Source organism: Camellia sinensis, chromosome 1, assembly GCF_055761805.1.
Source record: "Camellia sinensis isolate YWXY chromosome 1, ASM5576180v1, whole genome shotgun sequence".
NCBI classification, from domain to species: Eukaryota; Viridiplantae; Streptophyta; class Magnoliopsida; order Ericales; family Theaceae; genus Camellia; species Camellia sinensis.
The window spans coordinates 140,924,833-140,996,921 of record NC_138961.1 but is presented as its reverse complement, the minus strand read 5'-3'; the positions used below and the strand labels follow the sequence as shown (position 1 = coordinate 140,996,921).

Below are 72,089 nucleotides of genomic sequence, written 5' to 3'. Positions count from 1 at the left end.
GCTCAGCAGATTGACCCCTAGTGTGAGCGTGTTAAATGAGAGATGACAAAGGGTAAGCATTTAGACTTTGTGGTTAGTGATAATGGGTTGCTTAGATTCTGTAGCCAAGTTTGTGTTCCTGCTGGTGGTGATTTGAAGAAGGAGATTATAATGGAGGCACGTAGTGTCACGACCCAAACCCGCCCCTAAGGGTTTATAGCATCGTAACCGGCCAGTAATCCGCGATTACCGAAGGCCTGATTAACAGTAATACAATATAAAGGGGCTGGTGGAAGCCAATCAGTAATAGAAAGGTGTCCAATGAGCTGTGAAAACCTGATTGAGAAAAACTTTTATGAACATAACCACACTCATAGCCATACGCATATATATACATATCAAAACACTTATATTCAGTAACATACAGGTTAGGGACCTAATCCCCTCACTATAACTGTACAGTCCAACATCTTAAACATTCATTACATTGGCAGGGACAAAAGGGTGAATCCGAAACACCCCAAAAACAGCCTTGGCTCGAGCAGACTCAGAACCTCGAAGTGAGGCACAATGGTTGGCTTGACAAAACATGAGCTTAACTCGATGCTTTTAGCTTGGGTCCGGTGGCTGGCCACCTACATACATATATAAACTATGAGCTAAAGCCCAGTGAATAACAAATGTGTAAAGGGGTTAAGAATGAATATCCTTTCAGTAATTAAAACAGTCATTTGCATTAGTAAATCAGTTATTCAATTAGTGACTCATATTGCAAGTCATATCAGTCATTTAGGAATCACAGCAGTCATACGTGGTACATCCAATAGCAGAACAGTACAGTAGGTCTTAATAGACTAAGCAGTTAGTTGATGGCCATCTATACAGTAACAGTAGTTCCAATGATAGGAACTGACAGAGATCTCTGTAACAGTAGCAGTAACAGTAGCAGTAGCAGTAGCAATAACAGTAACAGTAACAGTAACAGTAGCAGTAGCAGTAGCAGTAACAGTAACAGTCAGTTGCTATGGATGCCACGAGTACAGTTCATAAAATAAGACAAATATTCATTCAGTAAACAGTGTCATTTCAGAAAATAGTACAGTTAATCATTCAGAAGGTAATTATAATTGAACATAACTTTACAACATCGTTACTCACAGATTACTGTGCTACAGGCAGGCTAATCATCATCCTTGGGTGCCAAACCTACACAGTTGCAGAACGAACACACACTAAATTACACACTCGGGATTAATAACTTAGCCCCTATCTTGCTTGGTGTGGTTCTATATCATTATCCTCATTATGAAGCCTTAAACATGGCCTAGGAATGCCTAGGGTGGGATGAGGATGCAAAAATGTACATATAAATATTTTTCAAAACTTGCTGAAAATAGGGGTCTCGCTCGAGCATAGACTCCTTCGCTCGAGCGAGCTTACCGAATGAGAGAGGTCGCTCGAGCATAGACTCCCTCGCTCGAGTGATCTGCAATAATGTGAAAAGTACTAGTCGCTGAAATTCTCCGCCCAATCCTCGCTCGAGCGTGAGACACAGTTCTTTGCTCGAGCGTAGGTCTCATCGCTCGAGTGTGTGTCTGCACACGCAAAAACTTGAGAGCTTGCAATTTACGCTCGATCTAGCATTCCGTCGCTCGAGCGGAAGTCTGAAAACAAAGGTGGTCGCTCGAGCGTGGAATCCTTCGCTCGAGCGAGGAAGTCAAATTCTGAGTTTTCCAGATTTGCTTCCAAGCCTCAAACCAAGAATCAAACATGCCAAAACTCATCCTTTTGGGCCAAATTTTTGGAAAACACTTAGAAACTCATAACACAACATGTTTTGAAGATCATTTTATAAAATCAAAGACCAAAAGTATGCCAATTGAACACAATTTCAATGTAACTTTTATGAACAATGCAAGAACATAACATGCATGAAGTTTCTTGATCTCAAGCTTCTCAAACCATGATCATATGCAACATTCAACTCAAAACATGGTGAATTCTTAGATTTTAACTATGATAAGAACATGCATGTGAGAATTTCATAAAAATAAACTTTAAACTCCATGGTATGGACATGCATGTATGAGTTAACTTATCTTCCTTAAATTCTAGCTCAATTCTCCCATTAATTCACCTATTTAATTCATATACAAGTCCTAGATGGCTCAATAACAAGATTAAAAGGTTGAGATCTTACCTAGTCTTCTCAATCAAACTTCACCTAAGCCAAATCCTTGAGCAATGTAGACAAGTCTTCAAAATTTTCTTCAATTCTTTTACATTTCAAGCAAAAACTCTTGTTGAATTCAATTTCCCTCAAGTCTCTCCCTCTCTTACGTGTGTGTACAAGGAGGAGGCCAAAGATGATGTGTCAAACATAAATGAAGTGTAATAAGAGTTGATCTTGTACTAATCCACTCAATGGCAAAAATGTAGATAACCTATATTCAATTAATTTAGCATTATTTATTCTAATTTAATCATTCCAAATTGAATTTTAATTAAACCTATCATAAAATTCTATAATTCCTAATTAGCATATAAATCAAGTCAATTTTCGAATCGGTAGCCGATAAGGCTTTCAATTTGCAATTTTAAGTCAAAACATGAACAGATCGTTCTACAACAAACAGATAGAAATGCAATTCAGACAACGCACTCACATAATCAATTTAGGATTTCATCTTAATCAATTACTTATCATGCTTAATCAAGAGTTAACGCTAATCAGAGGTGAGGCTTGTCACACGTAGTTCTAGTTACAACATTTGTCCTGGAAGCATTAAGATGTATCGGGATCTTCATGAACATTTTTTGATGGAATGGTATGAAGAGAGATATTACAAAATTTGTGGCTTAGTGTTTGGTGTGTCAACAGGTTAAAGTAGAACATCAGAAACCAGCGAGGAAACTACAACCCTTACCTATACCAGAGCGGAAATAGGATCATATTACCATGGACTTCGTGTGTGAATTACCTTGTACAAGTAGTAATCAAGTTGCAATTTGGGTAATTGTTAATAGATTAACCAAGTCAGCACATTTTATTGTAGTACGGGTGAACTATTCTCTAGCTCGATTTGCATAACTATATATGAAGGAGATTATTAGATTGCATGGTGCACCTGTGTCAATAGTGTCAGATCAGGACCCTTGTTTTGTGTCTAAATTTTGGGGTGCGTTACAATCAGCTATAAGTACTCATTTAAATTTAGTTTAGCTTATCACCCTCAGACAGATGGGAAATTGGAGAGGACTATTCAGACCCTTGAGGTTATGTTGATGGCTTGTGCTTTGGAGTGGAAGGGTAATTGGGATGATTATTTGCTGCTCATAGAGTTTGTGTATAATAATAGTTATCATTCTAGTTTGGGAGTAGCTCTTTATGAGGCTTTGTATGGGAGGAAGTGTAGATCTCCTTTGTGTTGGTATGAGGTTGGTGAAAGGCAACGGTTGGGACTTAACTTGGTGGAGGATGCCACATAGAAAATTGTCACCATCAGAGAGAGGTTATTGACTGCGTAGAGTAGACAAAAAAGTTATGTTGATCATCGCATGAGAGATTTAGAGTTTCATGTAGAGGATATGGTATTCTTGAAAGTATCACCGTGAAAAGAAGTCATCAGGTTTGGAAAGAAAAGAAAGTTAAGTCCTAGATACATTGGACCATTTGAGGTGTTAGAGAAGGTTGGTGAGGTTGCGTACCGTGTTGCTTTACCCCTTAGGTTGGCAGGAGTGCATAATGTGTTTCACGTGTCTATGCTGAGGAAATATGTGCACAGTCCATCGTATGAGATAGATTATCAGCCGCTTCAGATTAGAGAAGATTTTTCGTATAAGGAGATGCATGTTCAGATCTTAGATTCGAAAGAGAAAACGTTATGTACAAAGGCCATTAAATTGGTTAAGAAACTGTGGCGTAATCATCTAGTTGAAGAGACGACTTGGGAACTCGAGGACGAAATGCGCAAGAAGTACTCATATTTATTCTCATGATTTACTCAGGTTAGTTTTGAGGACAAAACTTTTCTTTTAGGAGGAGAGAATGTGAGAACCCGAATATAAAAATAAAGTAAATAATTAAATAATAATAACTTTACAATCTCAAATATTTTGATGGTAAATTCTTAAGTACAAATTAAATATTGTTAGAGGGTATTTTAATTAATTTTAAACACATAATATTAAAGGTTAATAATAATAATAATAATAATTAAGTTAGACTACTGGTTATATATATTAGGGAAGGTAAACCCTGGAGATTTTGTGTTTATAATTTTAATCAACCCTAGCTCTCCTAACAACAACAGCCGTGAGAGTGAGATAGTAAGAGAGAAGCAGAGAAAGGGAAGAGGAGAATCACTGGTGAAAAATTGTTGGAGGGGAAGGAACTCTCATAAATAGGAAAATATTTTATGTATTACTTTATGTGTGTTGGCATGTTTCAGTTGTAGGTTGACTTTGGGAGTTGTAGATGGTGCCAAAGATAGGAGCATATTCATATTTTATTTAATATATTTGTTGTAGTTGTTGTTTGTTACAGGCTACAACCATGAATAGAGGTGTAGGAAATATATCAACCGACTAAATTTTAAGCTAAAATTTTTGCAATAACTTTATTAAATATTGAACCCCATATCAGAAGTTTCTCATAATTTTTGGGAGTCAAAATCTATATAAACTGGTGCGTTCAAATCTATCCAGAAAACTATTGTAAAACCGTAACTTCAGAAGTGTCGTTCTTTTTGGGTATAAATATGATAATTATCAAATCAGCGCCATTAAAACCAGTTATGAGTTTAGTTTCTTACATTTTTGGCCTTGCATTGATTGCTCATGTATATTAATTTCTTTGAAGTGTTGCAGAAAGCGACCCGTTTGGATATAATTAATTGTAAATAATTATTTTGATAAGCAAATCAAGTAAAAACCAATTGGATTTGAAATTTAGGATATATTAGTTGATATCTAGAGGGTTTTGGAATTTTTCTAACAACGTGGAGTAAGTTTTTAGTTTTCAAAGTTAGAGAATGAATTGGAAAAACTTGTTTAAAATTCTGTTTTATCTTAAAGTTACTTTTAATTAAATTTCAATCTGAACCCATGTCATGGGTAATTTTAGACCTTAAAGAACATGAACTTAGGTATTATTTAATAGTAACGGTGAGTTGGGTTGAGCCGTGATAGTGTGATTTAGCTTAGAGTTACTTAGTTTCTTATTCTTTTTAGTTACTAGTGACAAGTAGTTTTCGTACTTGGTTAAGGACACTAGTTGGACTTTCCTATTTGATTTGAGGATTATATTATACCGTGTTCAAGTGAGTAGTTGCATGCAACATATTTTTATAAATGTTCCCCTACCTTGAACTATTGAAAAATTAAATTGTTGTTTCAGGACTAAACTGTTTTGATAAATTATTATAGTATCAATGGAATTAAATTATTTCTGAAGTATGTGTAAACTTGGCATACTATAAACTATTTGTTCTGGTCTCATGTTTATAATGGTGAATTACCATGTTTTGTGAAACTAAATTGTGTTGATTATTGGGACCATCTGTATATAAAAGTCCAAGAAAATTATTCCACTGTGTGTGGTGACTCTGGCCACTAGGGAATGGTTCCGGGTTGGGCTGTGATGACTCTAGTGCTCAACGATTGTAAGGAAAAGACCTGGGCTAGGCTAGGTGACCTTCAATCAGATCGTTTTAGAGAAAAGGCCCGGGTTGCCACCCCGAGGATGACTCTTGGTTCGATATTGGATCCAACAGGCTTATTGCCTTGAGAACTTTGTGGCGTGTTACTTGTTATTCTTGGTACCCAAATTATTGATGATCATGTTGTAATTTTTTTTAAATGGAGTATGCCATTTGTTATGTTCTTGAGAGACATGAGTATTTTTAACTGTTGAACTGTGAAACATTCTTTTTGAAACAGATTATCTTTATCAAAATTATATGTCAATCTAGTTTTTGTGATATATATCTTATTTTGGAATTAACTCTGTTTTCAAAATTGTATTTACTATCCATGCTTCTACTCATTAAGCTATTAGCTGACTTAGTTGTTTATCATTTCTAGGTGATAGAAGGACTTAGAGTGGACTCAGGGCATAGCGGGGACTCAATTACATGAACCTCTAGGACATTATTATTATTATTATTATTATTATTATTATTATTATTATTATTATTATTATTATTACTATTATTATTATTATTATTATTATTTTATTGAGGTTCATTTATCATTATTCTGTTATGCAAGCTGTTTATATCCCATTGGTTTGGATAGTATTGATTAAGGTTGGTTTTTCTATTTATACTTGTGCCTTGTAACTGGATTGAGTTTTGATTTATTTATTTCTAGACTATCGTTACATTTATTCTTTGTGATATTAGGTTCTTGTTTAGGCTTACATGTCCCTTGGACTTAGTCTCTGTGGGTCACGGCTGGTCATGCCTATATTTAGGGTGTGACAATGGGCAAATGGATGCAAGTCTAGCAATTTTTTAAAAAATGAGTTTTGGTTGGGTAGAGTATATAAGATTTGCGAAACTTGACCCAACGACATGAAATTAGTAATTCTTCTTAAATATTAATATCTATAAATTTATTTAGGGTGATTGACTAATAAATCTCGTATTTTGAACTTGTAATCCATATAGTCCCATATTTTTTCTTGTGATCCATTTAGTCATTTTGGATGTGTAATGACTCATTTGCCCGCCATATTGTAGTGTTACATTTGGGAAGTTACATTAGAGTGTTAAGTTTGAAAAAAAATATACTAAGGAATTTTTTAGTGTGTTACGTTAGAATGTTACGTTTGCAAAAAGCACAGCAAAGAGTTTTTTGGTTACGTTGGAGTATTACTTTTGGAAAAAGTACAGTAAAGAATTTTTATTAGTGCTGAAGTTTTATGTTTGGGAAAGGACACTAAGGAATATTTTAGTGTTGGAGTGTTACCTTGGAGTGTTAAGTTCGGTAAAAGTACAGTAAGGAATTTTTTAGTGTTAGAGTTGTGGGGGCCGAATATTATTAGACGTAGAGAGGCCGAATAATTGGACCTGGAGAGTCGAAATATATACATCGCATTCGGCTCCGTCTTACACATTTAAATCCTACCCTATTCGGCCAAATAGCCGGTTCAGTAAGGGGCCTAGTGGAGAGCGGTTTGCAACAAAAAGAGTCAAGTAAATAGTTATACGGTGAATTGAAAGTGGGCCCAGCCCCGAGGCCCAAGAAAGAAAAGATATAAATAGAAGAACATCGGCCAGAAAGAGGTATGTGAGAATCATTGTACTTAACTTAAAATACAAGTAACTAAGAGAGTATACACTAAATTGACCGTCGGAGTGCTAATTCCGGCACCCCCGACCAGAGTGTTTGTTTCTTTTAAGGTCGTCCAGGTCATCAGCTGAGGATCTCGAGCATCCCAGTGGATCAAAAGAGTATTTCCAAAACCACCTCCCCACGTGAGTGTTAGAATTTTTTTAGAGTGTTACGTTAGAGTGTTGGAGTGTTACGTTTGCGAAAAGTACCTTAAGGAGTTTTTAGTATTGGAATATTACATTTGAAAAAGGTATACAAAAGAGTTTTTTTAGTATGCTACGTCGGAGTGTTACATTTGGAAAAAGTACAGTAATGAGTTCTTTTGTGTGTTACGTCGGAGTGTTACATTTGGAAAAAATACACTAAGAATTTTTTTTTTTTTAATGTTACTGTAGACACCCCATTTTTTACCGCCCTTAAGACTTGGGCACTACTGATGGTTTGCTCGGTGTTGAGAGATTTGCAGGGCAAAGAATCAGTTTCTTCGGCTAGAAGAGAGGCAAATCTTTCAAAACACTTTGTTTAGGGGTTTGGAGTTGAAGAAGAGAGGAAAGGAGAGGAGAAAACTAATTTGGGAGAAGTTCGGCATGAATCCGGGTAGAAGCGAGTCGAGCAGCCCTTGCTGAATCGGGCTTATCTGTCTGTACGCTTGGATTTTAACTATGGGGCCACCACCGTCGGAAAGCTTACTTCTGGGGCTTCATTTTGCACTCAAGAACCTCCTAGAGCCAAGTCCGGGTGGGGGAGATATGGTCAGTTGAAGTCGGGTATCATCCCGGTTGGATCGAATCTGCGCGGCTTCACGGAAAAGGGCATAACGTTTTGCACAGGAGGAATTTTGATGCAAGGTTTGCTCCATTGGAAAGCTAACTTCCGGGGCTTCAATTTGGACACCAATCGGCAGTTTTTTGACCTTACCGGCCATCCACCGGCACTATATTTATCCGGCCGGAAATTTATTGTGCCGACCGGCACTTTATTTTGCTGACCGGCAATTTTTGCTAGCTGACGACCTTCCGGAGCATTCTGCAGATTGAGTGGATTCCAGCTGTGCCAGCTGGAATGCACAGAATCGATCCCCCACGTGCATGTGTGTTTGTTTTGCACCTTGTGAGCCTTTGAACCCCTTAACCTTCTAGAAGCTTGAACCTTTTGGCCAAGGCTTGGCCAGCTGTTTTAGCTTCCTCTAGAAGCCTTGCACCCCCCTTAAACCCCTTGGCCCCTTTGAAGCTTGTCTTAGAAGCTTAGCATTGCTTATATAAGCACCTCTCCTCCTCCTTTGTTTAGGTTAGAGACTTGAGGACAAAAAACCAGAGATATATAGATATATCTGATATACATACATACAAACCTCCATCTCTCTCCATATCTCTCTCATTCAACCATCAAACACCTTTGTTCTTGGGCCATTTCTTCATCAACTCATAGCACAAGGCATCCAACGCCCATTCCAGTAGCTTGAGGCTGTCCTCCAGAGGTTAAAAGCTCCCAAACTCAGTCCAAAGGTTGCTAAAGATTGGTTCTACAAGGGTGAGTCCCACTTTCCCTCTTTTGCGCATTTTCTTGGCCTATATCTTAACCCCTTGTGGTTACATCTTTGGGCTCCGACCCAAACTTCAAATCATCATATTTTGAGGTCCTCTTCATGTTTGATTGAGGACCTCTTGCTGTTTGAGGATAGTAGCTAGCACTTCCTTCTTTATCTCTCCTTTAGGCCCTAATCTTGCATGTTATTTTTGGCCTATGTGTAATCTGTTTTTGGGCATGTAGTAAACTGTATATAGGCTTATTTTGATCCCTTCTTCAACATCGAAGAAGGGCTCAACACTGTTTCGGACCTCCATGTTATACTTGCCTTTATATTCTCTTTTTGGTCCCATTTTTGCATGCCTTGGCAGCCCCTGATTTTGCTGTTTTTGGACCTTGGTCCGAACTAAAAGTGGATTTATTTTGACCTCCTGAACATGTTTTATTAAGGGTATTTTCTTGTTTGGTGAATGTTGTGTATACCTCATGTTATAGCCACTTTTGAGCCTCGTTTTGCATTGTATTTCTAGCATGTTTGTATACTGATTTCGGGGCTGCCATGAACTTTAAATGTGCATATTTTGGGCCCCTCTTCAATGTTGTTGAAGGGCTCTAACATGTTTGGGGACAGCAGCTGTGAGTTGCTTCATAATCTCATGTTTAGGGCCGTTTTTGTATGCCATTGTTGCCCTATCTTTGTTTGCTTTTTGGCCATGAGTTGTACTAGTAAAATGCTAATTTTGGGGCTGCCTTGCTACTGTCTATTCATTGCATATCCATGTTGTGCATGTTTGATATAGCTATAGGCCATTTCGGGTGCCAAAGTCCATGTTTCGGGACTATTCCATGCATCGGGTGTGTTTTTGCCTCATTCCGGGGCTGTTTTCCCCCATATTTCAGTGCTGAAATCCCATTAGCATATTTGCATATCATTTTCCATGCCATTGCATTGCATATGCCATTGCCTCGGTTTGCGTGCCCGTGTGCACGCATTTCGAGGCACTTCATTTTCATCCATCAGCCTCTCATGTGAGTGTGACTGAGGCTCTCTCATGTTAGTATAAGTCCATGTTGCATTCTATATGCCATTTTAGCCATTGCATTGTATATGCCATTGTCTCGGTTTGCGTGCCCGCGTGCACGCATTTCGAGGCACTTCATTTTCATCTTATGGCCTCCTATGTGAGTGTGGCTGAGGTCCACTTGTATTGGTGTAAGCCCATCTTGCATTGTGTATGCCATGTTTCAATACATTGTGCATGTTATGTTGTTAGCATTGTGTGTGCCATGTAGTTATATTGCATGTTTGTATGTTTGCTTGCATGCTTAGGTCGCATGTGCATTGTTGTGCATTGCCTCGCCTCTTGACCAACCATGATTGAGGTTGGGTCCCTTGTATGTGTTTGTGTGCATTGCATTTGACATTGAAATGCATACTTGACTCTTTGGCCATCATGCATCGAAATGCGTGATTGGTGGCCCGAGGGTCGAGGGCCATGTTCCCTTGAGTCCATTACATGATAGGGAGTGTGTCCATGCATACATGTGCCTGAAATCCTATGCCATATGCTGTCTATTCTCTGTTACTGTCAAAACTGTCTTTTGTAGGAAGTTTCTGCCGACCGGCAGAATTTAGTGCCGGCCGGCAATATTTTAATGGCCGATAAACCCAAACAATGCCGATGGAAATTCTGGACTGCCGGTGGGAATTCTGTCCAGCCGGTGGTGCTCTGCAGCATGCAAGGAACCTGTTCTGGAGTTTTGGCAATTTTCAGAAAGACAGGGCAGTGTAAACAGAGGTGGCAGTGTTATGGTACGGGCTTTTCGGGCGAGATGGGTCAAGCATGCATCATTCACGCATTCCAAGGCGGGCTGTGGCCACTTTCTATTTACATTTAATTTATTGGTTAAATAGGAATTCTGTAATAATTAATTAAGTAGTTAGTTATTTATTCGGACTGTAATATTTATTCGGTCCCTCCGAGTGAGGGCGTATTTGTAATAAGTGTGTGTGGGTGGTGTGTATGTCTTCCAACCCCACTTCTTTCTTCCCTTTTATTTACCTTCTTATGATGGTAGATTAGGGCACATTTATTTTAGCATACCTTATGCTATGCATGCGTGCATTCATGCATTTGTTGACATGCATTAGGCTCGGCACATCACGCTAACTGCATTTGTACTTCAATTCAAAAAAATTGAATATGTGATAGTTGATCGCATTTCATATGCCATGCTTAGATTAGTCGAGCCTGTTTAGATTGCATCTTTGCATGTGTTGCATTAGCCATTTCTAACATGAACTAGGATCATGCATATGATCACTGACTAGCTTCTGTTTTGGCTCGGAGTACTAGGTAAGCTTTTATGCTTTAGCATATCCATGCGTGTGAGTGTTGCCATGACAGTATGATTACCATGAGGCTAGCTGCTTATGTGATATAACTACTTGAATGCCTGTGGATGGAGGTCGAATTGCTTAAATTGGGATAACACATTAAAACTGTGAATTTTAAAGCCCACTAGATAGTGGCAAAACCATCTTTTCTAAAAGCCCACTTGAGGGTGGCAAAACCTGCATTTTAGCCTACTTGCGAGTAGCAAACCATTTTCAAAACAAACATGAAATGTTTTGTTCCAATTTAGGCGATTTGGTCTATACTTGTTTGCTGTGCGCATAACATAGTAATTCTAGGCTAATAACTGGAATAAGAACACATAAAGTTTTCAAAATCAGATATCATGGTTAGTAGAGGCCGGTCTTCGGACCGGGCGAGAGGGGGTGCTCATAGTTGACCTTCCCCGATCGTACCCAAGCTCCCGAGCCGAGACAACTCCGGTGATGACGGACATGTGGCCTTCGGCACCGAGTCAGGGTTTCCTAAATTCTCCCATTTTAAAATATTTAGGTGGCGACTCTGTATCTGGCAAAGCAGTCCATGTTTGGCACTACTTTTTCAAAAATCTGTTTCTCAAAACGATTTGCCAGATTTGGACTATTTGGTTCAGATTAAGAACCGTGACAAAAATCGCGAGTCCGAACTGTAGCACGAGGCCCACGCGGGCGCCTCTACAGTTACATTTTAGTGTTATGTTGAAGTGATATAAAACGTGATCCAAAAATTGGATCTAACTTCCCTAGGATGGTGTTGCTCAGTGAGGAAGGGTACAAACGTCTATCAAATCATATCAAAATTTAAAATAGGATCTAACAGTAATGTTGTCAAAACAAACAAGACCTATTAGTGTGTTGCAAAATTCATGGGATTGATTGGAGTAACTGATTCCAATATGAGACTTTTTGATAATTTTCCCTTAGGCTATATATTTTTTTGAAAACAAACATGATAAAATAAAAATACTACAATTATCAAATCGTACTATTTTTTCATAGATGATATATATAATGGGTCTTACAAAATTAACGATTTAAATTGTTGAAAAGGAACCTATGATGAGTTTCGTGTGTCCGTCAAGTTTAGATTTAAATTAAGAGAAATCCAACCCATAAAGAAAATATATAAAATTTGTGTTTATGAATGATATGACTGCATTTGAACTCATTGTTTTAAATGTGAGTATTTACTAAAATGACATTAATTACATAAATGTCACCAACATCATTTTAATACTAAGATAAATTACACTTTGTACTCCCGAACTTTGTACTAAATCTTACTTTGGTCTCTACATATGAAATTGTGACAATCAGCCCCATGCGCTTCTCATTAGTGTCAATGTCTCCTTTTTGTTTCTTCGCCATATAATTGTTTAACAAAAGTCAATAATGTGACAACATATGACTATAAATGAGGTCAAATGATGAAAATCACTCCCATTTCCCACCTATACATATTTCACCCCAAAATTTACCTCAAATTATAACTATATTCAGTTAAAACAAAAAGTAGATTGTGAAAGATTAACGAGGTGAATTAGGATTTTGCAAAAATTGGAATCGCGGATTTCTATTTTGTGTAGTATAGTCTTTCGTTTATTCCTCTTCCTTTTTCAACACTTTCTGTACTACTTGTTTTTATTATTTTATTTTAAAAGTTTTGTTTTCTTACCTCTTCGTTCATATTTGCAACATATAAACATATATATATATATATATATTGTATTATATAACTCTCACATGTGTATTACATGGGATAAAGTTTGTATTCATGAAAAAATGGGATGATTTTCCTCTTTTGCCCTCATTTCATAGTCACATGCTTGTCACATGATTGGATTCTATTAAAGACTTAAACAATAGAGTAACAGAAGAGGAACATTGGCACTTGACTAGAAGTACAAGAGATTGATTGCCACAATTTCATGTATGGGAAACAATATGAAATTTAGTGCAAAGTGTAAGAGTGCAAAGTATAATTTACCCTAAATTCTATACACGATGTGCTTGTAACCATAGTCAATATTTTGCTAACCAACTTCGTTTTGCTAATTCAACTATTTATCGTACTAGGGAAAGTCTACTAAATCAAATTTACTCAAAAAATTTTGGATGGGTAGTTGTGTGGTGGAGATTAATTTATATAGTGTGGGGTCTGTGTGAGGTGTGGTGGAGATTAATTTTTGGAATAATTTCTGAGTTGATAAGGGTGAGTTCGTATATTACTCTAACAATTAATAGGACTAGTTGGATTGGTCAAAACTCTTGCACCTCATTAGGAGATCAATGGTTCATATCGTCTTATCTACGTGTCGGTTTTATTTTGGAGTTTTCTCTCCCACTCTAAGAATTTCTTTGTATTGATTATATGTTGTTGTGTGTACCGAATCCCGTACTAGATGAAAGTGGATCAGAGTTCCACAGCTGAATAGACTATCCAAGAACTGAGGACCTATAACACAGAACATCGTCAGAGCTACTCGGCTGAGGTTGGCTAGAAAACACCTCCGGCATGGGAATTAGTGGTCGGAGATGAAGGGCTCTCTTTAGGTGTAGAGAGAGAAAAAGAAATAATGTATTCAGTTACATTTAAGTGAGTTAAGTTATCATGAGATACCTTCAATGTGAAGAGACTGAGGCTTATATAAAAGACTTTGCTCGTTGCCCAAGATGGTTTCATGGAGGTTTGGTGCTTCATGGCTTCTCTTAACATTGCTCATGGTAGGGGACCTCAAGGTAATTGACAATGGATACTTGTGCTCATTGTAACCATGCATATAATAGATCACATTCCCTTTGCTAACCATTTCTATGATTCTAGGGGGAGGGGACCAGCTGAGGTGGCAACCTGCACATGCATGCGTTCATAACTTCTATATTTCTCTAAGAGGTTCTCTCAGCTTGGTACCATTGTGCCTCGACTCAGCCTTTTGTAAGATTGCTTGTAGAGATAGGTTAGCCCATTTGGATATCTTTGTGTGGGCTCAGCCCACTTTGGTTTTGAAGATGGGTTTGGCCCATCAATTCAGTCTATGGATTAAGTCTAGCAGCTCGGCCCAGTCTAACATTACGATTGTTTTGGCCTTTCCACTGCGAGTTGGGCCCAAGTGCTTGAGGACTTGGGAAGACCGTTCTTCATGGAGATGGGCTTAATTAGCTTGGCGACACAATTATCTGACCCACTTTGGTTTGGGTTTAGTGGATTGGACTGGCCAAGGCTTAGATCCGACCCGTTTTATATTCTACTTCTTCATTTTCCTCTAGCTCATGCCAAGGTTCCCCTTGGAGGGAGCTACGGTTTAACATCCCAACCGTTGTGTCGTTTCAGTTCTGCTTCAACTCGGCCTTGATGGTGGTTCGATCCTAACACATGCGCTCCGCATACATTCTTTCATAATGACACGTGACAGCGTGGTATTGGTGTGCAAAGATAATGCACCAACTTTGTACAGAGGGACGTCATTCGTACCATCACGCTGGTCAAGGGTCATAAATACCCTAGGGCTGTCTCTTCACCCTCTTTGCCTGCTCCAAAGTTTTGAAATCCTCAAAACCCTTTCATTCTCTTCTCTTGGTTCTGAAGGTGCCCCATTCCGACGCTCTTCACTGTTACCATTGGTTCCAGACGCTACTATCCTCTTTCAATTCGAGTCTCCAGTACCTTCGTTCTTCGTCATTCTTTCGTCTAATCGCTGTAAGTCCTTCTGAATCCCTTTTTTTCTCTTTATTTTCTATCTCTGTGGCCATTGTTGGCCCTTGTACCACTATTTCTGGCGACTAGTGTTACTTGCATGTCTTTCTCTTTAGTTCGGTTCTATCTTTGCCCTTCTAGGTCTAGATTATGGGCAAGTTTCGTGCATTGGTTAATAGCCCTAAAGCGATGGCCATGTTCTGTAGAGACTACAGCATTCCAGATGACATTACCCTAAGGTTGATGCCAAGGGCATAGGTATAAGAAATACTGTTGTGTTCCCTATTTCTGCCATTGTTAAAAGGGGGCTCGGTTTCCTTTGGACCCACTGGTCCGTCGTTTTTTGCACCAAGTTCAGCTTATCCCAATACAAGTTTTTATGAATCTGTTTCGTGTTGTTTGTGGCATTTCTGCTCTAAATAAGCAATTAGGCCTAAACTCGGATGTCTGGGATATCCTAGATTGTTATACCCTTTCTCATAACAAAGACCATAATGCCTATTACCTTCGTGTTCGTTCTGTTGACTCTCACATTTTCACTGGTTTACCCAATTCTGATAAGCATAATGACAGTGGGAACTAGGAGTTCCTTGCCGGGATAGAGATCCAGTCCGAAAAGATGCCCCAAAAAGATAGCTATCCAGGTTTGAATCCTCTGTCTTTGTATTTTTTTACTTTTTCTTTTGATTTATGTTCTATTTGAATATCGTGCTAATTTTGTTCTCTGTTTCTGCAGAATCTTTCCATTATCAGACGAGGTCGACTCACGAAAATATTGAAGCAATCAAGGTCATACTGAGGTACAAAAAGAGATCTGCCCCTGAGCTGTTAGACTACCAAGCTACCTACCGAACCACCATTCCCAAGAAAGCGAGACTTACTGCATCTTTAAGTGATTCTAATATTGAAATAGACACACCCCCTGCCTTTTTGATTACCAACCGTTGTCGCAGCCATAGTTTATCTGTTGAAAGGACCCCTTCTCCTGTCCCTAGTTTCACAAGAGGTGGATCAATGTCGAAGACAAGGGTACTTGTATATTTGGAGGTTGAGGCCTTTGGCTCCTCTTCGGTTCTAAAAACTCCCATAATAAAATCCGAACCAAAGAGTCTGATGGATGTGAAATTGAAAATGAGAGCTGTCAGATCTTCTGTTGCTATTTCTGAACCTAACACCCTAACTGCTGAAAGGGCAAAGAAGAGAATGAGAGAGACTAGTAAGGGTAAGGTTGGTGAGGCTTTTGAGGAGCCCATTGTATATGAATCCTGTGAACGTTGGGAACCGCCCATGCTACATCAGGGCAAGCCTATTTCTATTTCTAATTCTATTGTTGCATCCGGAGAACTTGCTTTTGACTTAACCAAGACTCTGCTATTGCCAGTGGACATGGTAGGCCATAATGGACCTCATGATATTTCTATTTTGAAAGGAACTCTACAAATGATGCCTGCTGTAAGTACCTCTTTATTTCCTTTTCTGTTCTTTCTTGTATGTACCATTTCTTTTTTTTAATACCTTTTATTGCTGCAGTGCATTCAGAGGATGCACCGATCAATTACCCATATTGAGTCATTGGAGAAGGCCATGTTGGAGTCTGCGTTGAGCTCTAAAAGGATGACTGTAAGTTTTGAGGCTGAGAAAGAGGGCCGCAGGGTTGCGTAGAGAGAGGTCTTTCGTTTGAACAAGGTTTTTGCCTCTGCTAAAAAATCCAAAGAGGTCGTTGTTGATTCCCAGGCCAAGCTTGAGGGAAATGTTGTCGAATTTGAGGTAGTTCACGCTATAATGGCTGTCGAGCGCTCAACTTTGGAGGCCAAGTACTGGCAACAAGGCTAGGACGAGACTGGAGCTGCTTACACGGAAGAGGTGTTGGTCCTGCACGACAAGCTTTTTCTTAAAGACTGGACAAGTGCCCTAACTACTGCCCAAGTTCTTGAGAGGTCTCCTCTATTCCAGGACATCCATGTTCCTTCCAAATCCTTGAGCATGAAAACTGCTACCACATCTGCTATTCCTCCATCAAAGATCTCTCCAGGTATTGGTTTTGCGAACAAGACTCCAAAGAGTAATGTTGCAAATAGGATAGTGCATGTTGAAGAAGGTGGGAACCCAAAGATTGAAGTTGCAGAGGAGGTGGTCAAGGAGGTTCATGTTTCCCAAGATGTTGGAGCTGCCTCTGCCTTTCCTCCCAAAAATGATTTGGACAAGACTATGAACCCTACTTCTGAGATTCCCCCTTATGATGAAAGTTAAAGTGATCTTTGAAACAATTTGAAGTTTTTTTATTTTTTTGTTTTTTCTTCTTTTTGCTTTCTGTTGTACTGGAGCTCGATCTTCTTGACGAGTTGCCCCCTTATGATTGTCAAGAAAATTTTTTCTTTTTTGTTACTATTTGTGAGGCCAGCTGTGCCTTTGTTGGATGACAATATTTTTCCTTTGATTTTGTAATCCGATGCTTTTTGCTTCTATGTTTGAGTGTTATCTGTACCACTTGCCCTCAATCGAGCACTGTTAGGACCTCTAGGTTGAATAGTTGCTCGGTCTGGTTATTCAATATGTTGCATGGCTGTTCTTGTATTGTAATCAAAGAAGAATATCTTACTTAGGTCTAGGTTGGTTCCAAAAAACAATTGTTTGCCCCTACCTGGAGCTAAGTAAGATTGGTACTAAAGATCCTGCTTTCTGGTAAAACTGCTTAAATCTATTCAAACTTTGATAGCATAAGTGTATTTGAATGGGACAAAAGTATAAAGAAGTGTCTTACTCAAGTCTGGGTTTTGAAAAAGCAATTGTTCCCACCTAGAGCTAAGTAAGACTAGTGCTGGAAGTTTGCTCCTGAAAGAATTTAGCCCAGTCTGTTCTAACTCTGTTAGTATGTAGTAGTGCTGAAGTGTTGATGTACTTATACTTAAGAAAGAGTCATTTGTGACTTTGAAAATTCTGTGATTTCAAGAAAAGAAATGATCATTTGAAAAATTCATTAATGTGGTTTGCACCAAGCAATTTCACTTGGCTAAGTTTCATTTTGGTTGCCAAACATAATTCCACCAAGCAATTCCACTTAACATGCTTGAGTGCAAACCAAACCCAAATTCCATTTAGTCGTTCCAAAGCTAATTTTGTTTGGTAAAAACCGAAGTTAGTTCCGTTCGGTCGTTCTGAAGCTAGTTTTGTTTAGTTGAAACAAAAGCTAAGTCCGAAAATCACACCCTGACTTTGCTAAAATCCGTTCATTCCCAATGAAGCTTTTTCCGAGAGTTTATTGCTAACTCTGCCCTAGTCCAAACCATCTTTAATTTGAACTATGCCCCCAGAACTACGATCTTAAGGGCTATGTTAATTATTAATATGTTCTGGCCTTAAGGCTGTACAGATGTTGGAAACAAAAGTTCAAAAAAGTGGGGAAACTTTTTCCATTAATCAAAAAATAAATGTCATTACACTTGATAGATATTTTAGGGGGATAGTCTACGGATAGTACTTTTTGAGGTTTGCTACATTCCAGGACTGAGATATGGCTTTGCCCTTGAGATCCTCCAAGTAGTATGTTCTATTTCCAACAACTACTGTAACCTTGTAAGGCTCCTCCCAGTTAGGACCTAACTTTCCTTCACCAGGTGCCCTTTTGTGATCTATAACTTTCCTCAAAACCAATTCACCAGGTGTTAATTGTCTTAGGAAAACCTTCTTGTTGAAACTTTTGATAAGCTGCTGCTGATAGGCTGCAAGTCTAATTATTGTTGCTTCTCTTCGGCCTTCTGCTATGTCCAATGCTTAAGCAATGGCTTCTTCGTTACTTACATCTTTGAACAGTTTTGACTGAAGGGTTGGGAGACCGACTTCCAACGGAATAACAGCCTCCATTCCATAGGTCAAGGAATAGGGAGTTTTCCCAGTTGAGCACCGCACCGTTGTTTGGTTAGCCCATAACACGTGGAGTAATTCTTCAACCCATTTCCCTTTTACACTTTCAAGCAGCTTCTTTATGCCATTAATGATGGGTTTTTTTTTTTGACGATTCTGCTTCCCCATTGCTCTATGGGTAGCCCAAAGAGGAGTTCCGATATTCAATCCTGAGATCAGCACAAAATTTCTTGAAAATTTTCTCATCAAACTGCATTCCATTGTTTGCAATTAATACCCTTGGGATGCCAAAATGGACCACAACATTTCACATGACGAACCGCTTCGTGTCTGTTTCCTTGATGCTTGCTAGTGCTTCTACTTTCACCCATTTGGTGAAATAGTCGGTTACAGCGACGGAGAATCTTCTGTTTCCAGTCCCCCATGCCAGAGGTCTGACGATGTCTAAGCCCCATTGAGCAAAGGGCCATACACTAATGAGCGGAGTGAGAGTTTTGGCTAGCTGATGAATTAGAGGAGCAAACCTCTAGCATTTATCACACTTTTAAACATATTATTGAGTGTCTCTTTACATTTATGGCCACTAATACCCATGAATTAGAGCACGGTGCGCCAATGACCTTCTACCAACATGGCTTCCACAAATCCCATTGTAAATTTCGTAAAGAACATTCTCGACTAGATTTGGATGCACACATAGTAGATAGGGGCCAAGGTAGCAACGTCGATATAGTTTCCCAGATAGTGAGATCCAAAATCAAGTAGATTGATCCCAAACTTTGTTTGCCTCTTTCTTGTCTTCGGGGAGAGTGCAAGATCTCAGAAAAACAAGTAGTGGGTCCATCCAGCTCGGTCCTAAGTTCGTACAGAGGACCGAATCTGGGGATGCAATACTTGGTTCCAGCACAAACTCAACTCAAATCTTTTTAGCATCTTTGGTATCCACTGATAAGCCAAGGCAAACTAGAGCATCAGCATGGCTGTTTCTGTCTCGATTGATCTGTTCCACTTGTATGGATTAAAATTTCTTGATTAGATCTTTGGCCTTGTCTGCATACATGGCCATTCTTTCATCTCTCACTTCATAGATCCCAGTGAGTTGGTTGACAACTAACTGAGAATCCCTGAAAACCAGGAGTTTGTCTGCGCTGAAGTGCTCGACACAGTGCAAGCCAGCCAGTAGTGCTTCATATTCTGTCTCGTTGTTACAGGCTATCCATCCAAGCTTCAGGGCTTGTTCCCAAATGAATCCTTCTGGAGATATAAGTACTATCCCTGCCTCCGAGCCTCAGTTATTGGATGATCCATCAATGTAGAGTTGCTGGATATCTTCAATGAAGAGTTTTCATGCTTCTGAAGCATATTATTTTCCTAATTCGATGGTGCATGGCACCAGTATTGAGCTGGTGTTTAGGGGTTTAATGCTCAAGACGGGAGCGAATTCGGCGACAAAATTTGCCAAGACTTGGGCCTTGATTGCTATTCTGGGTTGATACAGAATGTTAAACTCACCAAGCTCGATTGTCCATTTTGTCGTTCGGCTAGAGAAATCGGCTCGGCCGAAGACAGATCTGAAGGAGAACTCAATGAGAACATTGATGGTGTGACCCTGGAAGTAGTGTTACAGCTTTTTCAAGGCAATGGGTAGGGCGTAAGCTAGTTTTTTCAATGGTAGATACCGTGTCTCAACATCCAGGAGAGTCTTGTTGACGTAGTACACTAGCCTCTATTCCTTTTCCACTTCACGAATCAGTACCGCACTTATTGCATGGTCTAAAATTGCCAAATATAGATATAGTTCTTTCCCTGGTTCTAGAGTGGAAAGGAAAGTTGGTGTACTAAGATACTTCTTGAGGTCCTGCAGTGCCTCAGTGCACTCGGGTCCTCATTCGAACGTAACCTTTTTCCTCAGAAGTTGGAAGAAAGGTTTTATTCGGTCTGAGGACCTACTAATGAACCAGTTTAGTGTTGTCGCCATTCCAGCCAATTTTTGAAGTTCCTTGGCCTTCTTTGGTATCTAATCCAGGTTTGCTTCAATTCCTTTGTGAGTGACGATGTAACTCAAGAACTTCTTTGTTCCTACCTCGAAAACGCATTTTGAGGTGGTTTTGTTGCAAGCCTGCTTTTGACCACCATGTCATCTATATATGTTTCCATTGTTCGTCTGAGCCGATCTCTGAATATCCGAGTCACTATCCGTTGGTAACTCGCTCCAGCGTTTTTAAGGTCGAATGACATTACCTTATAACAGTAGGTGCCTTTAGGAGTAATAAATGTTGTTTTCTTTTGGTCTGGACCGAACAAAGGTGTTTGATGATAGTCGCTGTAGGGATCCAAGAAACCCATCCGTTCCTGCGTGGCCGTTGAATCGACGAGTTGATCTATGCATGGTAAGGGAAAGCTATCTTTCGGACAAGCTTTGTTCATGTAAGTGAAATCGACACAAACTCTCCATTTGTCATTCTTTTCTTCACTACGACTGTATTAAACAACCACTGCGGCTACTGGATCTCCCAAATTGTCCTCGCTGCTAGGAGCTTATCCACTTCTGTAATCATTGCTTCAGTATGCTCAACTGAGGATCTTCCGCTCTTCTGTACAACGGGCCAAGCTGAAGAATTGACATTGAGTTTATGGTAGGCAAACTCAGGATCTAGGCCAAGAGTGTCGTAGGCCGACCATACGAATACTCTTGTATTTTTCCTCAGCAGATCCAACAACTAAAGTTTCTCATTAGCACTAAGTGAGGTATTGATAAGGAAGTATTTCTCAGGGTCACCTTCTTCCACAAAAACTTTCTCCAAATCCTCCACTATATTTTTGGATGGGATTCCTCAAATATCGTCTAAGACAGGTTGATCTGTTACCTCAACCGTCTGAACCCAATTACAGATCTGTTTGGTCTTCATGGCAGCCATGAAGTAATGCTTTACTGCAACTTGGTCCCCCAAGATTTGCTTTACTCCGTGCTCTGTCGAGAAATGGATGAGCTGATGATAGGTTGAGGGGATTGCTTTCATCTGGTGAATCCATGGTCGGCCAAGGATGGCATTATAAGGGAATTGAGTGTTTACAACCAAAAATTCTATCTGAAAAGTCCTTGTCCCAATTACTACAGGTAATACTATCCTACAAAGCAGCCATTCGGGTTGGGAATTGAAGCCGACCAGTGGTGCCATTGCTGGGGTGAGATTCTGCTCAATAAGACCGAGCTTCTAGAACAAATCATAATACAGGATATCTGCAGCACTACCCTGATCCACTAGGACTCGTTTCACATCAAATCATTTTCCAATCCCAACAGTAATAATTAATGCATCAATATGTGGATATTGGATTCCTTTTAAGTCTTTCTTAGTGAATGAAACAGTACATGAGGGAATTTCAGGTACCATTCTAACCTTTTTTGGTGTGGGACCGACTGACATTACTCGCTGAAACTGTGCAGTTTTTGCAATTTCTTCTCAAAGTACTTCCTCCTGCTCAAGACTAGTTATGTCGTGAATCACGTTGATGACCAGTGGAGTGGGGTGCTCGGCATCCCATTGTGGTGTTGGGTTCTCTTATTCAATCACGATCTTGTTTGGATCAACGTATTCTTGGATGTGCCCAACAGCTACCAAATCCTCCAAATACTCTTTCAATACTCTACAGTTCTGAGTCATACGCCCTCTATCCTGGTGATAGGTACACCTTAGCTTTTGGTTGCGCCGAACTGGGTCTCCTAACATCTTCGGTGGCCAAACAAAGTATGGTTCTCTCTTGATTTTGTCCATGATACGATAAATGGGTTCTTTGAACACTGTGATAATTGCTTCGTGAGACGTAGATATGTTTATCTCATTTACTGTAACTTATCGGGGTTCTCTTCGATCTACTCCATGTCGGTCTCCCCAATTCGGCTATTCGGCTGATGCCACTTCGATGGGAATCTGATCATCTTCAAGATGAGCGTACTGCTCAATTCTAGCCCATAAATCCTTCAGGATAGTGGTTGGCCACTTAGTAAGCGGTTGTCTCAACTTGCTTTCTGGATGCAAACCATGCTTGAAAGATATTACTACCATCTGTTCACTACAGACATTCTCCTCCAATTCGTTGTATTCTTCCCAATACCTTATTGCGTACTTACGCAGTGTTTCTTTCTTTTCCTTCTAGAGGCTGAACAAGGTGTCTGGTTCTTTTGGGATTTTGGTGTTGGAAACAAATCTGGCCAAGAATTCTTCAGAGAGCTATTTCCAGTCATAGATTGATCTAGAAAGGAGTCAATCGAACCATCAGAGTCCAGACTCTCCTAAGCTGGATGGAAAGACCCTGCACATCAGTGCCTTATTTCACTTTCATAGAGACATCATCTGCAAGTTGTGGCTGATGTGTGTAAATGGATCTGACTTCCCATCATATGGTGTGAACCTCGGTGGGGTGAACTTCTTGGGGGGTTTTCATAGCTTCATTGTCTAGAGAGAAAGGAGAGGAGACGAGCCGATCCAGTGCTCGGTGCTCCCTCTAATGAATAGTGAGATCAAGATGCCGAGCTTCTCATTCCTGTCGTTGCTCATTTCCTCTATTCCCGATCAACCAACGAAGAGGATATTCTATCCGCTAGCTGATCATTTTTTGCCTTTTAGCCCTCTCCCAGCGTGAACCACGGGTATGGCTGCTTATTGCTTCACTTTACACCAAAATTGGCTGACTTTGCTTCCTAAAACCATCTCTAGGAACTCTTTTCGTTGGTGGTTCCAGAGATGGACTTCTCCAGCGTAGGCAAGAAGATTTTGCATCGGTCCTCTTCTCCATCGAGTCGTTCATCATCTTCTTAAGCTGTGTTTTCGATTCTTGAATCTTTATCCCCATGGAATTGATGATACAATCTCTATAATCATTCTCCAACAAGAAAATGTGAGAAGAGCCACCAGCAAAGGGCTGGTGGTGCTCAATAGAGTCTGAAGTCGGGTTATTGTTTCCGATTTGCTCCACTAGAATCGTTGGCAGTGCCAGACCCTTATCCTTCGTCTTCTTCGTCAGTGAAATTGATGTAGATGGTGGAATATCCTCAATTCCCTTTGTCAGAATCAGATGTAGAACTCAGAGATGAAGAATCCATGTTCACCGCACCAATTGTGAGTACCGAATCCTGCACTAGATAAAAGTGGATTGGAGCTCCGCAGCTGAATAGACTATCAGGAACTGAGGACCTGTAACACAGAACACCGTTAGAGCTGCCTGGCCGGGATTGGCCGAAAAACCCCTCTGGTGTGGGAATGAGTGGTCGGAGATGAGGGGTTCTCTCTAGGTGTAGAGAATGAAAAAGAAAGAATGTATTCAGTTACGTTTAAGTGACTTGAGTTGTCATGAGATACCTTCAATGTGAAGAGAGTAGGGCTTATATAGAAGACTTTGCTTGTTGTCCAAGATGGTTTCATGGAGCTTTGGTGCTTCATACATTCCCTTAATATTGCTCACGGTAGGGGACCTCAAGGTAGTTGACAATGGATGCTTGTGCTCATTGTAACTATGTGTATAACAGATCATATTCTCTTTGCTAATCATTTCCATGATTCTAGGGGGAGGGAACCAGTTGAGGTGGCAATCTGCACACATTCATAACTTCCATATTTCTTTGAGAGATTCCCTTAGCTTAATATCATTGTGCCTCGACTCAGCCTTTTGTAAGGCTGCTTGTAGAGATGGGCTGGCCCATTTGGATATCTTTGTGTGGGCTTGGCCGACTTTGGTTTTGGAGATGGGTTCGGCCCATCAGTTCAGTCTATGGATTAAGTCCAGCAGCTCGGCCCAGCCTAGCATTGCGGTTGGGCTGGCCTTTTCACTGCAAGTTGGGCCCAAGTGGTTGAGGACTTATGAAGACCATTCTTCATGGAGATAAGCTTGATTAGCTTGTCTACACAATTATCTGACCCACTTTGGTTTGGGTTTAGTGAATTGGACCTGCTCAAGGCTTGGAACTGAACCGTTTCATATTCTGCTCCTTTAGTTGTAAATTTCATTTTCATCGTTATCATATAATAGGTTGGATTTTTATAAAATCAAAAACTAACTCAGGTGAACAAGTCATGGGGTGAGCATGGCTATTTTGATTTTGCTCATAGCTCAAGTCTGTGTTAACCAAACAAAGTTTGCAAGCTATGTCATATCAATGGGTTATTTGCTAACATTTTTATTGTGTTTTTATTACAATTTAAGTTTTTTATAAATATTATTTATGAAAAAACAGTGTTTTCAAAGAAAAATTATTATTTGCAAAAACAAGTGTGTGAATGTACTTGCATGTACCTCATCGACCAGGTAGAATATGCCCTAATGGAACATACTTGCAAATGAAGGCATCTTAGGACTGCACAGTTTTTATTTGCGAGGGTACATGCCTCATTTACATTTCATTAATTTGTAACTATTTTTTTATATATATATTGTAATAACCTCGACCTCCGATTAATGCTAAACCATGATTAATTATGCCTAACAGTAATTTAGAAGGAATCCAGAATTAAATTGCATATGTATTGCGTTATCTTAGTGTTTTTATCTGTTTGCCATAAAATGATTTGTACCTGTTTTATATTTTAAACTGCAAATTGAAGGCCTTATCAGCGGCTGAATCCGAAACTGATTAGTGTTTTGTGTTAATTAGAATTAATGTGATTTTATGGTAAATTTAGTTGAAATTTGATTTGGTATGATTAAATTGGATTAAATAAGCTAAATTACATTAGTTGGACTTATCTACCATTATGCCACTTAGTGGCTTGATTTGAGACCAACCTTATTACACTTAGAAACATATCTCGTCAGCCATTTTCTTAGCTAGAGCCGACTAGAGAGAGAGGGAGAGGGAGAGGTAGGAGACTGATTTCATTTAGAGTTTTTGCTTGGAATTGGAAGAATTGAAGAGTAGTTGCATATTTGAGCTTCTAGGCTTGGAATTCAAGACTTAAGGTAGGAGTTTTCCCTTTCAATTGTGAATTTAAGATTCATTCTTGCATGGTTCATGGAAGATTAGAGTTTAAAGTCTAGAATTGGTTTAAAGAGTTGGATTTGAGAGTGAATTCATGCATGCATGCACATATTCTTGGATTTTGGAGTTGTTCTTCATGAATTTCCACATGCATGTCCACATTTTTGTTATAGTCCACGAATTCACCCTATTCTTGAGCTTAATCTTGTTTTGGATCATGTTTTGGAGCATTAGAAGTCATGAGGATTCATGCATGTTACATTTAAGTTATGTTCTTGAAGTTTTATTTGAAATTGTGTCTAATTGACTCACCTTTGGGCTTTGATTTTGCAAATTGATCTTTGAAACGTCTTATACTATGAGTTTACAAGTGTTTTCCAGAAAATGGGCCCAAGAGGTCGAGTTTGGAGGTGTTAAATGCTTGGTTTGAGCTTGGGAGACAAATCTGGAAATTCCAGAATTTGGCTTCCTCACTCGAGCGAAAGATTCCACGCTCGAGCGACCATCGTTTATTTAGAGCTCCGCTTGAGTGAAGGAATTGTGGCTCGAGCGTAAATTGCAAGCTCTCAGGTTTTTGGTACACGCAGACGCACGCTCAAGCGACGAGACCTACGTTCGAGCGAAGGGCTGTGTCTCACGTTCGAGCGAGCATTAAGCGGGTATCGAGCGTAAAATTTCAACAACTAGTACTTTTGCATTTTTACAGACCGCTTGAGCGAAGGAGTCTACGCTCGAGCAACCCCTCTGTTTTGACAAGTTCGCTCGAGCGAAGGAAGCTACACTCGAGTGAGACTCCTGTTTTCAGCAAGTTTTGAAAAATGTTTTCCAAGGCATCTTTGCATCCTCATTCCGTCCTAGGCATTCCTAGGCTATGTTTAAGACTCTATAGTGAGGATTTAAGGTTAGAAACACACTAAGAACCAACGACATAAGTTTTGTGCAATTAAAATGTATGTTTCAAGTGTGTGTCCGTTATGTGTTATGTAGGTCACGTGCCGCGTGTTGTGTGATCAATCTGCTCCGTCTGTCTGTTTCAAGGCCAACTGTGAGTAATAATTTAGTAAAGTTATGTTCAAACTGTACCTATTTTCTGTGTGATAAAACAAGATCTGTTTTCCAAAATGATATGTTCCGTACAATGAATGATTGTTCAATTTCTAATATGTATTCGTGACATCCTTAGCATCATGTGATATGTATTAGCTGTTACCCGATATCGGAGCTTCCTTTACGGAACTTATTTCTGTCTGCACTCTGTTACCCGTACCGGAGGCCCTGTCACGGGGGCTCAACTTCTGTTCTGTTCTGTTACCCGGATCCGGAGGTTCCTTTATGGAACTAGTTATTCGTAACCTCACGTGTATACGTTCTGTTCTGTTATGTTCTGTTTATGCTAATGGATGTATCACGTAAACTTAATCATGACTTATGATTTCTGTCTGTGTATGATCTGGACAAACTATGATTTTGATATGAACTAAATTATGATTTCTGAATCTGTACGAACTCATTCATTGAAACCCTTTTACTCTATTATTATTCACTGGGCTTTCGCTCACAGTTTATATTATGTATGTAGGTGAGCCGGCATGTGACCAGGGCCAGAGTTGACGGCCTTCTGTTTCATTTTTGTCAGCCAACCGTTGTGCCTCCCGAGGAGGTTCCGATTGAGTCCAATGCTATGGCTGTTTCTGTGATCATGCTAGTCTCTGTATGTGTTTTGTAAAGACAGGTCTTGGGATGTAATACTTTGTAAATATTGGTGTCCTCTGACTGGCATGCTTATGTTTATATATGAGTTTTGAAATGGTATGTCCCATGTACGTTATCATAGCTCATTGGGCCTTGTCTATTTGGTATTATTGCTTCCGCAGCCCCTTATTGTTTGCTAATCTGTTCAGAGGCCTTTGGTAATCCACGGATTGCTGGCCGGTTACGGTGCTAAACCCATAGGGACGGGTTTGGGTCGTGACATATATATTTCTCATTTATCTGATATTCTCTCATAAAGCGATTACTGCAAAATAAATTTTAGGCATATTGTTATGAGCAGTGATATATAAATAAAAACATGTACAAAATTTGTATATATGCATGATATTAGAACTTATCATTTTAAATGAGAGTATCCATTAAAATGACACTAATTACATAATTATCACCACTACATCATTTTTATAATAAATTCTATATAATATGTGCTTATAACTTCCCTTAACACTACTCTTCATTTTTCACTAGTTAAATTATAATTTAAAAAAAATGTTATTTTACTTAATCACTTTTTCAAAAATTGTTTAAAAAGTCTCCTGAGACTCTAACTTCTATTTATTTTATTTTATTTTATTTTATTTTATTTTATTCTGGTTAAAATAGTTGTTGTAATAGCTAATCCATTGAAAACAATAAAATAGGATAAGACTTACAATAACCAACTAGACTTTTTTTAAAAGTCCTGGAGATACTCTAAAATACCAGGGTTAATAATTTGCAATTTCAACTTTGTATCATAATAACTAATGGAGTTAATTTAATTGATCAGTACTCTTACACTTAGGCCCGATCCTGAGATTTCTGAAACCCAAAGCCGATAATCAACTAATAAATTTCTAGGGCCCTTCACATTTTTTTTTCATTGAATGAAATAAATCAATCATACTTGCATAATCTAGTTTTTTTGCAAAATCATTTTCAATGGATAACAATACTAATCCATTCAATCTTTCTTGTGACATGGTTGATCAAAGGTAATTTTTGATCATTTTCAACTTTGAAAAGCTTCTTTCCCTTGATGCAACTGTAACCGGAACAGTCAAAAGTATCTTATAAGCAACCCATGAATTTGGAAAACAATTTGCCATCAACTGCAGATGATTGAACACTTCAATTAGCTTATTGACTTCTTTTGGCAATCTCTCTTTCAAGACTTTTAGCTCCATCAATATCGGAAATCTCACCATGTTTTAAAAATTCTTCAAAGTTCACACACCCCGCTTTCAACGATTCATCGCTGTAATTTTTTAAGTCAAACAAAAAGCCAAAGTTTGTCTCATATACTTTGAATTGTTTGAACCTATTTTTGAGTGAACAAAGGGCTTGATCAACAAAATACAAGAAGTAACCAACTCTAAATGATTCTTTAGCCGACTGGGTCACCTCTTCGCTAACATTCTCATCAAATTGTTTCTTTCTAAAAATGATGCGTTTTTCAACAAATGTAGGTAATTCACTTGCCATTTCTTTAGCTTCAACCACAGCCTCCATGAAATCAACTTCTCTATATATTGTAACATACTTAACAAGCCCATGTAGCTGCTTTACAGCAAATGCTATAACCATATCTTTACTTTGAAGAAACTTGCTAACAGAGTTCACATAAAACAACAAATTGTACCAAATTACAATACTAAATAAGAACTCAAAAGTCTCAAGTTCATGAGTTACCAGGGATTTAGCTTCACTTTTTGCAGTCGAATTTGTGGTAGAATTGTTATACAACTCAACTAAAGCATCTCTTAATTTTGAAGCATGGTATCTTAGTGGTTTAACACTTTCAATGCAACTTTCCCAACGCGTTTGCGACAACAACTTAACCATGAGGCCTTCTTTTAGATTATCTTTTAAAACTGCCCAACGTTGAACGGAAGATGAAAATAATACATATATGCGTTGTACTACACCAAAAAAAGTTTTTTCTTTAGAGCAAGAGTTGGCCATATCACAAAGCACAAGGTCAAGACTATGACAACCACACGACGTATAGAATGCTCTAGGATTTACTTGAAGTACTCTTGTTTGACCACCTTTGTTTTTGCCTTTCATGTTAGAGCCATTATCATATCCTTGCCCTCTTAAGTCACCAATATCAAGTTGAAGATTAACTAATACTTCTTGAAGTTTGTCAAAAAGTCCCATCCCTGATGTATCATCCACATTCAAGAATTCCAAAAAAAAAAAAAAAAAACTCTTTCACCTTAATTGGACTTGTTGAAACATCCACGCATCATACAACAAGAGACATTTGTTCTTGATGGCTTATATCCGAAGTACAATCAAGTATGACCCAAAAATATTTTGCTATTTTGATTATCAACAAAATTGCACTTTTGACTTCTCCAGCCAACATTTGTATCACCTTGTTTTGAATTTTGTGACTCAAATAATGGTAATGAATCTCACCCTTTTCTATCCGATGCAAGTGATGTTCCATCGTTGGATCAAACTCGCCAATCATTTCAATTATGCTTAAAAAAAGTCCATTGCTCTCTTCATAAATCTTCTCATGGCTTCCACAAAAAGGCAAATTATTCTTGGCAAGTGTTTTCACAACTGCAATTATCATCAATAAAACATGCCTCAAGTGCTCTCTTTCTTTGTTAACTTGTTCTTGTATACTTTTATCTATAGTTTGATGCTTTTCCAATCTTTCCTCCTACTCAATCCATTTGCTCATGCAAGTAATGTGCTCGTTACCACTTTCATGGCCTTTAAGTCTCTCACCAATATTTCTTCAGTCTTTAAATCCTTCGGTAGCCAATTGAGTCTTATTTCCCTCTTGCTTAAACAACTTACAACAAAGCAAAATACTCTATCCAAAAGTTCCAAGTATATCAGCCATGTCCGATCAAATTTTTCTCCATTTGGGAAATAATGAACAGGTGAGAAATGCCTATGCCTCGAAGAATCATCCTTAGGAAAGGTGAGCTCACAATTTCTTCTCACGGGACCTCTTTTGACCAAAAAATCTCATAAATTCTGGTCAATTATTTTCCAACTCCCCGAATCATCTATATTTGAATGCTCACATTCCATATTCATCTCATTATCTTGATTGGTTTCTGCACTCCCAAATTCCCTATTTCCTGCTTCATCCACCAAATTTTCATTCTCATTATTCACCAAAGTTTCAAATTCTTCATTATTCAAGTCTTCAACTAATTGTTTTGCTTGTTTGTCACTCATAAAGAACTTGTCAATAGCTCCTCTTTAACATTTGACTAATTTTTAGACTCTTTGCTTCTTTTTCCTTTTTGCGAATCCAGATAGATAATTTCTTTTAAGAGTCATGATGAATTGAGATCAAAATACTTTTTTAGATCAAAATTTAAAACAAGAGCACCACCACCACTTAACAAAATAAAAAAACTTCTAAATTATGTGATGTTACAGAGCAGGCCCTATGAGTGACATGGAATAATTGCGAATCCAGATAGATAATTTCTTTTAAGAGTCATGATGAATTGAGATCAAAATACTTTTTTAGATCAAAATTTAAAACAAGAGCACCACCACCACTTAACAAAATAGAAAAACTTCTAAATTATGTGATGTTACAGAGAAGGCCCTATGAGTGACATGGAATAATTGTCTACAAGGAAAAAGAATAATACATTAAAATTTAAATATGTGATGTTACTAAATTAAACAAATAATTCCAGATATTGCAAACTGAAACACAAAGTATAGTCTCATCTAAACAACCTTAGCCTCATAATATGTAAGTCTCATCAAGCAATTACCAAGTCAAATAACAAATTTTACATAAATCGCCCAAACAATTAGCATAGCTTTAACACATAATTCACCAACTCTAGGGTTTCAATCTATCAGAAAAATAAATTTTCAAAATTTGTTCTGTATGTGCAAGTCAACAAAAGATATATATATATATATATATATATATATATTTGTATATAAATAAATAAATAAATCCACGGCTATGCTTGTTTGGAGGAAAAATATTCTCTAATTTTTTCCAAAAGAAATAATCATAAAATGGTGGAAAATTTCGAGGAAAATATTTCCGTCGAAACAAAGAGACCTTAAATTTCAAAAAAGAAAAAATGGACTTCAACTTTACAATGAAGAGTGATAAAAAATAAAAAAATAATAATAAAAAATAAAAAAGTGACAGAAACTTACTCAAAATTGGTAGTAATTTGGACGAGTGTGCTGCTACTAGGTTTGCTCTTTGTTGGGCTGCTGCTATCAAGTTGTTGGAAAAATTGGATTAAGAGTAGTTAGGATTAGGAATTATATAAGGAGAGAGAATGGGTCTTTTTAATTTTAAATGGGCTTTTCAATCTTTTAATGGGTCAATTTATTTTAAATTAGTTTGGACCTTGTTGAATTCACCTAAAACATACCTAATATATTACACTAAACTATAATAAGAGCAGGTCCCCTTTTTTAGGTCTATTTTGAGGGGTCTCAGGCCATGACGTGATGGGCATAGGCCCAGAGCCAGGCCTACTTACACTTCACTAAGAGATCTGTAATTCGAATTTTCTTATTTTTGCCTCAGCTTTTTTTTTTTCCCTTATACTTATTGGCACTTTCTCTCCCATTTGGAAATTTTTTTTTTTGATTAAATGTTGAGAAAAAAAATCATAATAAGTCTTTTAAGTAATAGGTTGGATTTTTGTATAAAAAAAAAAAAAAAAAAAAAAAAAAAACTAACTTGGATGAACAAGTCATGCGGTGTGGATGGCAATTTGGATTTTGCACATAACGCGCTTTGAAAACGCACTTAGCTTTGAGAATGTTTTTGTGCTTGCTCAATTTGTACATTCATCCCTTCAAACCTCCGAACAGTGTAGACAGACAGTTTCCACTTGTTAAAAAATAAATAAATAAATAAAAATGTAAACTGTTTCCATACCATTAAATTTTTAATTTGTTTTTTGGATTTTTTTAACAGAGTTTTATGTTTGGATTTTTTCAACAGAGTTTTATGTATGGATTTTATGTATGGACGGCTATACAAAAGACTAAAAAATTCAATTTTTAAATGTAGTGTTTAAATAAAAACGGAGATTTTATTTTAGAAGAAAATAACTTACCTAATTTGAATAAAAATCTATATTTTATGTGAAAATAATCATTTGAGCTCATGCTCTTTGCATATTATTATATGGGCCTAACTTCTCTTAGTCTAGATTTGTAAGGCTTATTATGGTCTATTTTCAATAATTTGAACCATCAATTTTGTAAATGAAAAAAATTAAATTAATTATAGCAAAATGTTAGCGGCTCTAATTTGGATCAAAAAATCAAAAATCATGTTTAATTTGCCAATTTTCAAAATTATTTTTCTCTCTTCTCTCTTCTTCTCTTTTTTTTATTAATAAATAAATCAATTAATCACGTTTTCTCTCTCCTCTCCCATTCTCTCACATTCTACACATTAATCAATAAAATTTTCTTACATTCATCCATTCAACTATAAAAAAAATAAAAATAAAAATAATTACAAATCATCTCAAAATTATTTTCAAAAATTATTTTCAAAACTCATAACCAAATAAATTTTTAATTTTCAAAACTATTTTCAACAACTTCTTTTTTTTTAAAATACAATTTAAATCTCAATTTTTTTCAAAAATTAAACCAAAGGGAGCGTAGGAGTTTTTTAATGGTATAGAAACAAAGTCCAAATTGTAAACAATTCTCACATAGTGTTATGAGCAAAATCCGAACACCAATCATCACCCATTGACTTGTTCATCCCAAAGTTTTTTTTTTTTTTTTTTTTCTTTTTTATAACAAAAATCCAACTTGTTATATGAAGGAGTTATTATGAGATGATGTTAAATTAGCACAATAGTATTTCACAAATGGGAGGCACAAGTGCATATAGGTTACAACTTACAGAATATTGCTTCAGAGAATGTTGGGTACCATTCTAAAAATGGGTCTACAAACGTGATGTTTAATGTCATAAAAGATATAATTGAAACCTTCCGTCACATAATTTATATATATAATTTGTCAACCAAATAATGTGAAAGTGACATTTATATAATTAAATTTCATTTTAATGGGTATTTTGTAGGGATGTAATAATGGCCCGGTCAGGCCCAAGCAGGTCTCGCGGGCTCCCTCTTTTTAGTGGGCCAAGCCGGGTCAACGCATGGGCCAAAAAGTGGGGCCTAGGCCCAAGCCCAAGTGTATTCATAATAGGGCCTGGGCCGCAGGCCGGGGGCCGGGCCTAGTCAGGCCTTTTTTTATATTTATTTATTAGGAATAAAAAATAAAAGAAAAATTATATTATAATATTTTAGTTAAGATTAATAAGATGTTTTATGTTTCATAATGATATTTAAATTTAATTATATATGACTTATATTTTTTTAATTATGAACTTATAACCAAAAAAGTATACAATTATGTAATTTTTTTCTTTCAAAATGAATAATTTTGTATATATGAAAATGAAACTTTTAATATTATAATATTAAATTATTTATATAAAATTTATTGAATAAATAATTTTTATTTCAAAATGAAATAAAATATTATAAAAATTGATATTATTAAATAAAATGCGTGTAAATTATTGATGATGATAGAGTAATTGCATCACTATAGGTCAAGTACATTTCAACTAGGCTAGCACCTAGTAGCCTACCAATCATTTCCATTATACTCTATCTCAATAATCTAATACAAAAATAAAATAAAATAAAATGAAATAGTAAAAAAATAAATTGTTGATCAATCATCGAAGGAGACAGACATTTCAGTCACGTTGTCCGAGGATATGTCATTCAAATTATTTTGAATTCGCTCATTTTCACTATAATTTTGTCTTCTTGTAAGCGCATGCATATGATCTCTAGATATCATTAGTGCCACAACCATTTCGGGTGAAAGTTTGCTCCGGTAATCGCTCAGCACTCGTCCACCTACACTAAAGGCTGTTTATAGCGACCCCGGTCTTTTCCCTTTGGATTATTGTATCCGGACTTAGGTTCCGTGGATCCTGTCATTATATATTGGTTGTTGTTGTCCTTTAATCTCTTTGTATATTGAGTCGTGGGTTGTGTTGGGAAGATTTGGAGCAGGTTGGTTGAGCTTAGGAACCAAGTCTAGTTGCCCAGATTTTGGCTTGTCCGCTCGAGCGGGAGTTTGGGCACTCGAGCGGAGAATACACCCATCCTGTATGTCCTGTGTAGTGTTGAAAGCTCGAGCGGGGGATTGGTCGCTCGAGCGGGAGGTTGTGAGTGACGCTCGAACGGGGAGTTTAGAGCTCGAGCGGGGACCTGACTGCAAAAACTTCTGGGAGTGTGCATCCGCAGCTCGAGCGGGTGTTTTGCCGCTCGAGCGGGAGTCTGTGAGTGGAGCTCGAGCGGGGGTTTCCACGCTCGAGCGGGGCGACTGTTATAAAAATCCGAGATCCGACTTTCTGGATCATTTTTCATCTCCCTTTTGATTCTAAAACCCTAGAACCGTCTTCTCTCTCTCCCTACACCCCTTCTCTCTTAGGTTTGATCTACTTAGAGTGTATTTCTACCCTAAGTCCTTTGTTAAAAAGATAGAGTGGGTCGAGAGCTTCCGTTTAATCTGAACAATCTTGGGTTTGGAGCACTTTGGTTTTTCGTCATCTTCTCCATTCGAGTTCTTCGCTTCGAGGTAGGGACTTCCTACTCCATATTATAAGTTTTGTTCTAAGTTTTGGTATTTTGATATGTTGGGGGTTGTTTGGTAATTTTGGGGAAAAACCCTAGCTGTTGTAATAAATTAATTTATATAATTAATTTAGGAAAAATTGGGGAATTTAGTTGAATTCATGGAATTAATGAATTTATTGATTAAGTGGTGTAGTTGGTAGTTTAATCACTCACCTATGAAAATGTTGGAATTATGTTAGTTGATACATTTATTTCCTGTTTAGAAATAACTGATTTGGGCTATCGGTGGAGGATAGTCGTGATTGTTGTAGACATTGCATGTGGATAAGGGAAAATTGAAACTAATCGCATTGGTTAAGTCATTGATTTAGACTGTTGAATTAATACAGAAAATACATGTATTGATTGTGTGTTGTATATGACAAGTGTTTAATACATTGTATATGTATTTTTGTTTGGGAGGAGATAGGGGATGTACTCCACGGTTTAGGGGAAGATAGGGGATGGACCTCTAAATCGGATTTTGTTTGGGAGGAGATAGGGGATGGACTCCATTAGCATCACTAATATGTGTGCTTATTGATATTGAAGTGTTTTTACATGTTATGGATACAGCACTAAAATGTGTATCAAACGAGAAGTATGAAGTGTTTTGATATGAGCCTGGGTCTCATTTATTTTGTTGATATTGAAAGTAATGTGAATATGATATATAGTTCACTGTTGTAAGTTTGGCCAGGTTCTGAGTCATGTTGATAATAATGGAAAGTGAAATGTGTCTTAGACATTAGTGTCATGAGACTGTATAATGATAAAATTGATTATCTTGGTTAACCATCTATTGAATGCTATTGCTTTATTCAATACTTATATTTGGTTTAGTATATTTCTACTGGGCTGTGGCTCACCCTATATGGGAACATCATTTTCAGGTTCAGGTGATAAGCTACCTCCAAGGACTTAGCTTGGAAGGATTTGACTTTTGGATTTTGAAGACTATCTTCAGTTAGTTGTTTTTATTTGATAGTACATGTAAACATTCAAGCCTAGGGCTTTACTTGTATTTGAGTTAGAACTCATATTTTTGTGTGGCTTGGAAAGATGTAAGCCCGTAGGGCATTTAATTTGATGTTACATGTAATGCTTTTATTTAGTAATACTCTGATGAATGAGATAATGAATTGTTTTCTTTAAATATTGCATGTCAATGATAAATATATAATGGGCTTATTTTGAGGACGTGACACTGTTTTTGAAGCAACTGTAGAAATAGGAACGGTTAGTATATCACGGGCCATCTATGAAACCATAACTCACATAGTTTTATTTTGTTTCCACCATTCCAAAATGTCAAAATCATCAAAATCATCAACTAACAGGCTTTCCAAATAATGTTGTAATTCAAAACTACTTACACTTGTATGTTGAGATATTCTTCTACTTTTTATTGCTAAAAAAACAGTTAATCTCCCGCATCGAGATGAGATTACTAGTGTAATGTGTGTATGTGTATTTACAGATGCAGCTGCCATATATTCTTCAAATAATCTGTTGCATGTTTGCATCATAGGGGCAAACTATGTTTGATCAACGAAAAGACGTTCTAAAAATTTTTGTAAGCCAATTTTTTTACACCTAGAATCAATTATTATGGCTAAACCTAATAAATGAGGCAAATGATCAAAATATTTATCAATTTTTTTTTCATTAAAGTAATAATGGTTATATAATATTCATTACTCATATATTTTACGAAAACTTTAATTATTTCTGCTAGCATATGTAAAACAAATGGTGAAATAAAAATATAAATATAAGAAAATAATTTTGTTGAAATATCAAAAACTTCTAAAAAAATCTTTATATAAGGTTACTTGGCGCCAATTAAATTCTGTTGGAGTTAGTATTCCTCGTATTGATATTGTAAAAAATAAATCTATTACTCTTATTTGTTTACAAGCTATTTTTAACATATTATATGTTAAATTCCATCTACTATCTACATCTAAAATTAATTTTTTAAATGGATATTTTCTCGTTGACAAATTTTTCTATATTCTAAAATTCGATTAGCAGAAGACATAATAATAACAACTGCATTTTTTATTATAAGTACAGAAGCCTCGTATACATGCATAACTTCTTTAACAATCAAATTTAAAATATGAGCACAACAGCGAATATGAAATAAATCACCATCAACAAGTAATTGTAAAGTTGATTTTAAATGGACTACAGTTTGATTATAATATGCTGCATTATCTAAACTAATCGTAAATATTTTATTTTGTAAAGCCCACTTATATAATACATTTCTATTTTACACTAAGAGAATGACTAATGTATGGAAGTTCAACTAATTTAAATGAAATAATTTTTTTTATTTAATTTCCAATCATTATCAATAAAATGTGCAGTGATACATTGATATTCAAAACCATTATTTGACCACAAATCAGATGTTAAACAAACTCTTCCATTCAAATTTTTAAAAATATCAAATAATTCACTTTTAGCATCCTCAAATTTCTTTAAAATCTTGTTTCTAATAGTATTTCTTGAAAAACTTTGATATTGGGGTGCAAAACTTTCATAAATCATTTCGGTAAAATTGGGATATTCACTAATAGTAAAATGTTATTCTTTTTTAATAATATAATCCATTACAGAATTTTGTGCACGTATACGATTATATGAAAATGTTCACAAATTACCAGTTGATAAAGCCCCTAATTGCATTTAATTTCGAATATGAGGTTGTTGACTTTGTATATTAGGAACATTAGAATCCATAGTAATGTAAGAAAAATAATATATATAAACTAATAATCAATTTAAATAATGTGTCAATACAATAAGTAAAAAATAATAATTAATATATATTCACAAATAATTAATGAAAAAAAATGAGTGACTAATAAATTTAATTAAACTAATTAATGTTACTGATTGACAATGCGATACAGAAATTAGTTTCTTCTGATAAACCTTTCTTGTTGCATAATTACAATTGCCACTTAGGGATGATACTTCAAAATTAATTGAGAGTTGAGAGAAATTGAGAGAGTTTAAGAGAGAATTATTTGTAAGATTTATTTTGAAAAATGGTGGATATTTATAGTAGTTTGAAAGGTTGAAGTAAATGTATAAATAAAAAATAAAAAAAAAATTACCGTTGTATGAAACGATAATATGATAGTTAAAAAAAAATTAAAATTTTTTCTTTTAAGTCTATAGAGGTGCGGACATTTTTTATTTTTTTTTAATTGCAATTTACAATTTAACTTTATGTGGCATACGGAGTAATGTGACACATGATGCAAAAGGAAGGGCATACGGAGTAATGTGACACATGATGCAAAAGGAAGGGCAGGCACTGGCAGGGGATAGGGCGGAGGTCACCTTTTGACAATTTGTTTATATATATATATATATATATTTTTTTTCATTGTAACTACTTGCAACTTGCAACTTTATTTTTTTTTCATTGTTTTGTTTTGGTTTTTTTTTTATTTTTTTTATTTTTTCAAGATCAAGTTTTTATTTTTTAATTATTTAACCGTTGTAAATTGCTGTTTATTTTTATTTTTATTTTTTTAAAATTTGACCTTTGGCAGAGAGAGGGCCTTGTGGGTTGGGCTACGCTGGGTCTAGTGGGTTGCCGTAGGGCCCAATTTTTTTTGGGCCGGGTCAACGGGTCAGGCTAATGGGCCAGGCAAGGCTTCAAATAGAAGGCCCAGGCCCAAGGTACTAAGTTGGGCTCGGGCTCGAGCCAAAATGGACCGAGTCCACCTCAGGCTTCGAGCGGGACCATTTTTACACTCCCAGTATTTTGATTTAAAATGATAAGTTCTAATGTAGCCATGTCATTCACATACAAATTTTGTATATTTTTTTAATTTGTATATCACTGCTCATGAAAATATGCCATATAATATCTCATGCCGAAAAAATTAATTTTTTTTTTTAAAATTTGTATATCAGATCACTATAAAAAATTAAGGTTTTAGAAACCAAAATTTAGGGATAAAATTATTTTTTAGGAACCAAATATTTTGGTTACGCAAAGTGTCATCATTATATTTTTAGCAGCGAAAATTGGACATTAGTGATGAATTATTATCATTTTGGGACCAATTTTTTGTCTCAAAAAATAAATCATTCTGAGACCAAATTATTTTGTCCTTAAAAATTTATTTATTAGTGACGTTTTAAAAAATTTATCGTTAAAAGTCTTATTTTTTACTTTTCAAGACGATCTTTTAACAACTATCCTCACGATGATAAAAATTAGACTCTAAATGTTTTTTGTAACAAAATTTTTATTTTTAAAAATTAAAAAATTTAATTTTTAAAACTCTTATATGTTGTAGTGGATAGATTAACGAGTGAAAATAATTGCAAATCATTGAAATGTGAGAGAGACATGTATCACGGTCGTCAGATGCCTACCTTTGCAAGTATGTCCTCCACGCACGTTTGCTTCTCGACAGACATGCTACGTTGGAGCATATCCAAGCCGATCAACAAGAGTTACATGTAATGTTTTTCATTGATACGATAATTCCCCATTTGCTTCATCATTAGCTGAATATGCCATTGCCCTCATTTTGAAACAAGTTATTTTAGTAATTTTTTGATTTTTTAATTAAAGTATAAAGTAAAAAAAATTGGTTTTGAAATTGCTTTTTAATTTTTTACAAAAAGAGATACAGAAAGTAGAGAGAAAATAATTTTTTTGACTTTTTAATATAGATTGTTGATTTTTTAATTTTTAAAATAATTTTTTGACTTTTAAACTAAAACAATGTCTAATATTCCGCACAAGGTTTTAAAAACCAGACCAAACCGGCCGGTTCAACCGATTGAACCGTCGACCAGTCGGGGTTCTAGTTCGGATACACCCAATAAACCGTTCGAAATAAAAAAAACCGGCCTATTTCATGAGAACCGGGAAAATCAGCGGTAGAACCACTGAACCGGTCGATCTGAGGGCAGTTCACCGAGTCAATAAGATTGAATTTTTGTTTTTTTTTGTACTTTCTTTGCTTTCTTTCTTTCTTATTATATATATATATATATATTATATAAGAAAATTTTAATTAGAAGCTCTCTTTTAAAGGTCTTCTGTTGTGAGGAATCTTTTAAGGGTCTTCTCTTGTGAGGAATCTTATTGAGGGTTTGAAATTATTGTGAAAGCCTCTACTTATTTATAAGAAAAAAAATTCTTCCAAAACAACTCAAGAAATTTATGTGGGATTCAATCAAATTTATTAGAGGGAAACTTAAAATTTTAATATCCTTCCAAAATTTTTGCTATTAAGGGAATATTAAATATTTGATTTCTTCTTTCAAAATTAAAATTAATAATATTTTAAAATATATTTTTATATTTTTTAGGAAAAAAAAGTATTAGGAGAAATATTTAAGATTATTTAATTTTTTAATTTATAATTTTATTACTTATATTTTTATTTAAATATAATTTTAATATATTTATGATATCACTGTTTGATTCTAATTCAACTCGTCCACCTAATTTCTTTTCTGATTCACTCACCGGTCCGATTTTTAAAACATTGATTCCTCACAAGTCCCAAACTAGTAATGTCGTGTTTCAGACAGCCATGCGATGAAACCAAAGAATGAAACAAAAACATCACTCTTGCGGTCTGGCCCTTTCATGACAGTGCAGAAGAATATCCCACAAATGTTCCACAAATATTCCAATTCATGCATTGTTTTCATAAAATCCTAAGTATATAAATTCTACACATAGTTTTCATCAAATTTGTACGTCTATAGTATCTCACATGAAAAACGTGCAAGCGTGGTAACAATGGCTTCCCGGGACATAGAAGCCATGCAGATTGAAGGCAAGAAGATAGATGATAATGATTATGATGACAAAAAGGACACAGATAAAGAGAAGATACTTACTCAAGCCTTGCCATTTCACAAGCTTTTGAGCTATGCAGATCCATTGGATTGGACTTTGATGGCTCTGGGCACACTAGGGTCCATTGTCCATGGAATGGCACTACCCATGGGTTATTTGCTACTTGGAAAAGCCCTTGATGCGTTTGGAAACAACATCCATGACTCCAAAGCCATGGTTAAAGCTCTCCACAAGGTATAAACTCTGCTCAAGGCGTAAAAAAAATCTACTAGTGTTATACTAATGGAGCAATCAAAAGGCTTGTTTGGTGCGACTTTTCTTTAAGTCGAAGTTGATAATTGAAAAGTATAAGTTAAAAACATATCTTCTCCAATTTCCATAATCAACTTATTTTAATTTATTTAAAATGTTTTTCTTTTATAAGTTATAAGTAGAAGTTGCATCAAATTCTCTTACACTAACTCTCAAAATAAATTAAGAACACTAACTATAGGCAGCTTCTACAAGCTGTACCAAACATTCTCAAAGTACTTTTAAAGTAACTTCTCATGGCGATGTTTGTTGTTTGTTCAGGTTATTCCATTTGTGTGGTATATGGCCATTGCCACATTTCCTGCTGGAGTATTAGGTACCTTACTATACAGTACCCTCTCCTGCTGAAATTTATATATATATATACATGTGTATGTAGGATTTTATTTTTCTTTGTAGTTCTTTTTGCGTACATGGGTGTAGTAAAGTTGATACAACACTTCCAAGTACGCAGAAAACGATCACACCCCTCGTGAGTGAAGTGACCGTTTTTTGCGCAAAGGACGGATGTATGAAGAGACTATTGCTTAAACAGTGTTAAGGGGATACAAAAAGCATTATAATTGTTTTCTATGCTATACATACTGCCCCTGCCCCTATAATCATTGTCTTGTGACTTTAAGGCTTTTCTTTTAGTTCTGGCATCAAAACCATCCAAAGACTTCAACCACCCCCCCCCCCCCCCCCCCCCCCCCCCCCCCCCGATTTTGTATATGTGATTTTATGTTAAAAGTTGTTTGGAATGATTTAAACAAGTACACTTAGGGATGTTCAAGGATCGGGTTTGGGGTAAGTTTATAAAAATCTGCCCCGCCCTATTTCATATCAGGGGCGAGATAAATCGGAAGTGACGAAAGCAGGGCAGGTGCAGGGCGGGATGCAGGTTAATTTTGTAAGTTGAAAAATGAAAATATTAATAAAAATTATAGATAATTTAGCATATTATGAATAATAATTTATAGTTAATGAGAATTATATTATATAAGACAGAAAATAACTGAATAAAAATTAATATTAATATTTTAGTATTTTAACTTTATTATGATGAAAAATAAATAAATTATATATATTATATACATATAAATATATTTAATAAATATAATTGGGGTGGGGTTCGGGTGGAACGGGGTGGAGCGGGAGAAGCAAAACTCGTCCCTACACCATTTCTTAATTGAGGTGGGAAAAATCCATGTGGGTCAAGGCAGGAGAAAATGACCATCCCTAAATGCACTTTTTACCTTTTTATGAAAAGACATATAGAAAAGTAGAAAGGTGACATGACCCAAATAAATACACTTATTTAGGGATACCAAACAAGCTTTCTTGATTTTTGTGTAATCCAAAGCCTCTCTTTATACGCAAGTATATAATTTATACCATATATTATTTTGTTCTCAAGCTTTTAAATAGAATATGATGTTAAATTTATTCTTTTGGGGTTGTATCCCTCTAATAATATAGTGATTTGATATAACTGATTTGTTACCTTTTAATCAAAATCAAAATTAATGGTAATTGAAAATTTGCTAAATTCGTGTTTTGAATTTAAAATGCAAATTGTTGGATTTATGAATAAAAAATGCAGAGTGTTGAGTAAATGAAATCCTGGTTTGGAAGAAAAAATCATCTACAACAAAAATGAAATTTGTTTGTTCAGCATGTTTTGACCCCTTTGAACATGGAATCCTAATTCGGTCCATGTTATTCATATCTGTTTTTTCAAGTTGATATAAAGGTCTAACTTAGATGACTCTCCTAAGTTCTAACTCCAACGTCTCCTACTATGCAAAATACGGATATGATAATAGCGGAAATTTTAACATTTTTGTCATTTTTCAACCAAAAAAAAAAAAAATTTGTCTCAAATTGTGTCAAGTGTTTACTATGACGCATACCAATTCTCTGAAATGTGCAGAGATTGGATGCTGGATGTATACTAGTGAAAGACAAATAGCACGGCTAAGACTGGCATTCTTGAGGGCAGCCCTTAGCCAGGAGATTGGGGCTTTTGACACGGATTTAACAACTGGGAAAATCATCACCGGAATTAGTAACCACATGAGCATCATACAGGATGCTATTGGTGAGAAGGTGAGATGTTTACACTTACATTATTACAATACTTTTGCAACCAATATATCTAATATATTGATATCTGATAGAAAAATAGTAGGCTATATAGCATTGTATTATTTGTATTCCTAATTTCACAATAATCAAATTATCACATATGATAGAACATTATAAATGGATGAACTACAATTATGGTCCCTAAAGTTTAACACTTTTTTTATTTAAGTCTTTAAAATTTCAATTTTGTCAATTAAGTCCTTAAACTATTAAATTCAAATCAATTTAGTCTCGAAGATAATAGAAAAATAAAACATAAGCCCAAAAGTTATATAAAATTATTATAAGGCCCAAATCTTAATTTATTATTAACTTAATTATTCTATGCACGTATATTTTAGAATTGATATCAGAACATGATTTTTCAATTTTGCTAATATTAATATATGAGTATTAGATACAACGATGAAGTTAAAAATGATAATATTTAACTACAAATAATTTTCGAACAAAAGAAAACTATAATCAGATTATTAAAAGAACTTAATGAAAATCTTAAGGAAAATCAACTTGAAATTATACATGAAGTTCGACATCTATTATTAGATAAAGGTAAGTAGTTAGCTCTTATAGAAAATCAACAATAAAATAATACAGATAATTATCATTATCCTCATAGGGAACCTTTTAAATTAATACCACTAAAAAACGATAAAATATATCTAAGTAATTTTAGTCTAGAAGAATTATAAATAATAAAATTAAATATAAAATAATATTAGATATAGCCGAAAAATTAAATAAAATGAATAATTGCATATTAGAAGAAATAAATAATACTTGTAGAATAGAAATAGAAACATATATAAGTAATTAGGAATAATCAGTTTGGGAAAAATATATCAATTTTAAAAATACACACACGAAGAATAATCAAGTTAACAATAAATTAAAATCCGGCCCTTATAACAATTTTGTATAACCTTTAGGCTTATATTTTATTTTTGTATTGTCTTTTTTTATTAAATTGATCCAAATTTAATATTTTAAGAACTTAATTAACAAAACTAAGGCTCCGTTTGGTAAGACTTTCTAATTATGATTTGAGAATATGAGTTGTATTTTGAGTTTGTATGTTTTGAAATTATGATTTGAGTGTAGAAAATTTGTTTGGTTATAATTTTTTAATAGAGTATTGAATTGAGTTTTGAATTAAGTGTGGAATTGAGTTTTGAAAGTTTGATTTGACATGTGAAATAAAAAAAAAATTGATTATGAGTTTTGGAAAGAGTTTTCAAAACTTAATTCAAATTGTTATAACTCATAACAAAACACATTACTTTCACACTATTGAAAATTCTGATCAATACTCATAACCAAACTTTTTTTAAAATTCAATTAAAAAAATTTATTATTAATAGAAAATAACATTAATCAATTTTTTAATTGAAAATACTACGAAGGAAATAATTTTTTTTCAAAATAAATATTCAAAAAATTTAAATCATAAATATTTAAATAATCTAAAAAATTTAATAAGTAAAAAATTAAAATAAATATTCAAAAAATTTAAATCGTAAAAATTTAAATAATTTAAATATTCAAAAAAATTAAATAATTTAAAATTTTAATATTTTAAATTTAAAAACAATTTTACATTGAAATTGTAACCAAACACATAAAACAAAACTTAATTAAGAAAATATTTTTAAAACTCATAACCAAACACATAACTCGAAACTCCATACTACTTTCACAACTCTACACTCAAATCGTAACCAAATACATAACAAAAAAATTAAAATATTTAAAAATATTTTTATAAAATAGAGTTTGAATTTATTTTTATAAAATATTTTAAAATTTAAAAAATTAAAATCATAATATTTAAAAATTAAAATATTTAAAAATATTCAAAAAATTTAAAAAATCGTAACATATTTAAATATTTAAAATATTAAAATATTGATTTGAATTGAGAATTATGTGTTAGGTTATGAGTTTTGAAAAGCAATAATTATGTTTGGAATGGAGTTTGGAGAAATGAGTATAGAATTATAATTTAAAAGTTCAAAACAAACACCACAGTCAAATCAATGAGTGGAACTATATAATTTGAGAGGCTTAGCAAACGGAACCTAAAACTTTAGAGACTCAAACGAAAAAAATGTTAAACTTTAAGTAGTATAGCTGTAATTTATATCCTTATAAAATTCTGCAATAAACTGCAAGAATCGTACCTGTAAAGAATCTTGATGCCACCTAACAAACATTCTCCCAAACAGTTGGGCCATTTTCTCTCAAGCTTCGCAACTTTCTTCTCTGGGGTCTTCCTCGCATTCATATGTTGTTGGGAAGTGTCACTTATTAGTACCTTTCTTGTTGTTCCAATGATTCTTCTTATTGGAGCCACTTATACAAAGAAAATGAATGCCATTTCGGCCACAAAGACAGTTCACCTGTCAGAAGCCACATCAATGGTAGAACAGGTATATGTCAGTCAAGTCTTTAAACTTGTAGGTGGATTTGATTTATTATGTAAGATATAAGACAAATTATTTACATATGTCTCTGATTTCTGTATCAGACAATATCCCAAATCAAAACAGTCTTTGCATTTGTGGGAGAGAGTTATGCAATGAAGTCTTTCTCCAAGTACATGGAGGAACAATTTAAATTGAGCAAGGTAGAGGCACTCATAAAGGGGGTTGGAATTGGTATGTTCCAAACTGTGACCTTCTGTTCTTGGGCGCTGATTGTATGGGTTGGAGCCGTTGTTGTCACAGCCCATAGAGCAAAAGGAGGAGATGTTATATCTGCTGTTATGAGCATTCTCTTTGGTGCTATGTAAGGGAGAAATCAACAATCTCTTTCCTCATTTTCTTTCATTCCATCAGATATTAAAAGGATTTTTTTTTTTTTTTTTTTTTTTTTGAGTTACAGATCACTCACTTATGCAGCACCAGACATGCAAATCTTCAATCAGGCAAAGGCTGCAGGGAAGGAAGTTTTTCAGGTGATCGAAAGAAAGCCCTTAATAAGTTACGATTCAATAGGAAAGACACTTGAGGTGGTTGATGGCAACATTGAAATACGTGATGTATATTTTGCTTACCCATCAAGGCCGGAGGAATTGATCCTTCGAGGGTTTACATTGTCAATTCCAGCGGGGAAGGTAGTGGCTTTCGTGGGCAGTAGTGGGTGTGGGAAGAGCACTGTCATCTCCCTAGTGGCAAGATTCTATGATCCCTCAAAAGGTTTGCAGTACATTTCCCAGCTACGAATTTTAGCATTTGAGGCAAACTAGTCATTAAATGCATATCTGCCTGACACATCAAGCATAAAATGTTCAAATATATGAAATTTGTATGTGTATGTAACAATGACAACAATTTATTATAGAAAGCAATGTTTGTAAATCTAGAAAACAAGTACCCGATGACAAATGATACAGAAATATTTATGCATCAACCTAATGAAATGTGAAATCATCCTCCAGGTGAGATTCTTGTTGACAATCACAATGTCAAAGATCTTGATCTGAAGTTCCTCAGGAAAAACATTGGAGCAGTTTCCCAGGAGCCATCACTATTTGCCGGAACCATAAAGGACAATATGAAGGTAGGAAACAAGGATGCAGATGATCGACAGATCCAGAGCGCATCAGAAATGGCAAATGCACACTCTTTCATATCCCAACTCCCAAATCAGTACTTAACAGAGGTAAGACACTCATCTCCCCAATTAACCTCCCCACTCTCAAGTGATGAAATGTCATCAATACTGGCTAATTAGAACTTAAGAAGTCATTTCTTACTATTAACCAAAGGAATGAACAACTGATTATACCCAATACAGAACCACCTACATAAAAGTCTCTGTTGATAGCTTGATATAAATTGTTGAACCCATTTCATAATATGTTAAGCTTTTGGGATTAGAGGTGATTTAACATGGAGGATTATCAGAATTCAATGTTTTCTTCTTCTTCCTCTCAATCTGTTTGGTTTTGCCATATGCTGTCAAAGCTGGAGTACCAGGGACGGGTAGGATATGTCCCTAGCCTGCACGCAGCAAGTGCTGCCAAGTGAGCACACTGCACGTGAGGGAGGGTGTGAAACTAAGTCACACATTACCCAAGTAAAAAATAATGTGCAATATATAAGCATGACAGCACCCTCACCTTAATAGCTAGCATTTGGGTTGAGTTCTTCCCAAGACCTTGTAATAGTCTCAACCTGTAGAAATGCACATGTATAACAATTATCACCTACTCAATCAATGTGCCCTCGCAATAACTTGAGGTCAGCTACATGCATCTATATTCTCCAGTCATCTATTCAATGATGTCTACAGTTGCAACATATTTTCAACTGATTGTTTGTTCATCATATTTTGAATGTAATGAATTCCAGGTAGGACAGAGGGGTGTGCAACTATCAGGTGGACAGAAACAAAGAATTGCAATAGCAAGAGCCATTCTAAAGGACCCTCCAATTCTATTGCTCGATGAGGCAACAAGTGCACTTGATTCAGAGTCAGAGAAGCTGGTTCAAGATGCCCTTGAGACGGCAATGCAAGGGAGAACGGTCATATTGATTGCACACAGGATGTCAACCATTATTAATGCAGATATGATTGTAGTTGTAGACAATGGTCAAGTTCAAGAGACAGGAACACACCGCGAGTTGTTAGATACCAGTAAATTCTACAACAACTTATTTAACATGCAGAATATCAATGTAGACGGTGACTTAAGGTTGGTGCCAACTAAAACTTCCTTTAATGAAACTTGTAGTGTTGTTGAGAAATCCAAATATTTTGATCGAGTTAAATGAATCACAACAGGGTAACAGATCCAGCTGAGCAACCCACAGATATGCAGCAACAGATTTCATCTCAAAATGTGACCAAAGAGCAACCTGAAGAACTCACAGAGCTCAGCAGACATCACAATGATCCTCCCAAGCAAGAGGAACAAAAAGGGAGACAAAAAACAGCCATATTCTTCAGAATCTGGTTTAGTTTGACGAAGAAAGAGCTTGTAAAAACCATCATAGGCTCTTTCGCAGCAGCTCTTTCTGGTATCTCAAAGCCTATATTCGGGTTCTTCATCATAACAATAGGCGTAGCATATTATGAGAAAAACACAAATAAGATAGTGGGACGGTATTCAGTAATCTTTGCTTTGGTAGGATTGCTATCATTATTCAGCCACATCTTGCAGCATTATGTCTTTGGAGTGGTTGGAGAGAAGGCCATGACAAACTTTAGACAAGCTCTATATGCAGGTATTCCACTAATCGTGATTCCATCATCATTCTACTCTAGACCTATGAAGTATAGACACTACGTAGGACACGGATACGACATAACATGACATGTGGACATAAAAATTCCAAAAAAATAGGACATGAATACAGTTCAAACACACCACACACAATATGTGTACTATTTGGGCGGTGTTTTTTTTTTTTTTATTATCATTATTATCTACGAATATATTATATTATCTAGTTATATGTGCATAATATATACAAAATTAAATAATTACTTTATACTAAGCAAATCTTGTATCTAATCTCTTACATGAAATTTTCAACTACTGAACCATAGTAGTGAAAAATCAAGCAAACTATAACAAACATATTTAATTACAACATTTTTTCCATCCTCCTAAGCCATCTGCTAATACATTTACGTATCCTTTTCATTTTCATGTAATGTTATGTGAAATTTCTATAGTATTATTCTTAAGAATTAATTTTTCAATGATATAAGATATGTGTGCCAAATTTGCGAACTTTGAAACATAATTAGCAATAAGTGTTGATCTCATGCTTGTTTTTCAGTGATAGACATGTCCAAGAAGTGATGGACATATTGCAAAATGTATGTCGAACACGTGTCCTAAACTAAGATTTTTACTTTTAATTATGGACACACACACACACACACACAAAAAAAAAAATTGAATATCAGAAACGTGTTCGAGAGTGTCTGAGGAGTGTTGATGTCAAACACGTGGCTGACACAGACATGTCACCATCTTATAAGTGTTCGCATTTCTTAGGTCTAAACAATCTAGCATATCATTCTGCATGAACTTTTCATCAGAAGTATGAAATGGGTTCAAATCTTGCAGCTGTACTGCGCAATGAATTAGCTTGGTTCGAGAAACCTGAGAACAGCACTGGCTCACTTACCTCACGGATCATCAATGACACCGCCATGGTAAAAACAATAATTGCTGATCGTATGTCTGTGATTGTCCAATGCATTTCATCCATACTAATTGCAACAATAGTTAGCATCAAAGTATGTTGGAGAATGGGTTTAGTAGCTTGGGCTGTGATGCCTTGCCACTTCATCGGAGGCCTGATTCAAGCTAAGTCTGCCAAAGGATTTTCAGGTGACAATGCTGCTGCACACTCGGAACTTGTCGCCCTTGCTTCTGAAGCCGCAGCCAACATAAAAACCATTGCATCTTTTTGTCATGAAGAGCACATACTCAAGAAAGCCAAACTGTCTCTGGAAATCCCAATGAAGAGGAGCAGAAGACAGAGTGTCAAGTATGGGATCATTCAAGGTGTATCCATTTGCTTATGGAACATTGCACATGCTGTTGCTTTGACATACACAACAGTTCTTGTCCAGAAACATCAAGCGACTTTCAGGGATGGAATAAGATCGTATCAGATTTTCTCTCTCACAGTACCTTCAATCACAGAGCTATGGACACTGATCCCCACAGTGATCTCTGCCATCACTGTACTAACTCCTGCGTTTGAAACCCTTGACAGGCAAACTGAAATTGAACCAGACACACCAGAAGACTCAAATTTTGACACAATCAAAGGGAATATGGAATTTCAAAGCGTTCATTTCAATTACCCGTCACGCCCAGAAGTAACTATACTAAACAACTTCAGTTTGCAAATTGAAGCTGGATCAAAGATTGCTCTTGTCGGGCCAAGTGGAGCCGGAAAGTCTTCTGTCTTGGCCCTTCTACTGAGATTCTATGATCCAAGAGAAGGCAGGGTACTGATTGATGGGAAGGATATAAGAGATTATAACCTGAGGAATTTAAGGAAACAAATTGGGCTTGTGCAGCAAGAACCGCTTCTTTTCAGTTGCTCGATTAAAGACAACATTTGTTATGGGAATGACAAAAGTTCTGAAGCTGAAATCATAGAGGTGTCAAGAGAAGCAAACATACATGAGTTCATCAGCAATCTACCACATGGTTACAATACAATGGTTGGGGAAAAAGGATGCCAACTTTCAGGAGGACAGAAGCAGAGAATAGCCATAGCGAGGACTTTATTAAAAAGGCCTGCAATTATGCTCTTAGATGAAGCAACAAGTGCTCTTGATGCAGAGTCTGAAAGAGCTGTGGTGGGTGCTTTGGAATCGATAAAAGACAATGATGGCTTATTGGCGAGAACCACACAGGTGACCGTTGCACACAGACTTTCCACGGTTATAAACTCAGACACCATAGTTGTCATGGATAAAGGTAAGGTCGTGGAAATTGGTACCCACTCAACGCTAGTAGCAGCATCTGAGGGAGTTTATTCAAGATTCTACCGCCTCCAGAGCTTCAATGAGAATTAGATATGTATACACACGCAACTGCACAACATAGTGTATACATAAGTAGGTTGTATACACTATGTTTTTGTCGTTTTCTTTTCTCCTCATTTCTTGGTGATGCAACCATAATTAATACATCATCAACTTTCTTAAGAATCAAGGGGATGATCCCTTATCATACAGTATTTCACTTCCTGGATAAATGTAATACAAATGAAATTAATACAGGGAATCAACCTACTTATCAAATAACAATGAGACCAAATCCAAAAGTCTATCAATGCAGTCTCTTCAGTGTGTGTACAGCCTTTTTATTATTAGATCTTGTCATTCAACATCTATCAAGCACGGGTTAGATCTTGTCATTCAACATCTATGAAGCACGGGTACGAGTACTGGTATAATACAGGTACGTGATAAAATTCAAAAAAAATAGGGTTAGGGTACGGGGACGGCTTGGTACGCTTGTAAAAAAAAATTATTTTTAATTTAAAGTAATGCAAAAATTAATTAAATGGTTTAATTTGTTAAGGTACAACCTACAATTAATATTTAATGCCAAAAGTAAATGTATAAATCAAAATTAAATGTCAATATATTAAATAACTTTACAAACCATAATTTAATTTTAAAATCATACTAAGTATAAAACAAAAAATAAAAAAGAAGTCTAGTGAAAGGAGTTTTATCTCTATAGTAGAAGAAAATATTATTTCAAGTGAATTATGGTACGGCTTGGGTATATGTTAGGTACGTCTGAATACGCCAAAAAATTAAGAAAAAAAAAATTGGGTACGTATTTTATATATTCGGTACGTATATAGAAATACCATACGAGGTATCATACAACGATAAGTACCTGGTACGGGTACAGCATGTTTTCATGAGTTACCATTTTAAGAGAAGCATTATTCCACGACAATAAACATTTAGTAGAGGCTATGTTTGGATTATATGTTTGGATAAAAATTTGGAAAGAAAAAGAAAAACAAAAACAAATGAGTACAATGTAAATAAAATATAACAACATTTTCACCTACCTTTTTTCTCTTTCTTTTCAAATACCTTCCAAATCCATAATCCAAACACAGCCGTGGAACATTTTAATGGCCAAAAAAGACAGTAAATTGGTCTCATAGTAATTGATTTCTATTCATTTAATGTACATGATCTGTTAGGCCTTGCGCAAAAATTAAAGAGTAAACATTAAAAAATGTTGCTGTACACATGTTAAACTAAATGTCGTGATAAAGAACCATTAAGCAGAAATCTTAATATTGTGTTTCAAAACAAAATTACACCAAGCAAGCAGCAGGGTTAGGCTTCTTCTTTGCCAGCCACCGGAGTCCCACTTTTGGAGAGAAGGAGGTCTTTCATTTCTCTGTAACCCCTGAGCTCCTCCAAGGCATCTGAAGTCTTCCGAGCCAAAAAGAACCCAGAAGCTGCACCAACTTCTCCCTCGAGTTCAGTCTTTGAGGAACGAGATGAGTAACAGCTTGAATCTTGGCGCAGTGGTGGTGCTGTCCTCAACATATGAACAAGGGCACCAACAGCTGCATCTTGTGATTTTCTACCCATTGAGAATGCTTGTGTGGTGAACTCTGAACCTTTTTTCCCATCAACATTCTGACTGTACAAGATGAAAGAGGAAAATGTGTGCTGTGTAAGTCAAAGGAAACTACAAAAAAACAACGAAGATGGATGGAAAATGGTGGAAGTTATATCTAGATGGTCCTAACAATATCTACAGTGGGTTGGCTTAAACCAGTTGTAACAAAAGAAAGACTTTTGATTTAATTTCAATATAGTCTAGATGCGTCCTCAAGTTTTGAGATAGTCGGATCACCATTCAAAATATTAATGATCAGTTATATTGATTTAAAAAGAAAAAAGTAAAACAATGTCAAGGAACATTCTGATCATCATCATTCAAGGAAAGTGCACCTGAAAGTTTTGGAAAAACAATGAATAGAGTTGTTACCAACTTGCCACTACAAGGCAAGTAAAGGATTGGCATACTGCAATCATTAAAGTCTTTCTCAGCAAACCCAACTTCAAGGTTTTCTATGCACACCAGTAGCACCAAAATTAACGAATGCCAGAACTAGGCAAAACATGGGACATGGGGAATAAGATGTTAAAACGAGTCTACACTGGTTTTCTCCATTTTTATATGGAATTAGACTTGGTTGTGTTTGGGACCAGACTTGTGGAGACAACGAATTTTTATGATTTTTGCATTCCTTTTTCCTTCCACACAATATGGACATAGGCTAACAAAACAAACTAAGCCTTGTGTCCCAATCAAGTGGGGCCAGCTACATGAATCATTTTCCGTCATTCTGTTCTATGAAGAGCTATATGTTCAGTTAAATTAAATAAATTCATATATTTTTTCACTACCTCATCCTATGTCAACTTAGGTCTTCCCCTTACCCTAACATCTCCATTTATGGTGATCATATCACTCTTTCTTACTATTACATGTAGAGGTTTTCATTGCACATAACCAAAATCATCTTAACTTGTTCTCTCTCAACTTATCTTCAATAGGTGCACCCCAAGGGTTTGGCTTAGTGGGAAGGGAGGCAGCTAACTGGCTTACCACCCAAGAGATCAGCAAGGTCAAATCCCACGAAGGCCAAACATCCCAAACACTGGGGCCATTGGAGGTTTGACAGGTCGTTAACCTTAGGACCCTGGGACTAGTCAAAGTATGCATAAGCTGCCCCAAACACCCGGTCATCAAAAAAGAAGAAAAATAAAGGGGAAAAAAGAAAGCCCCTCAACTTCAATAGGTGTTTGTTGCTCTTACTATTTCGATAATATATTCGTTTCTACTTCTATTCTTTCTAGTCTTACGATACATCTATGTAAGTATTCTCATCTTAGCTACATTCATTTTAAGGAGAATATCCAATAAGTGAAAAGTAAAAAAATAATTTCAAACTCATGAAAATAAAAGCGATTTATGCACTAAATTTTTGCAAATGAGCATTGTACTTTCATGAGTTTGTAATTATTTTCCCTATCATTTTTTTGATATTTTCCCTTCATTTTATACACATGTTGCTTCTTAGTTGTCCAACACTCTTGTCCCTTAAAGCATTGTTTCCATTATAGTATAAATTTTTCCTTTCAATTTTGTTAGTATTTGTTGATCATATAATATGTCAGATGCAATCCTATAATTGACAATTGAGTCAACCATCTTTGATTCTATGAATCATATCATCTCCAATATCACCATCCTTGTTAATAATCGAACCCAAGTAACGAAATTATTCACAATTTGTTATCCTGATTTTCAATCTTCACTCTCCATTATTTAGAACATTTTGATGGAAAGAAGAAAATGTGTACCGTAAGTAAAAGAAAACTTCAAAAAAACAACAAAGATGGAAACGTTAAGAAGCTTATAAAAAATGGTCGAAGGTAATCTGAAGCTTAGTAGCAGGAATCGTTACAGTAGGTGACGATTTTCTGGAAGAAACGCGATTTTGTGTTTCCGAATCAGAATCATGTAAGAAACGCGATTCTTTAGAGAGAAAATCACGATTCTTTTGGGAGAGAAACGTGATTCTATCCAAGATGGGATCAATGATGAAAATCAAACAACTCCCGAAGCAACAAAAAAAATCTGAAGTAGATTTGGGCATAGATCTAAAGATATGGATCTGATAAAAGGAAAAAAAAAAAAAAAAGAATATGATTTTTATTATAATCAGATATGGGCTAGAAGAAGAACAACAACAACAACGACGGCATACCTTTCGAAAAAAGATGAAGCGAAACAGACCAAGAGAGGTCGAAGGAACGAATCAGCCCAGTCTTCAAAGACAGAGAAGACGACACAGCTGTCCCACTTATTTGCTGTATTTATCATTCTTTTTTTAATTATATATTTTATTTTGAGCCTATAGTTGGTCTTAGCTTACAAATTCAAAAAATATTGGATACTAATTATATTACAATCAAAGCCAATTAAAAAACAGGCATACTACATAAAAAATATAAAAATAAATAAAATAAAGAACTTTAATATATTTGAATAAATCCGCAAAAAATATATATTATACATGTCAATTAAAAATAAAAATAAAATAATATAGATAAATTAAAAATATAATTTATAAAAATAATACATACACGCTCCTAATCTACGACTCCGGTAAATGGTCACGTTCTCCCGCTCCCGCTTCGTGCAACTAAGATCTGAAGCTCTTATTTTTTTATTATTAAAAAAGAGGGGAAAGAAATGAAATGTAATGGTGAGGTGACAATATCTAGATGGCCCTAACAATATCTAAAGTGGGTTGGCTTAAACCAGTTGAAGTAGCAAAAGAAAGACTTCTGATTTCATTTCGATATAATCTACATGCGTCCTCAAGTTCAAATGAACTTTGGGATCATCTAGAACACCATTCAGAATATTACTAATTAGTTATACTGATTTAAAGAGAAAAAAGAAAAACAATGTCAAGGAACATTCTAATCGTCATCATTCAAGGAAAGTGCACCTGAAAATTTTGGGAAAACAATTATCTCTGCTTAGTATTCCAAAACAAAGATTCTAACAGTGTCACTTGTGAGCTTGCTACTCCATTATCAATCTTCGTTGTTGCCAACTTGCCACCACGAGGCAATGAAGAATTGGCATACTGTGATAATCAAGCCTTTCCCAGCAAACCCAAATTCAATCTTTTCCATGCACACCAGTAGCAACAAAATTAATGAAAGGCAGACCTAATTTTATGCTTTATTTTCCTTGATCCAAGGAATAGGCAAAGAAGAGATGAAGAAAAAGTAGGGATCAATGCAAGAAACTTAACCAAAAAAAAAAAAGAAGGAACAATGCAAGGAGTTTCCACTACTAATTGACTAATTAAACAAAAAGCCAAATGATAATAACAGTCTAAAATGCTATTGGAACTCCCCTCAAGCACATGCAGAGACATCACATGCCAAGCTTGCTTATGTACCACAATTCACACGTACAATATTTTAGTCAACATGTCCATCAATAGGTTTCTACAATGATTACAAGTTCAGCAAATATATTTTCCTTCGGAAAATGCATATCCACTTCATTATGCTTCACCGTATCTTGCACCAGGCAATTTGTAATCCTATGTATGATAGTACAATAAAAAAAACTTGGGATGTTTTTATGACTTTCAAAGGTAATATATAGTTTGCCCAAAAGGAAGGAGATGTCATGCTTAAATTATGTCATTGTATGTCATAAAATACAGCTATCTACAGTAAATAAAAGCTGCACAACATTAACAGAGTTTTTGAAAACTTCAATAGTTTGGCAAGGCAAGGAATTATTTTTAAGAGCACCCATTTCATGTACAATTAGCTACTATGGTTAAACTTCTAGAAGAAAAGAAATCAATTGCCATCTCGAGAGAGCAGATTGACTAACACGAGGGGGAAGGACCAGCGCCTTGCTAACGGAGTTCACGAGGAACAGACTTCAATTAGTGAAGCAAGACATCAAACATCAAACCATATCTTACTGAATAATCTAAAAAAACCGAATGAGGTATAGATAGATTATATTATATCACAAGTCTTGTCGCGAGACGAAGGGACGGAAGGAGCCGGTTCCTTTGCTTGCTTACTCAAGAAGCATTAGACTTTAGATCCGCTGCTTAGGAGTGAGAATTTGCGACACGACACGATAACACGACTCAAACCATACACAAAATTAGCAGGTTAAGGTTGACAATTTCCTGACACAACCGAATAACATGAATATTAAATAGGCCTGGTTAGTGTCAAATCTATATAACACAAAATTGACACGGATAACCCGTATAATGAAGAATTAGTTACACATTTAATATTATTTCCACTAAAAAATATCATGACATTTTTTAATCTCTTACGTAATTACAACCAATTTATTAAAAAGTATGTAAAATACGATTTTAAGTTTAATATAGGTTTTGTTTTTGTTTTTAATTGAACTTAATATATTTTTTGTCTATTATTTGAGTTAATCTAGTAAAAAAATATAATAATAAAATATAATTTTCATAAATTAAGAAAATGAAATTAAGTTTAAATCAAATATTTTCATTTAATAGAGATTAGTTTCACTAAATTTAACCTGTGAAGAAATGTTTAAATTTTTTTCATACATTTGACATTTTTATGTAAAGGGCATTTACACAAATCCTAATTTATGAACTTATACTCTATTAAGTCCTAACTAAGATTTTTTACACCTTCAAGTGCCATTAAATTTTTAATAGTTGGAATTGCCCTTTAAACAATGATTTTTCGACATTTATAATTATCTATAAAGGAACATGATGATTTGACATTTTATTTTAATTTTCATAACTTTAAAACATCAATTTTCAAATTAAGAAAACTAAAAAAAAAAATTACGTGCAAAAAAAAAAAAAACTAATCAGTTTGTTTGGTTTTATAACTCAGGATTCACTTTTAGAAAATTAAAATTTATTGTTTTTCGTGTCTTTTTGTTTTTACTGATTTTTTTTAATATTTTAAGCAATTTTTTTAATTTTTAGATACACCTAACATATATACACTTAAAAAGTATAATATTTGTGGGAAAAAAAAAATCTTTAAGAAATTCAATAAATACCAAAAAAAAAAAAAAACAAAAATTCAGTACATTTTTCTTATTCTTGTGTATTTATGAATTTTTTAAAATATTTTTTTATAAATAATTTACTTTTTACGTGCATCTAAGTAAGGTGTATCTAAAAAAGTAAAAAAATTGCTTAAAATTTCAAAAATATTCACTAAAAACAAAAGAATACGAAAAGCAAAAAACTTAATTTGCATAAAATTGAATTCATAAAATTGAAGCTAAACACCGTGAATGTTTTTTTTTTTGAAAAAAATGAAAAAAACTGAATTATTTTTCTATGCAAACTGAAAATTTTGTGTCTATAAAGGAGCATGATGATGAAACATTAATGTGCAAAATTTAAAATTAAAAAAAAAAATTCATAAAAATGAAAAAAAACTGATAATGTTCTCGGTTTTATTCGATAGTTGAATCAAACTAATAAGTAGAAGGACAAAAACGTTTAATCTCATGCTCTGTTTTTTTTCATCAGTTAGTGAAACAATTATCTAAAACATTACTATGCAAGGACCTAAGCTAGCATAACATTTGTAAATAGGACTTTTCAGTAATTAAATCTTTATTTAATAGTGAAATTTTTTAACATAACACATTAACACGACGAGAATCAAACACGACACGATAACACGAAATAATAAACGGGTCGGGTTAATGTTAAGGTAATTTTGACACGAACCCGAGATGACACGGTACAACACCCACAACTACCGCTGATGGACTCTAGCGAACAAAGAGAAACAAACCATTACCAGTTACTAGCTGAAAAACAAATAGAACACTCTTTCCTACTTCAAACAAGTAGTACGGTACAGATACGGACTATAGCTCCAGCCTATTAATCCGTACAGAGTAACGATTTAGGGATTTCAAACACTCTAATGAACTATAACTAGCTAAGTAGTGTAATACTAAAACACTAGGTGACTCTTGGCTGCCTTCAGTGATAGACGCAATTACTTTGACTACTCCATTCCTATGAAAGGAGCCAATAAAGAGTAGGGGGAGGGATGGATTTGAGAATACCAATCACCTTGCTTGGTTGGGTTTTTTTGAAAAAGTCACTTGAAAACTGTTCTTTGAAAAAAAATGGTTGTTTGGTTTCCAAAAAAATACATCATTACCATTTCAAATTTCCCTCCAAATTAATCATTGAAACAAATAAAAAAACACAAAAAAATCACATCAAAACATTCTCTTATTTTTTTAAATATATATATATATATATATATATACATACATACATATATGCATACATGATTGGACCTATGGTTACATTATGTGGCATGTACCCATTTATGGGTATATATCTTACCATTAAATGTATCACTTTTTATAAAATTTTCACTCATTGCAACCATAGAAAACATAATTTTTTTTCCTAATTTGGCATTAAAAAATTTATTTCGTATAATCAAATTTGAATAAATGTTATGCACAAAATGAAATCATAAATTTGTATTCGCAAAATCGTACGCTGGACAAATTTATGTAAAAAATTTCAATCTTCAACTTCATATATAAATTCAACTTCACTAATTTTCATATATAAGGACACCCTATTTTTGCTTTTTTCTTCATGTTAAAGCACAAATATGCTGCATGTTTGACTGCCAATCTTAACTCAAGCCATAAAGCTTTTAATTTTGGCATCGCCATATCAGAGGCTCTGATAAATGCAAGAAAATGAGATCCAGAATAATATCCTTTTAAATAAATCACAACTAATGAAGACATGGAGATTATAATATAAAAAATGTGCACGAAGTATATATTATCAAAAAATATTAGATATATGATTTAGATTATAATAACTGTATTTATTAACCTTTACATAAGCAAGAAAGCTTCAATTTAAACAGTTATTAGCAACAAATTATCCTACACCCACATATACATGAATGAATCCTACACATACATCAACAATGGAGACCTAAAAACAATTGTGAGAGTTTTCAAAAAATGGGATCTTCAAGCATTTTTCTACTTATAAAAGTTCTGTTTGTGTACTTTAAAAGACCAGAGGTGAAATCAGAGTTCACATAATTAGAGTCCACATAGTAGTCCAAGCAAACTAAGGAACTACCACATAATTAAACATTGATTTGTTTTATATGTCCAAGCAAACTAAGGAACTACCACATGGCATTAAAAAGCTGAACATTTTCAACAGAATAAAGGTTTAAGGGATCTTCAACTTTTTCAGCCACCTAGGAAAAAAATGCACTGGTACATGAAGGATATAATGAGAACATCAATCAGAAAGGTGTTTGTAAAGAACAAAAGTCAACATAACATAGAATACCACCGCATTATGCATGACAATTTATACAAGTCCATAACTTCCTTTCAAAGCTGAACATAACTTCCTTACATAACCATAGTTGACAAATGAAATACACGGATTAAAAATAAAAATAAAAAGTAGGCGCCGATTTTTAGTGTTTTAGCTACATACGCTCACATACAACAACTTGGATGCTGACCAAAACGAAATTGCATCAGTACAAAGTCCATCATCCCTAAGCAAGCTTACAAACCCAATGCAGCTGCATGTTGGGTAGCATCAACATGAACATTTTCCTCGTTGCTTTATCGCGGAAACTCTCACACGCCTTCACGTATTGGTCGGGAGTGATTTCGTCCATTGTTGCCAAACATTGGATACATACTGCAATGGAGTTTTGTTTTTTCTCAACCTGGCTCGCTTCAGCCAAAAAAGAATTTTTTGCTCGCCAAAACAAAATGGCTGAAGCGAGCCAGGCTGAGAAAAAACAAAACTCCATTGCAGCATGTATCCAATGTTTGGCAACAATGGACGAAATCACTCCCGACCAATACGTGAAGGCGTGCGAGAATTTCCGCGATAAAGCAACGAGGAAAATGTTCATGTTGATGCTACCCAACATGCAGCTGCATTGGGTTCGTAAGCTTGCTTAGGGATGATGGACTTTGTACTGATGCAATTTCGTTTTGGTTAGCATCCAAGTTGTTGTATGTGAGCGTATGTAGCTAAAACACTAAAAATCGGCGCCTACTTTTTTTTTTTTTTTTTAATCCGTGTATTTCATTTGTCAACTATGGTTATGTAAGGAAGTTATGTTCAGCTTTGAAAGGAAGTTATGGACTTGTATAAATTGTCATGCATAATGCGGTGGTATTCTATGTTATGTTGACTTTTGTTCTTTACAAACACCTTTTTGATTGATGTTCTCATTATATCCTTCATGTACCAGTGCATTTTTTTCCTAGGTAGCTGAAAAAGTTGAAGATCCCTTAAACCTTTATTCTGTTGAAAATGTTCAGCTTTTTAATGCCATGTGGTAGTTCCTTAGTTTGCTTGGACATATAAAACAAATCAATGTTTAATTATGTGGCAGTTCCTTAGTTTGCTTGGACTACTATGTGGACTCTAATTATGTGAACTCTGATTTCACCTCTGGTCTTTTAAAGTACACAAACAGAACTTTTATAAGTAGAAAAAATGGTTGAAGATCCCATTTTTTGAAACCTCTCACAATTGTTTGTAGGTCTCCATTATTGATGTATGTGTAGATTCATTCATGTATATGTGGGTGCAGGATAATTTGTTGCTAATAACTGTTTAAATTGAAGCTTTCTTGCTTATGTAAAGGTTAATAAATACAGTTATTATAATCTACATCATATATCTAATATTTTTTGATAATATATACTTCGTGCACATTTTTTATATTATAATCTCCATGTCTTCATTAGTTGTGATTTATTTAAAAGGATATTATTCTGGATCTCATTTTCCTGCATTTATCAGAGCCTCTGATATGGCGATGCCAAAATTAAAAGCTTTATGGCTTGAGTTAAGATTGGCAGTCAAACATGCAGCATATTTGTGCTTTTAACATGAAGGAGAAAAGCAAAAATAGAGTGTCCTTATATATGAAAATTAGTGAAGTTGAATTTATATAAGAAGTTGAAGATTGAAATTTTTTACATAAATTTGTCCAGCGTACGATTTTGCGAATACAAATTTATGATTTCATTTTGTGCATAACATTTATTCAAATTTGATTATACGAAATAAATTTTTTAATGCCAAATTGGGAAAAAAAAAATTACGCTTTCTATGGTTGCAATGAGTGGAAATTTTATAAAAAGTGATACAGTTAATGGTAAGATATATACCCATAAATGGGTACATGCCACATAATGTAACCATAGGTCGAATCATGTATACATATATGTATGTATGTATATATATATATATATTTAAAAAAATGAGAGAATGTTTTGATGTGATTTTTTTGTGTTTTTTTATTTGTTTCAATGATTAATTTGGAGGAAAATTTTGAAATGGTAATGATGTATTTTTTTGGAAACCAAACAACCATTTTTTTTCAAAAAACTATTTTCAAGTGACTTTTTCAAAAAAAATTTCAAAAAAACCCAACCAAGCAAGGTGAATGTCTCTAGCGCTGATACATAAAGCAGCCGGGAGAATCACTAGCGCTATTTAGCCCTTTGTTTCGCCAACAAAGAAGTCATCCTTAGATTGTATTCTAGTTTTCCGGCCTTAAGCAACCCAGTCTTCCTCCCTTTACCTTAAAACGCGGCATCAAGGACATTGCTACTACGACTACAAAAAATTGGAAAACTGACTGACAAAAGGCAAATGGGTTCTGCATTCTAAATTACATCAACAAAATAAATAGTTTAAGTTAAACACCACATGTGGTTATCATAATACTATTTATCGTCTTGCCACTTTCATGAAATTAAGCAAGTGATTTTTAATGGAGTGTTTCATGTTGACCCACAGATATGTTAACACTCAAAATATGTTATATGTACAAAGATTGCAGGGAAAATTCACGGTAAAAATTTGAGGTAGCTCCCAAGAGCTGCAATTTTTCTGTCATTTACCAGTTGTGGATAGCTTTTAGCTCTTCTGCAAAAGGTCACTTGAGATTGCCAATGATTCTTCTCGCAATTCACTTTAACATTTACTGCTAAATATTCAAATAATTCTCAAGAACTGATTGGCAAAAAAGTTAAGTTGATGAAACTTGAGTCATTTGATTACTGTTAATTTTATTAAGATTGAAGGTTCAAGTTAGCTTGTTGAACCTTTTATCAGGCATTGTAAGGTCCTCTCGATGATGAACAACCAAAACTTCTAAAAATTTTCATTTTCTCCCTTCTAATTTTATTCAATCTTTTAGAAAAGCAAATTACAAGCACTATATAGACTAGATCAGCAATCCTCATTCCCACCCTTTAAAAAGTTTTGAGCTTGCCTACATTAAGTTCTAATAGACTTTTACAATTCTTCATTTTCCATCATCTTTTCTTCCCTACTGTCAATATTGTACTCCATTTTCTTTTTCAGAAATTTATCATTGTACTTTCCGGTGAACTGTGACTACACAACAGACAGATGGGCTCCACAAACCAAATGGTATAAATAGAATGGTATCATGGATTTTTGTTAAATTTGTCCCTCCTTTTACAATATTGACCAATATAGCTCCTTTACCTAGATCACATGACTAAGCAAGAATCACATGTATAACTAAAGCTTTCCTGCCGGTGCACATGTTCCTCACTGAAGATATGTTCAGCATTTACCCCTGGAACTATGTCATATATGTACACAGATTGAAGAGAAAAACTATTTGAAATATATATATATATAAGCGCAAAAATTAAGATCCCAAGAACTGTTACTTTGCCCCATTTCTGTTTTGCATAGTTAGTGCTTGGAAAGGTCTCTTCAAGACCCAAAGGTTATTTCAATAGTTTTTATAGAACTTCAGTACTTAAGGTTCAAATTGTGGTCTGAAACCTACTGAAAGAAAATGACATATTCATTGTATCCTAGTTAATTTATGATTGGCCTTAGTTTTTACATTAGATGGATGCTTGGTATAACTACTTCAAATTACGAGGCACTGTAAAAGGGGTGTTTAATTGAAGAATAGATGAAAAATATGATTAAGCATTGCTGAGTTCGATCCAATATCTTTCAATTCCTTCTACCTTAAGCTACCAAACTACTATGGATATAAACTCCTTGAGCCCCATTCTAGCTGCCCTAATGAAAGCTTTGAGAATGCCTAAATTTTCGTTTTGAAAAACTTTTAGTATTCTCCTTCTCACTTCAAGATTGAACTTTCTTTTCTTGCATAAGTTCATTATTGTACTTTGTTCTGTTATTCACTTTCTACAACCCAAATACAGATCGTAGATGCCACCAAACCACCAGATCCAATTGAATAGAAAGCAAATAAAAGCTCTTTCCTACAACAACTCTTTCGTACCGCTACAAGTTCAAAAATTACAGAAAAAATCATGCAGTTAAATTTAGGTAGTGTAGCTTCTGATCATTGACGAAACACCTATACTTGGATAGGTCATAGGTCACAATGCAATGAGAGAGCAAGATAGTCACACTTTAATTAGGACTCTGACAACAAATTTCCTGCCTACGTTAGGACAGTAAGAATGGAGATAAAACAGAAGTACCTGGCGAGGGAATCTGACGTATCAACATCATCAACAATAAAAGGGCATGAGAAGTCACAATCATCCAAATCATCCTGGAAAGATAATCTACTAGAGCTTCTTGAAAATCCAATGCGTGGAGAGCCACTTGAAGATAGCAAACCTGAGAAACGACCTGAATCATCTTTGCTATCTCTTAACACCTACAAAATATGTCAATGGACCTCAGCAGAAGGCACAAAAATACGAGTAAAACTACAAAATTCGGTTTTTGGAACAAAAAAATAGCCGGATCAGAATGCAAGGACTACCTTTTGGCTAGAAAATTGGTTTGCCGTCCCAGAATTCAAATCCAAAGCTCTTGATGAGTCTGATTTCTTTGGCAACCGTATTCCAGACGGGGAATCCTGTAATGATAGATCGGGCTTTGTGCATCTGGGAGAAAAAGGTGGGAGTGAATGTCTATTTGGATCAGACAAATTGGGTGAAAGGTATCTAGGGCTTCTGCCCATCATTGGGTGTGGGATACTAACAGGGGCAGTCTCTGAACGCAGACGGGTTTGCATAGGATTACCACCAGAAAGATATGGTGGGGGTGATGGAGAAGGAGATTGTGAGAATGGAGGTGAAAGCTGGTGCTCATCAAAACTGGTTGTCTTATGATGAGTTGGCAACCTATAGTTTTGAATCCGATGACCATATGTATCAGGAGGGGATGAAGAATAATCATGTGGCATAGTTGATGTGCGATGCAAGGGTGGAGATCCTCCACTGAGGGGTTGCATTAAAGGAGACATCCTATGGAGGCCACTTGTCCAGCTTTGAGGACGTTGAAATGGTGTTGAAGAAGGTGATCGTCCCCCTCTTGATGGAAAGGATGTAGCACTGAAACCCTTCTCTGAAGAGGGTAAAGACCTAAAAGGATCGGTGGCAGGGCTACCAACATAGTCTGTAATAATCTGTGGTGGGAATGAGGTAGAAGTCTCAAGGTTGAAATTGGACAAACTCTCACGATAAGTCACAGATATGGAAAGGCGACCTTGTGGGGCATCTACAGGAGGGAAACTATACTGCTTCATCACTTCCTCCTCTGCCCTCAAAAATGGAGCACTAAATGAAGAAAGCTTGTAGTTCATACCAAAATCAGAAGCTTGACTTGGTGAGCATAGCTTTCGAAATGCCCGATATGCAGGAAGAAGCCTCATCATTGAATAAAGGGAACGCAAAAGTATGATTGATTTCTTATATGTTTTCTTGTAAGAGGCTGAAAAGTCGCCAACTTGAGGAAACGCTGTCCTGATATACTCATATTGAACAACCCATCTTTCTATGACAGTCTCAAAACAATTCCCCGATCCCAACAAAGAGGTTGGATTGTGCTCAGATGAATAATCAGGCACTTCTTGAACAAGTAATACGTCTATTATCATCGGTTCCGTTAAATTTTTTTGCCAGAAACTCAAATTATCTAAAGCAGGAGGACGATCTCCAAGATATAAGCTGAACCATCTGTCGAGTTTCTTCACAGGAGTGCCTGACAACAGATCACGACTGCGACCATATGGACGAATCGAAGGAACCCTAGAGTCCAATATGATATGCAAGCTTTTCAAAAGAAACTGATTAACTATTTGTTCGAATCTTCCATTTTCAGCCTGAACATTACCCTGCAAATCCATGTTTCTCTCTGCCCACAAAATATATTTATACAGATTTCCTATCCTCCATCTTACAAACCACTTTGCACCCGTCAAATCTTTCACAAAAAGAAGGTAAATTCTAAGGCTTATTCATAGATGTATATACACAAATCATCTACCACAGAGAAGCTCACTATCTACATAAAACCTGAAACGAATTCACATACACCTTCAGAAATTCACCAAAAGAGTTGTTCTTGTTGATTGCACACATAGATTCGTGCAGATTTAGAATCACAAAGATTTAAAGAAATAAGTATATGCATATAATACCATGAATTACTTAAAGAATAACTGAAAAGGTCAATAAAGTGAGCAGATCTAGCTGATTGAGTTGAAGTGATTCGGAAGAATCGGGATGATGATATAGTGATGGTGATGATGGTGATGGTGATGGTGACGATGACGATGATTGCAAGTAATACAAACTATCACACAGATTAAGGTATTAAAACTATTCAATTAGTGAAATTAATCAAAATCGGAATGATCGCTTTAGAGATCGATAGATTAACTGATCAGAGAACTCAAAGAAGGAAACTTACACGAAAGAAGAGATCTGTGCCTGCCACCGGAAGAGACAGAGAGAGGATCGAACACGAGAATGATTGCGTAGAGTAGAGAGCTGTTTCAGTGAAGGGACTATCTAAATTTTAATCAGGGTTCGGCTTATCAAGTTCAGATAATGGAATTTGTCACAATTTGATGGACCTTTAATCATAATATTTTTATTTTTAAAAATATATTTATCATTATTTTTTTAAAATAAAGGTAATAAAATAAAATAAAAAATTTAAATTATTAAATTAATTAATTAATTAATTAATTTTTTTTGATAATAACTTACAAAATCAACGATCCAAATTATTAAAATACAACTATAATAAATTTTATCGATCCCAGGCTCAAATTTGACTCAACTTTAAATAAGTTCAGTCCTTTTAATTAAGAATAATGTTACATATATTAATTAATGTACTAACTAATATATCAATTAATGATGTGGTATAACTTAACAAGTTTTTGATATTTATAATTTGTATAATAAGTATGGTCAATAATAATAGAGTAATGTTAGGGATATCAAATTTTCTATCAAACAAATGACCAAATGTCTCACATAGATGTGGGATTCACAATTTTACTGACCCATATTTATGTGAAACATTTAATTATTTATTTAGTAAAAAATTTGAAATCTATAACATTTTTCATAATAATATCATAACTAATATTTTTACACTAATTAATATATTAATTAATACATATAACACACCATTTAATTAATCCATTACTCTGTTAGTAATTAATGGGGTTTGCGTTGATAGGTTTGTTTTATTTCTAGGCGCAACCATCACATGATTTTTTTTTGCCTTTTCTATAACAGAAAATATTTATGTTTAGGATAATAGGCATTCTACTTTGGATATTCTATTTCTTTGAATCTCTACCTATCAAAATAGCTCCTCACCTCATTTACTTTGAACCTTGCCATAATTTCCAAAATATTCTTCCTACTTTGTACCTTAATCTCCATTTTGCCAGGCCTTTTTCTAGCAAATCACCATTTTCGACGGTCTTTCTTTCTTACACTTTTTCGTAGATCTGTCAACCCCTCCTTCATCTTCGCACTCGCTCTCTCGATCTCCATTAATCACTATTTCTCTTTCTCTCTTCCTATTGTTTTCCATCACTTCTGCAAATACCGCCATCTTTACGGTGCTACAACATGCAACGCCTACGTTCATGATCCACTCTCACAATTCTAGACTAAGACAAAGAGAGAGATCGATAGCGAGAGGAATAGAGATGGAGAAATCAAAGTCATAGCTCTTGGTTTGAAAAACCAATGTCGAACAAACAATGGTAATTTAGATATATACCATTGAACAAATGGCAATAGTTTGGACGTAGATCACTGAACAAATGGTGGTGGTTGATCGTAGATCACCGAACTAGGGTTGCAAATGAGCCGAGTCGAGATGAGTTTTTCTGTATCCAGGCTTGCTTATTACGAATTAGTCGAGCTCGAGCTGAGCTTACGTTGAGCTTAAATGATTGAACTTGAGCTCGACTCATCAAATATTTAATAAACTCAGCTCAAGCAGCCAAGCTCGAGCTCAAACTCGAGTTTGAAAAAAAAAAATTAAATTTAAATTAATTTACTTATTAAACTATAAAAAAAAAACTATAAACAAAATATACAAGAATGCTTATATTAATAATAAATGTCATCAATCAAATAAATTAAAAAATTATTTGATATATTATTAAAAGTAGATATTAATTTATTTTCTTTATCTTCTCAAGCCTTATCGAGTTGAGCTTAAGACTACTTGTGCTCTGCTCAATTAATAAACAACCCTAAAAATTGAATTTGAGCTTGTTTATTTAATAAATAAGTTGAGCTCAAATGAGTTTTAAACGAGCCGAGCTCGAGCTATTTATGAACAGTTCGGTTCATTTGTAACCTTAACCAAATTTGAGAATATTACAAGAGAGAGATTGTAAGGGTTGAGTTGTTGGAGGTATGACAGTGACGTGGTTGGGACTGTGGAAGCAACGATGTCGACAGGATTGGGCTATGAAAGGAACGATGGTGGCGAGATTGGTCTATAAAAGGGATAGATGTAGCAAGGTAGCACTGTGTGGGGGACAATGGTAGCAAGGATTGGGCCATGAAAGCGGAACGAAGGTAGGGTGGGCATTGGTGCTGTGAATGGCAAAGAAAAGTGTCCCAGAGTTGGTGGTGGCTAGTTTAGGAGGTTGAGGTAAAGAAGGTTAAAGCTTGAATATGGGTTTGAGAGGTTAGAGATGGTAGGGACAAAAGTGCAACTTTGTGCTGGGTTAAATTTGTAATTAAAAAATATGAAAGATGTGGAGTGGATCCAAACAAAAAATTGAGGTGCTATTAACAGTACTTTTATGTTTATATATTTTTGAGTAATTACAAATACATCCCTTAAGGTTTGCTTAAAGTATAGATTATCCCTTGTGGTTTAAAAAATTACAAATATCCCCTTATTAGAATTTTTTATTTAACATAATTAATTGAAAAAATAAAATTCCTAAATGTTGTCATATACAATGATAAAATTACTTGAATTATTAATTGAAATAAATTTTTAACATTATTAAAAACTATTAATTGATTTGATAATTTATTAATAAAATGGATAATTTGTTATGAAATTATAAAGTTCAAAGAGTGGGATGTAATTTACAGAGCCATAGGGGCAAATCATATTTTAAGCAAACTGCAGGGGTATATTTGTAATTTACCCAATATTTTTCTATTTTGATTGGTTTTCAAAATTTATTATTTTTATTTTTTTAAATAAACAAAAATTAATTTAGTAAAAAATAATAAATAAAAACAATTATCATTATTTTATAATTTTTTTATTTTTTAGAATGAAAATAATTTTTAAAATTAAAAAATAGTTTTTTTTTTTTTTTTTTACTTTTGTCAAATTAATTTTTATTTTTTATAAAAAAAAATTACAAATTTTGATTTTGAAATTGAAACTAAATAGAGTCAAGTTTGAATTAAATGCCAAAAATTTAAGATTTCACTACCCACTAGAAATGACAATTTCTCTTGCCCCTCCTTTGAACTTTTGCATCTAGGCCTTCCTTGGAAAGTTGGCTATTTTAGCTATTTTAATTGACTATTTAATTTTTTTTTTTGTCTATTTTAACCTAGCTAAAACAATTGTGTATGAAAAGTTGATTAGCTTTTTTTTTGTAGTTGATTTGATAGTTGTGAGAGAAAAAAATAAAATGATTATGGATGTAACATGACATTTTATGTAATTAATTATTTTAGTCTATTTTATCTTTTAATGAGCTATTTTGTCTTTTAGTGGGCTATTTTAGCCCAACCTTTTTGTTCTATAATTTTTTTTTTTGTCTAAATAAGAAAACAAGAAGGAGATAAATAAATAAATAAAAATTACCTACCTATTGTTTTTGCTTTAATCTTGATTATTAAAAGGGAGTCCAAGCATTGCCACACGATATGGTTATGGATTATCACGTGTATGACAATTGTCAAATCTTTATCAAACACTGCATTAATGTTTTATATTATGCAAAAACTCATTAGGAGATGAAATCTTATCAATATAGAAGTCTTAAACAACTGGAAATTGTTTGGAATAGGACTTCTAGAATATTCAAACTACTTGCTAAGTAAGTAACTAGATTTTATAAATAGGTAATACCCTCATGGGTTCTCTCTATGAATTAGTTGGTTAAATATTTTGATAATATTAGGGGACTGACTTGGGCGTCGAAGGGTCCCCGACTACGGCTGAGGGTGTTTTGTTTTGTAGATGGAGATCACGTGGTGGTGTTGATCATTTTTTTCGTTGGATTTCTTTATCATCAAATTTGATTTTTTTTTGTTTTTAATGTCCATACAATTATATTCTTTAAATAATTTTATGTGTATAGTTTAATTTGTTTATGTTGTATTATCTCCGTCATTTCGCTACTTCTAGCATCTTTTTGATTTTTCCTTTCTCGACAAGGAAAATGATAGAGATAGGTGGCATCACAAATCCAACATGAAGTGGGTCGGACCCATTTGGTATGAATAGTCTATACTTAGTTTGGATTGGGCCAGGCTCAGTTATGCCAAGCAAAGGCCTACCACTTAAGAAGTGGATACTAAGGTGTATGATCATCCTCAATTGGAACTCCATAATGTTTTTGTTAGTAGTGTCAATTAGAAGCTTAAATTTCATAAATTCCATAGAAAATTCAAATTCAAGGATAGGTTGGTTATATTTTCATTTTATGTAATTATTTTCCAAAAATATTAAAAATTTGTTTGATGAACTCTTTCTAAAAATAGTTTTTAAAAAAATTTCTTAAAGCAATCCCATTTACCTAACGCTTACCAACAAATATTGTTTTAAGGTGATTCAATAATAGAATGGAATGTATATCCCTTAAAGAAGGAATATGTATTCCCATTTACACAAGGCTTACCAAACAAGAAAAAGAAAATACAAAATTTGAATGAACATTTCATTCCAACCCATTCCATGGTATCAAAATTGTTACAATCTTCTTTAATATCTTCATTAACTTCAGTGGTGGCTCTAGGATTTCTTCATTTTGAAAAAATTCTATATACATTATTAGCACACAGCAAAGCAAATGAAAAGGAAAAGGAAAGAAAGAAAATTACAAATGAATTCAGGTATTGCTTGACTACTAAACATGCAGGTAGGATTCAGGAAGCAAAACAACAAAGGAAATGGGATTTTACATAATGTTTCATCACTTCTTCCTCTATCCTCAAAAAATTTTGAGCACTAAATGAAGAAACCATGTAGTTGATACCAAAATCAGAACCTTCACCTGATAATGAACATAGCTTCGGAAATGCCCGATGTGCTAGAAGTAGCTTCATTATTGAATAAAGTGATCGCAAAATTGATTTCTTGTATGTTTTCTTGTAAACGCTTGAAGATTCACCAACTTGAGGAAATTTTGTCTTGATAGACGCATATCGAACAACCCATCTTTATATTATTGCGTCAACAAGTAATATGTCTATTATCATTGGTTTAGTTAAATTTCTCTGCCAGAAATTCAAATTACCTAAAGCATCAGGACGATCTCTGAGTACTAAGGTGAACCATTTGTCACTGTTCTTCACAGGAGTACTTGACAAGAACTCACAACTGCGACCATATAGACAAACTGAAGGAACCCTAGAGTCCAATATGATATGCAAGCTTTTCAAAAGAAATTGTAAAACTATTTGCTTGAATCTTTCATTTTCAGCCTCAATGTAAATCCATTTTTCTCTGCACAACAATCATCATACAGATTTCTTATCCACTGTCTTGCAATGCACTTCCTGTTAGAATATTTAAATAAACATTTAATAATTCAATGTCTGTTACAAAATTTTATTGATCCAATGTGAATGTGATATTAAAATAAAATAAATGTTACATACTACCACTATATATGATGCATCTACTACTAATTTTGATACAATGAAAAATATTCCAACTCTCTTTTCTCACAATTTTGTTATACCATTATTCCGAGCTATTTGATTCGTGGTTTGAGTCAAGCTTTCTAATCGTCATCAACACTAAACGAACGAGAGACGTTATGGGCAAACTGTGTTTTATCTTGTAATTGTTTTATTACATTAATGCCTTCACAAGAGGAGGAAAACTCATACAAGT

General features: G+C 35.0%; 3 protein-coding genes across 4 annotated transcripts; 1 reads left to right on the top strand and 2 right to left on the bottom strand.

Moving 5' to 3' along the window:
* Positions 1-18,398: 18,398 nt before the first annotated feature.
* Positions 18,399-19,055, bottom strand: LOC145820114 (uncharacterized). The gene is made up of 2 exons (XM_082914812.1): positions 18,732-19,055; positions 18,399-18,641 (listed from the first exon to the last, which is right to left on the bottom strand). Exons 1-2 carry the CDS (start codon positions 19,053-19,055, stop codon positions 18,399-18,401), a joined length of 567 nt encoding a protein of 188 aa, XP_082770938.1.
* Positions 19,056-40,974: 21,919 nt separating this feature from the next.
* Positions 40,975-51,338, top strand: LOC114313868 (ABC transporter B family member 19-like). The gene is made up of 10 exons (XM_028260293.2): positions 40,975-41,313; positions 41,653-41,707; positions 43,307-43,482; positions 45,747-45,950; positions 46,049-46,308; positions 46,405-46,718; positions 46,961-47,184; positions 47,877-48,220; positions 48,310-48,752; positions 49,607-51,338. The coding sequence occupies exons 1-10, from the start codon at positions 41,020-41,022 to the stop codon at positions 51,076-51,078; spliced, it is 3,786 nt and encodes a 1,261-aa protein (XP_028116094.2). The 5' UTR covers positions 40,975-41,019; the 3' UTR covers positions 51,079-51,338.
* An 837-nt stretch (positions 51,339-52,175) lies between these two features.
* ATG13 (Autophagy-related protein 13) lies at positions 52,176-66,592 on the bottom strand. 2 transcript variants are annotated; one of them, XR_014339200.1, is made up of 5 exons: positions 66,417-66,568; positions 64,483-66,019; positions 64,193-64,374; positions 55,578-55,758; positions 52,176-52,687 (listed from the first exon to the last, which is right to left on the bottom strand). XR_014339200.1 is itself a non-coding variant. In XM_028260289.2 (4 exons), the coding sequence occupies exons 2-4, from the start codon at positions 65,848-65,850 to the stop codon at positions 52,375-52,377; spliced, it is 1,863 nt and encodes a 620-aa protein (XP_028116090.1). In that variant the 5' UTR covers positions 65,851-66,019; positions 66,417-66,592; the 3' UTR covers positions 52,176-52,374. The 2 variants fall into 2 exon arrangements, 1 of the variants encoding a protein (XP_028116090.1); XM_028260289.2 differs by lacking the exon at positions 55,578-55,758 and having other exon boundaries at positions 66,417-66,592.
* Positions 66,593-72,089: the final 5,497 nt, after the last annotated feature.

Excerpts from the sequence above, each read along its gene's own strand:
- LOC145820114 (XM_082914812.1), bottom strand. The coding sequence starts at position 19,055 with ATGGAATGCAGTTTGATGAGAAAATTTTCAAGAAATTTTGTGCTGATC. Across the intron at positions 18,642-18,731 it reads AGTCAAAACTGTTCAAAGAT|CAGCTTATCAAAAGTTTCAA; the intron begins GTAAGTAACGAA and ends GCCTATCAGCAG.
- LOC114313868 (XM_028260293.2), top strand. The coding sequence starts at position 41,020 with ATGGCTTCCCGGGACATAGAAGCCATGCAGATTGAAGGCAAGAAGATA. Across the intron at positions 45,951-46,048 it reads CCACATCAATGGTAGAACAG|ACAATATCCCAAATCAAAAC; the intron begins GTATATGTCAGT and ends TTTCTGTATCAG. Across the intron at positions 47,185-47,876 it reads CAAATCAGTACTTAACAGAG|GTAGGACAGAGGGGTGTGCA; the intron begins GTAAGACACTCA and ends AATGAATTCCAG.
- ATG13 (XM_028260289.2), bottom strand. The coding sequence starts at position 65,850 with ATGGATTTGCAGGGTAATGTTCAGGCTGAAAATGGAAGATTCGAACAA. Across the intron at positions 64,375-64,482 it reads ACCAATTTTCTAGCCAAAAG|GTGTTAAGAGATAGCAAAGA; the intron begins GTAGTCCTTGCA and ends CATATTTTGTAG. Across the intron at positions 52,688-64,192 it reads ACGTCAGATTCCCTCGCCAG|TCAGAATGTTGATGGGAAAA; the intron begins GTACTTCTGTTT and ends CATCTTGTACAG.